The sequence below is a fragment of the Gorilla gorilla genome, chromosome 1 (genome assembly GCF_029281585.2).
Source record: "Gorilla gorilla gorilla isolate KB3781 chromosome 1, NHGRI_mGorGor1-v2.1_pri, whole genome shotgun sequence".
In the NCBI taxonomy this organism is placed as follows: domain Eukaryota; kingdom Metazoa; phylum Chordata; class Mammalia; order Primates; family Hominidae; genus Gorilla; species Gorilla gorilla.
In genome coordinates, this window is record NC_073224.2 from 217,489,695 (window position 1) to 217,561,214 (window position 71,520).

The 71,520-nt window shown below is 48.3% G+C and overlaps 1 protein-coding gene across 1 annotated transcript; it reads left to right on the forward strand.

Annotated features, from left to right (window-relative positions):
• The first annotated feature begins 20,198 nt into the window (after positions 1–20,198).
• On the forward strand, positions 20,199–32,948 carry LOC101124387 (peptidyl-prolyl cis-trans isomerase A-like). The gene is made up of 6 exons (XM_004024900.5): positions 20,199–20,245; positions 25,344–25,410; positions 25,782–25,847; positions 26,649–26,766; positions 28,567–28,677; positions 32,422–32,948. The coding sequence occupies exons 1-6, from the start codon at positions 20,199–20,201 to the stop codon at positions 32,946–32,948; spliced, it is 936 nt and encodes a 311-aa protein (XP_004024950.5).
• The last annotated feature ends 38,572 nt before the right edge of the window (positions 32,949–71,520 follow it).

The following is a 71,520-nucleotide window of genomic DNA, read 5'->3' on the forward strand; positions in this document are numbered from 1 at the left end:
AGCACAGCCAGGTTTGGAGCCCAGCTCTGCCATTTGGTAGCTGTGTGACCTTTATATTTTGAGCCTCCGTTTGCTCACTTGTAACATGGGATCATTATCATTATTGCCTTACCTGTTTTATTTTTGCCTTGTTTTGAGGGTTATGTGTATGAAGTCATCCATTGAGAGCCTGGCACAATGAGTTATCCTTCTCTGAACTAAATTCTGCTCTTGCAGCAGAACCATCAAAGGATATGAACAGTGTCCTTGGTGGTGATAGCCTAAGAGTGTCACCCACACACTGAATCCCCCAGATACAGAAGTCTGGTAACCTTGGGAACTCAATAGCTTGCTTGCGCCTGACATCCTGAAACTGCCCTCCAGCAAGCAGGTGCCTCTGGCCTACGTCACTGGGAGCTTTAGGAATGGGAAATGTCAATGTCTAATGGCTCTGACCAATAGGTTGAGGTGCATGCATTGAAGGAGGGGAGATGTCAGTTCAGCCGAAGCAGAAACCTTCGGGAACCTCTTTGTCCAGTGGCCATTGCTATCTAATTATCCTGGGAACGGTCTGACTCTTAACTTCTGAACCCCTTATGTTTACATTACTGAAACTTTAAATGTTACAAGTTTTATAAGTCCTGCCCTATGAGTATAAGGCATGCAAAAAAAAAATTTTTTTTTTTTGAGACAGAATCTCCCTTTGTCACCCAGGCTGGAGTGGAGTGGCGCAATCTCAAGTGATTCTCATGTCTCAGCCTCCCGAGTAGCTGGGATTACAGGCGCCTGCCACCATGCCCGGCTAATTTTTGTATTTTTAGTAGAGACGAGGTTTCACCATGTTGGCCAGGCTGATCTTGAACTCCTGCCCTCAAGTGATCTGCCTGCCTTGGCCTCCCAAAGTGATGGGATTACAGGCAAGAGCCACTGCGCCCAGCCAAAAAAAAATTTCTGTTAAGGATGCTGTATTTGACTACCCTTAAGTTTTGCATTCCATTAGTCATGGATACAGAGCTGACTAGAGGGTAAGTGAGACTGGAGGGGCCTGTACCCAGAATCTATCCCTTTGGGATTCATCTCTCCTGATTCCATGACTTTGAAGAGGAGGTGGGAGGAGGCGGCTCAGGAGCTATCCGGCCCCTCTTCCCTGCTGAAACCGGGGAACCAAGCAGGAGTAAGAGATAGATGCAGATGGCCCTGATCCCCAAAGCCAGCCTTTTAAAGCTGTGAGCTTCACCAGCAAGGCAACGCTTTCCCTTTCTCTTATAAACCAAGTTATGTTTCTGTCTCTTGCAGCCAAAAGAGTACTGATTAATCTGAGGAGTGTTTGAGCCATTTATTAATAAGCAGTTATTCAGCCAGGTGCGGTGGCTCATGCCTGTGATCCCAGCATTTTGGGAGGCCACGGTAGGAGGATCACTTGAAGCCAAGTGTTCAACACCAGCCTGGACAGTAAAGTGAGACCCCAGCTCTACATAAAATTTAAAAGTTAGCTGGACACAGTGGTGTGCACCTGTAGTCCCAGCTATTATACTTGGGAGGCTGAGGTGGGAGAATTTCTTGAGCATAGGAGTTCAAGGCATAGCAGCGAGTTATGATTACACCATTGCACTCCAGTCTGGGCAACAGAGTGAAATCCTATTTAAAAAAAAAAAAAAGCAGTTATTAAACAAATGTTTATTGAGCACCTACTATCTGACAGGTCCTAGTATGAGTTCTGGAAGTGCAACAGGGGACAAAGCAGGCATGTTTCCAGTCTTCCTAGGCCTGTCTGAAGTATAGACTCAAAGGGTGAACTAAATTAAAAAGATTACCTTTAGGCCAGGCACGGTGGCTCACACCTGGAATCCCAGCACTTTGGGAGGCCAAGGCAGGCGGATCACTTGAGGTCAGGAGTTCAAGACCATCCTGGCCAACATATAGTGAAACCCTCTCTCTACTAAAAAAAAATACAAAAATTAGCTGGGCATGGTGGTGCACACCTGTAGTCCCAGCTACTTGGGAAACTGAGGCAGGAGAATCACTTGAACCCGGGAGGCAGAGGTTGCAGTGAGGCAAGATTGTACTACTCTACTCCAGCCTGGGCAAGAGAGCGAGACTCCATCTCTCAAAAAAAAAAAAAAATTCACCTTTAATTCCCAGTTATAAAATGAATACAAGCCAGGTGCAGTGGCTCACACCTGTAATCCTGCAGCCTTTAGGAGGCTGAAGCAAGAAGATTGCTTGAGGGGAGAAATTTGAGACCAGCCTGGGCAACATAGCAAGACCCTGTCTCTAAAACAACAACAACAAAAAAAATAGGCAGGGGGTGGGGGCTCACACTTGTAATTCCAGCGCTTTGGGAGGCCAAGGTGGGAGGATCACTTGAGGTCAGGAGTTCAAGATCAGCCTGGCCAACATGGTGAACGCCCATCTTTACAAAAAATACAAAAATTAGCTGGGTGTGGTGGTGCACACCTGTAATCCCAGGTCCTGGGGAGGCTGAGGTTCAAGAATCGCTTGAACTCGGGAAGTGGAGGTTGCAGTGAGCCAAGATCATGCCACTGCACTCCAGTCTGGGTGACAGAGCGAGACTGTGACTCAAATAAAAAAATAAATAATAAAAAAATAGCAAAACAAAAAAAAAAAACACAGAAAAAGAAAAAAATAGAAAAAAAAACATAAACTCCTTGGAATATAAAAAACAGTAGAAAGAAGACATATACAAAAAAAGTAGAAGAAAGATTTAAAAATTGACTCATCATCCCATCACCCTGGGACAATTACTATTAACATTTTTATGTATTTAGTTTTTTCAAAACAAATATGCATTTTAAAATGAAAGAATGTGAAATTTATAGCTTTTATCTTGCATTTCCATAAAAGGTATCATGAATATTTTCCCATGTCATTAAATATTCTTCAAAAGTTTTATTCTGAAAAACCATGATTCGAAACAGCTGTACTCTTTTTTTAAGTACATTGATCAACAGCGTTTTAAAAAATGAATCCTCTATTTTGGGGCAGCCAGGTTATTTCCAACATCATGCTGTGATAAATAACACTGAAATGAACATCTTTGTACAAAAAACAAACTTCGCCCGTATCAAAAGACTTCTTTAGATAAATCTCCAGAGATGGCATTGTGGTAGGCCATAGGAAATGAATATTTTAATGTTTTTGGGTGGATATCACCAGTCTGCCCTGCAGAGAAGCTGTATCAGTCTGGATCCCAGCCAGTAGGACAGGAGCAGGTCCATTCACAATACCTTCCTCTTTTAGAATTTACTTGGGCTGAGATTGGGTGAGACCCATGAGACACTTGTCTGGGGCACAAAATTTGAGAGGGTGCCAAAAAGCTCAGTAATTAAGATAAATACTATTTCAATGCAATACTTTATTTAAAAATCAAAGTTAACACCAAAAGAAAATCCATGATGAATAAAATATCAAAATTTTAAATAAAAATAAGATTTGACAGAGTCCACCACATGGCTATGTCGAAGCCTGAGGAAAACCGCATGCCCCTCTACACATGATTTTATGCATTTTTCAAAAATATGCTTCCCAGAATGTTAAAGAAGCTGAAAAGTTATTAAAACATTAAAAAGTGGGTTATTAAAACTCACAATAGTATTTTAAGCTTAAATATCTAGAGAGTATATTCATATCTTTTTCTAAAGTTTTACATTCATCAAACATACTTTCAAAGTTTTCTCTCATTTGTTGTAACTTACAACTCTCAACTGAGAAAGAAAAATAAGCATGGCCAAGTGTGGTGGCTCACGCCTGCAATCCCAGCACTTTGGGAGGCCACAACAGGAGGATTGCTTCAGCCCAGGAGTTCGAGACCAGCCTGGGCAACATGGTGAAACCCTGTCTCCACAAAATATCCAAAAAAAATTTAGCCAAGTATGGTGGCACCTGCCTGTAGTCCCGGCTACTAGGGAGGCCGAGTCAGGAGGATCGCTTGAGCCTGGGAGGTCGCAGCTGCAGTGAGCCAAGATCATACCACTGTACTCCAGCCTGGGTGACAGAAAAAAAAAGAAAAAAGAAAGAAAGATAAAAGAAAAAAAAAGAGAAGCAAATAAGTACAAATAAGTAGACTGACTTTACATTTTGATTGTTATTGATGAGTTTATTTTCAGCAAAGACAGGCAGGCAAAATTATAATACATTCTAATTTTGCTATAAATAAAATATCGAAACTTAAAAAATAATGTTGTGATTTTTAGTAGTCTTGCTTTTTATTCTTCAATATTCCTTTCCTTAATGTTCTAGAAAAAAATTATTGAAAAACCACCTAAAATACATATACAGAGGTGCACATTTTTCCTTTTGCTTGGGTTCCAATATGGCTTGGCACGGTGGCCCTGGAATTTAGCTCAGTCGTGGTTGATGTGAAAATGACAGTGGTTACATATTCATTTATTCATTCGCTCATTCAGTCATTTGATTTTGTGCACATATTATGCTGGGTCCTGGGAGGAGGGGTGTACACAGGTGAGTGCCACACAGTCTGCCCTGGGAGGCAGAACCGATGCCAGTGAAAGAAAACTTCGTTTGGACCTGGGTCCTATCATTCACCAGCTCTTCCGCCTTGAGCAAGCCTTCAACCTTTCCTGGCTCAGTTTTTCCTCTTGTAAGACAGTGATTTTAAAACCCTCCCTTGCAGGGTTGGTGTAAAGATTGCATGAGATGATGGAGGTGAGGTGCTTGGTGCACAGTGACTGATGACGGTGATGCTGTGATCATTTATACGTCCAGTTACTTTAAGCCATTCATTCTGCAAACAAATCTGGAGCAGCACCTAATGTGCCAGGCACTGCGATTGACTCTAATAATTGTGCCAACACATCTTAAGTCTAACCTCAAGGTGCATATAATCCCAGGGGCAGTCGGCATTAATGGATAAATGATAATATAATGCAATAACTCCTTGACAGAAGTTGTGTCCTACAGGATGAAGAGGAGTTTGCGAGGCAGAGAAGGGGGAAGAACAGAGACAGGAGGCAGGAAGAGTCTGGGAAAGAGCGTCAGGTCCAGGTGGCTTCAAGGAGGGCGAGTAGTGCCGACCCAGCCAAGCTTACTTCACCCTCAGAAGAGATTCCTTCACGATCCCAGTGGCCGGGGCGCAAGCTGGTCTCTCCCTGTCTGCCTGCAGTAAATGGCGTTAAGTGCTGAGTGGCTACGGGATTTCATCCAGGACACAGAACAGGGGACTGCAGGACACTGATTCAGTGAAGGCCGAACGTTGTTTGTCCTTTGGGAAAAGCTGGAGAAGCCATGGCATTTATGCTTGTTTTGCCCTTTTTCAAATCCCGTCTTTGATTATTCACCCCTCCTTCCGCCGTCGTGCATATGGACCGTCCCTGACATTTGGCCATGAGTGTGTTCAGAAACAGCCGCCTGTAAATCACATCCTGTCAACCTGGAGCCAGTGAGAATCGAATGAATGTGACTCTCCCTGTTCCCCACCTCCTGGCCCCCCAACACCCTGTAAACGCCATGAGAGCCCGGGGTTCCTGTCTGGCCGCTTCTCCCGTGTTGGAGGCAGCACGTGGCCTGTAGTAGATGCTGGACGAACCCGTTTTGAATCGACACGAGCCAGGTGATGGGAGGACCCTTTAGGGATGTTTTAGCCGCAGGCTGGTTAAGCGCGGAAGACTTCTCCCTTTTTCTCTGCATCTTCCCAGTTTCCCTGGCTGTGTCCCGTGGGGCCTCCCAGCCTCTCTGTCTGGAAGTTACTGAGCTATAAACAGACACCTAAATGAACGAGTTTAGCTTTTAAAGAATCCTTTGAAGAAGGATTGCAACGTGACTAATCACCCCCTAATTTATTGGCCTGTAAATTTGCATTTTCCTACAATACATTTTTCTTCGCAGAGGGCCCTCGCATCCCACAGACAAAGGCAATTTCAGCTGTGGCTGAGCTGCCCATTTAGAAGCTACAGATGCTTGTCTTTTCCAGCAGTGGAGTCATTATATTGTTTTAATGTCAAGAACGAGATTATAGGCAGGCAGGGGCCAGGAGAGAGGGTGGGGGCGGGGTGGGGGCGGGGGAGGGGGCAGGAAGGAGGGGAAGGATGCGAGGGGGGCGGGGCTAGGAGAGGGCTGGGGTAAGGAGCTTGGGCAAGGGAGCGGGAGGTCAGGGGCAGGCCGCCTGGGCCCACTGTTGCCCCCTTTCTTGGCCCCTGTTGCAGCCCCTGCTCAGCTCCATCCTTCTGTACCTGGAACTGCCCTGCTACACCTCGCCCCTCCCCACTCTGGCCTCCCCTCCCCCATCCCTTGGCCAGGGAACAGGGTCGCGCAGGATTTATGGAGCTGGCCCCTGCGGAGAGGATCCGGGGATAAATCTCAGCTTATTTAGGAGCGTGATCTACATTTATTGCACTTAATGTGATCTTTAACGTGTCCAAAAGGGGCCCATAAATCCCAGCCTGGCCGGCTCTGCCAGCAGGGCCCCTGGGCCAGCCCCTCCCCTTGCTGGGGTGAGCTAGCGCGAGTTCCTGGGTCTGTTGATCCCCCTTTCCCTGGGGCTCGCGCCCTGGCTCAGTCATCCAGGAGTGATGCCCTCCCTGAGCGGGCTGAAGCCACATCCAGAGTGTATGCCAGGTTATGCTGAGACCTGGGTTATACCTCTCTGGGACAGAAACAGCGCATGCCTCTCTGACTGGGTAACTTCTGAGATCCCTTCCCGAGCTAGATCTGAAAGCGCCAAGATTTGTAATTAACGTGATGCAGGCCCAGATGACAGCAGTGAGCCGAGCAGAGCAGAAGGGAGGCCATGGGAACAGCATCCCAGTGCGGAAGGCAGAGGCGGGGAGAGGGAGAGTCTACCAACACTGCTTCCTATGGTTTTTATAAATATGAGCCCGTGCATATCTAACAGCGGTGGGCTCTGTAATGTAGATGGCAGTTTACAATGCATAAAGCACGTCCACACCTGCCCTCCCACTGCCCAGAGGAAGAAACAACGGCTTCCAGAGGCCAAACTTGCTTAAATTCACAAAATTAATAAGCAGCAAACTGGACACGGACCTGTCTCTTTTCACAGGACCACGCTGCCCAGATGTGTGGGCACATGTGTGTACCCCCCAAAGCACACACAGATGCTGTGTCCTTGGGAGCATGCCGTGTGTGTGTTTGTGTGTGTGTGTGCACGTGCACGTGGGTGCGCCTGCTGGAGCACTCCCAGTGGAGATTGTGCAGACATGCTCGAGGTCACCACATGTATGTTTTTAATCCTTTTGTCTCTGTTTTTCTCCCAGCAAAAAGAAGCCATGCCTAGCTGTTAAGAATCTGTATATTCGCATGTGTGTCTCTTGGGTGTGTGAGTGCGTGTTTGGAGTAGGGTGGGAAAATGACGGGGAGGGAATCCCAATTAGTCTATTTGCCTGGAACAAGAGAAGCAGCTTTAAGAACCAGCTCTCATATCAAAGATCATTCTTGTCTCTGGATTAGAGATTACTGTCCCAACCCCTATTTTGGCATCAGCTGGCAGCATGCCCAGCCTCAGGAAACACACTGTGCACACATCTGTCTGCACACACGTTTGCATGTACATGTGAGACACAGGGTTGAAATCCAGGACCCAGCAAGGAGCATTAGGACTGCCACTTAGGGTGAAGGGCATGGCGCATCTATACCCAGAATGTGAGGTGTCCTTTCACAACGATGGGAAGCAGCATGTGAAATGTCAGTGCATCCCTGCACTGAGGTTTTCCTTTGATTAAATTCCTAGAAGTAGAATGGCTACCTCAAAGGTTGTACACATTTGAGAGATTTCTACTAATTCCTTTTTTTTTTGAGACGGAGTCTCACTCTGTCGCCCAGGCTGGAGTGCAGTAGTGTGATCTCGGCTCACTGCAACCTCCGCCTCCCAGGTTCAAGCGATTCTCATGCCTCAGCCTCCCGAGTATCTGGGATTACAGGAGCGCACCACCACACCTGGCTAATTTTTGTATTTTTAGTAGAGGCGGGATTTCACTATGTTGGCCAGGCTGGTCTCAGACTCCTGACCTCAAGTGATCCATCCCACCTCGGCCTCCCAAAGTGTGGGATTATAGGCGTGAACCACTGTGGCTGGCCAGTTTCTACTAACTCTTGCTGAATTGCTCTCTGGAAAGCAGAATCTGGGACGGGAGGGTCTGCTTGATAATGGGAACGGTTTTGTTGATAAAGGAGGAGTTTGGGAGTCAGTCCCTTGGGAGCAAAGGGCTGGGGTCATCCTGTCTCTTTTGCTGTGGTTTGGGGTGACAGAGGAAAGGAGGGAGGTATTGAAAGCATTCTGCCACCCTGAGTCTTTTGCCAAGGACCAACCCGACTTTATGCCACCTGGGGCTCTGTCCCTAACACCACGTCTGCAGTCCCTGTGCACAGGGGAGGAGCTGAGTCAACACTGGTGAGAGAACAAATATTTGTTGAATGGACCAATGTTTGTTGAATGTTCCAAAGTTTGCTGATGGAACGAATGTTTGTTAGGAGAACACTATTGTTCTTGGAAAAGCCGCTGCTGATTCACAGGCTACTTCCCTTCTCCAAAGTTCCTGGTAAGCTCATGGCCCACCTCAGCAGAGCCACAAAGGGGACCACGACAGCCTCCTCCTGGCCGCACCAGGCGGCTTCAGGAGGGTGGGCTGGGCGTCTGTCTTCTCTGAGATTCCAGGATGCAGCCCATTTCCCTCTTCCCGCTGTGTTCGAGAAACGTCGGTTAAATGAATAAATGCCTTGGTTTTAGATCCCTGCTCGACTCACCGCTACTGCTCAGTGAGGCATAGGGTAGGTTGCTTAACCTCCCTAAACCTCCACTCTCAAATACAAAATGAACAGACTGGCCTCTCTGTGGCTATCCATCTTTTTTTCTTTAAAGTAGAATTTTTTTCTTCAAACAAATTCCACTCCAAAGTGCTGCCTCCCCTCCCTCCATGGAACCTCTAGGGTTCTGTGGTACCTAGTTTGAGGGCCCCTGGAATTGTTTGTGTCTAAAATCCACACTAACCCAGGGGCACCATGGCTGGACTCAGCACCATGGATTTCCCCCAAACATAGATGATCATTCAAGAAGTTGTGAAGAAAGGGACGTTTAAATCGGGAGAACTGTGAATTAGATAGAAACACTGTATCGATATTAAATATCCTGGATTGTGAAATTATATATTCTAGATTATATAAGAGAAGATCTTCATTCTTAGAAAATACTCACTTAAGTAGGAAGGCAAACAGTAGCATCACACGGCCTACTTTCAAATGGTTCAGAAAAAGGGACTATATATACATAGAATGAGAAAGCAAATACAGCAAAATGTCCGAAATGCTGAATATGGACAAAAGATACCCAGGAATTCTTTGTACTATTCTCTTGCAACTCTTCTGTAGGTTCGAATGATCTCAAAATAAGAAGCTTTAAAAATAATTCATCTTTTTCTGAACTACTTGGTTAAAAAAATGTAAAACTTTAAATGTTTTTCATTTTAAAATAATGAAAACGAAAGAAGAGACTCTAAGGCCAGGGAGCGTCTGTCTGAGTATCTACAGGCCCATTCAGGTTAGTCCTTTCTGAAGGCGGAAGGGAGTAGGCGGCAGGGAACTCTTCTTCTTTTTTTTTTTTTTGGAAACGGAGTCTCGCTCTGTTGCCCAGGCTGGAGTGCAGTGGCGCAATCTTGGCTCACTGCAAGCTCCGCCTCTGGGTTCATGCCATTCTCCTGTCTCAGCCTCCCGAGTAACTGAGACCACAGGTGCCCACCACCACACCCGGCTAATTTTTTATTTTTTTGTATTTTTAATAGAGACGGGGTTTCACTGTATTAGCCAGGATGGTCTCGATCTCTTGACCTCATGATCCGCCCGCCTCAGCCTCCCAAAGTGCTGGGATTACAGGCGTGAGCCACCGCTCCCGGCCTCTTCTTCTTCTCCTTCTCCTTCTTTCTTCTTCTTCTTCTTCTTTCTTTTTTTTTAAGATAAGGTCTTGCTCTGTTTCCCAGGCTGGAGTGCACTGGTATGATCATGGCTCACCGTAGATTTGACATTCCCAGGCTCGAGTGATCCAGAACCCTCCTCTTAAGTAAACTCACTGGCCAGAAGTTTGGCTGCACCAAAGCTGGGGCTTGGCTGCCTCTTGCAGAAGCCGAAGTGGCCCAAGTTTTCAATGTGCTACCAGGTCCCACTGGGAGAATTTTGCTGATGAATATGACCTCTGGGGCTGCTTGATTTTCTAGCCTTGTTTCCTGGGACAGAAGAGGAGGAGGAGAGGAAGGGAGGGAGAGGAGGGGGAGGAAGAAGAGGAAGAAGACGAGGGTGGTGAAGGTCTAGAAGAGATAGGAAAGAGATGCTTAGGGAGGAGACAGGAAGGAGGAGGGGTCATGGAGAAGGATGGGGTTCAGGGCAGCTGCAGCAGCAGAAGGTGGGTAGCCACTCGACGAGGGTGCTGTTGAGAAGATTCAAGAGATGCTTTTGAGGCTCCCTCCAGCCTTGAAAGAGAAAAATTCAAGGACTGAAAGAGGCAAGAATGTTCCTGGTATGTGGACGTGTATGTAGGTGCGCACGCGCACACACATGCACACGCACGCACACACACAGCCCCGTCCCTTCTGCTCCCATGGCAAGAATATGGCTCTTGACATTTATTACAAGTGAACAAATATGTGGGTTGGTGTACATCAGGGCTGAGCAGCCCACCTGGCTGAGGGACTTGTGAGAGGCACTCACCTGCGATCCTGAAATCCAAGAAGCTCCAAAGGCCGTGTTTTCTATTAACTCGTAAGTCTGGTAAAACACAACTTGAAATGTCATGAGGCTATTTATGGCCTTTATTTTCCCCCACTTACTGTGAATATTCACACATTTCACTGCAGAAATAGTCACGTTTGCTTACTGAGTGCTGCTCAGGCCCTACAGAGGTTATTATGAAATCTATGGTATATGCACCAAATTCCCCTTCTAAAATCAGACACATTCTGAAGTCTGAAATGTATCTGACCCCAAGGGTTTTAGATAAGGGACTGTGGACTTGTACGAGGGTAAAATTGTAGTTTCCAGAAGAAGGGTGGGGAGAGCAATTTGCAAGGTGCCTGTGTGTGATTATGTGTGTGTGTGTGTGTGTGATTGCATGTGTGTGTACGTGTGTGTGTGTGTAAAGTCTTGATTTGGGTGCCAGTGTCTAGCAATGTTGATCTCTGCAACCAAGCATCAAGATGTTGGCTTTGGGTCTTACAGAAGAATGGGATTCATTCATCCATTCATTTTGGAGACATTAGTATGGTCGGTTGAAAAGAGCAAAGCTCACCTTATATATAAAGTGAATTACAGGCACAAACAAAGAAAGTGGGGAGCAGGCAGAGGGCTAGAGTTAACCACCAATCCCCACTCACTAGGACATAGTGAGGCCAAGTCCTGTCCCAGGTCGCCTGCTTGACCCCTCCTGGCTCTATGCCTCTTATGCCTCTGACTTGCCTTTTCTACTTCTTTGTTCCCAGCTAGACTATGCTCCACCACACTCACCTGGCACATTTCAAGGCCCATAGCGATGCAGTGAAGCTGGATGGAGCTGGTGCACCAGGGGTGGACGGAGGAGACGCACTAGGGGCGGATGGAGCTGATGCACCAGTGTTGGATGGAGCTGGTGTACCAGCGGTGGACGGAGCTGATGCACCAGCGTTGGACAGAGCTGATGCACCAGCGTTGGACGGAGCTGATTCAGCAGGGGTGGACATAGCTGATGCACCAGTGGTGGATGGCGCTGATGCACCAGGTGTTGATGGAGCTGATGCCCCAGGGGGTGGATGGAACTGATACGCCAACTGATGCACATAGCTGTGGTTAAGGAAGATGTTAGCATTTGGGAAAGCGGCATGAAGGGTATGTGAGAACTCTCTGTAGTATCTTTGCATTCTTTCTAGAAATCTAAAATTATTCCAAAGTAAAAAGGTTATTTTTTTTAAAACCTTGTCTTGATTCCACACCCCTCCCACTTCTTTTTGTTTCTTATTTATCAAAACTTCCCCCAAAGAACTGTCTGAACTCATTGTCTCCGGTTCCTCTTCTCTCAGTCTTCTGCAAGCCCACACTCCAGTCATGTTTTCACCGTCGATATGTCCCCCAAAACTGCTCCTGTCCAGGTCTCCACTGGCCTCCATGCTGCTAAATCCAACGGCCCATCCTCAGGTCTCCACTTTCTTGGCTTCTCAGCAGGATTGCTGATCAACTCCTTAAAACACTTCCTCGACTTGGCTTTGAGATGCTGCTGTCTCTTGGCTCTCCTCGTATCTCACTGAGTCTCCCGTTTCATCTTCCTGCATTTGCTTTCTCTCTCCAACCTCCGCATGAGACATAGAGCCCCAGTCTTTGGACAATCTGCACTCCATCGCCAGCTAAGCTTATCCAGCTCCGTGACTTTGTATACCAACTGCAGCCTGGCCGCTTCCACGTCCAAGTCCGCAGCCCCTGGATCACCCGGGAGCAGCCTCTGCTGCCTACTCATCATCTCCACTTAGAGGCACAAGAGGCTTTTCGCACTGAACCCATCCAAACCCAGCCCTCAAATCCTCACCATCTCTCCCATGACAGTCAACGGCGACTCTCTCTTTCCAATCGCTCTGGCCAGAAACCTTGAATTCATCTTTGACCTCTATTTCTCACACATCCAGTCGATCAGCAAATCTAACACATCCAAAATCTGACCACATCTCCCTGCTCCACTGCAGCTGCCCCATCCAGGCGCCGTCGCCTCTCACCTGAATGAGTTCCCTCACCTCCGCCTCGGTCGCCCATCACCTCCTCCCGGGGCTCTCTGCTCTGCCCTCTCCCCACCCCTCCCCCCCGCTTTAGTCTATTCTCAAAACAGCAGCCAGAGGCCCCCTTGCAGATGCATCAGCTCAAGTCATCTTCACCCCTAGTGACTTCCCCTGGCATTCACATGGAGAGTCAAAGTCCTTACAATGGCCATCAAGTTCCCCTGGGACCTGACCTTACCCCCTAACCCACTTCCCCTTGCCCACTCTGCTGCAGCCACAGATGTGCCAAGCACATTCCTGCCTCGGGGCCTTTGCACATGCTGTTCCCCCGCCCCGTCACTTTCCTCGAGTTTCTGCTCAGAGGTCCCCCTCCCAGTGAGGGCTTTGCTGACCACCTTTCATAACAGAGTCAAACCCTGATTCTTCCCCCACAGTTCGGGCTTCCGCAGCGCTCGTTCTGTGATGCGCTGTCTGCTTGCTCTGTAAGCTGATTGTCTGTCTCTCTGACTAGATGTGGAGTCGAGGAGACAGAAATTTGATTTTGTTTCCCTCCAGATCCTGACAGCCTATAATAGGGCTTGGTGGCAGAGAGATTTTTTTTTTAATCAACTTTCATGACTTAAGCTGGGAAAATAATCCCTTGCTAGGCTGAATGCTGCCTGAAACATTCTCTCCCAGTTCTGGAAGGTCTTTCCCGTGGCAGCCAGGGCTGTGGCCACCTGGCCAGCAGGGCTTTGAGCCCCATCGTCTCCCTGTCCACCCTGTGGGAATCTCCCAACAGGTGTGCATGGTCACTCACCCATGTGCCTGCGCCCTGAGTGTGTGTGGACACTGGGGGACGTGAGAGTGTGTGGAGCATGCGGGTGGCTGCAAGGCCCAGGTGTCCCGAGGGCTGCTGGCTAAGTGACTTGTCTTCCCTCAAAGGCTCACTGTGACCTCCTAGGGTGAAAGTGGGGCTGGGGTGGGGACCCCTGGAATGGGAGTCCAGGAGGTTCCCTCCTCCCTCCTCCTCTCTCCCACCCATGCAGCCCTCCCACTGGCTGGCTGCAAACTCTGGCTGGGTCAGGTGTGGAGGGAGGGGGGTCTGAGCACCAGGAAGGGCCCAGGCCAGGGGGAGCTGTAGGACCTGTCAGCTGAAGCAAGGCTGCTGCCTCCTGGTCCCCTCCTCTAACTGATGGGCTGGACCCCTGTCCCTCATCCCCAGCCGAGGCCACCTGTCAGGTGTGTGTCCCTCTCTCTGTCCACTCCCTCTGACTCCACTTCGTTTCTGTCACTCCGCGTTTCCCCTGCTGGCTCCTTACCTTTCTTCTGGTCTCTGTTTCTGCTTTTCTCTTTGTCTCTGAGTCTGTCTCCCTTTCTCTGTCTCCTTATCTCTGTGTCCCCTCTGTGGGACTCTCTCTCTCTCGTACCTCCGTTTTCTGCCTCTTTTCTCCCTCTGCCTCTGTGTCTCTCACTCTCTCTCCTTTCCTCTCCTCCTTCAGCCTTGCTCCCTGCTCATCTCTGCTCGTTCCTCCGCCCTGCTTGCCTGCCTGCCCAGCCTGCCTTCACTGCCTCCCTCTCTCCCCGCCAGCCTCCCCATCGTCTCTTCCTCGCCCGGCCTCGTCTGTCTCCCGTCACCCTGTCTGTCTCTCCCTCCGCTTTCCGGGAAGGCAGCGTGATTTATGAGCTGCAGACAGGGCCAGCTGCGGGTGCGGGAGGCCCTGATTACAGTTTCCCGGAGGAAGCTGCCTGCTCGGGGATGGCAGGGTGACAGCGTTTACACAGAGCAGCCCGGGCTCAGAGCGCGGCTGTCAGCCGGAGACGGATGGAGTGCTGGAGAAGGCCCATTACTTCATTCACACCTCTGCGGGCAAACAATAAAACACTTACACACGGCCTTGACACAGGGCGGGTGGGCCTCCCCCTAGAACATTCCCAGCCTGGCCCAGGGGCTGGGCCTCTCTGTTGGGAAAGAGTGTGGGCGGGGGGCAGTGGTGGTCCCGGGGGAGGCCCACCAGGCCCAAGCCCCAGAGAAAGCCCCGGAGCTGGCTCTGAGCCCAGGCTTTGGTACTGCCAGCCACTTCCCGCCAGGCCTCAGTTTCCTCATCTGTGAAATGGGGTGTAATGCTCACACTGGAGAAACAAGAGAAAAGAGTGCCACACAAAGTAAAGTGTTATTATCAATATGAACTAAGAGTCACATTCAGATCACCATCTTGGGTGGAAAGGGAAGTGCTCAGGATTCTAAACCTGGCCTGCGGAAGAAGGTATCCAAGGGCGTGGGCTGCGACCCAAGGCTGCCATTGGACAGGGAGAAAACTGTGAGGTTGGCAAAGTCACCCCCTTTCTGCCTGTTTTCTGGGGACCACTTCACCAAGGCATGCAATTCTGGAATCTTCATTCACATGGAGGTGAAAGTGACTATGAACAGCTGGCTGTGTGGGGTGGCTCACACCCGTAACCCCAGCACTTTGAGAGGCCAAGGAGGGTGGATCACCTGAGGTCAGGAGTTCAAGACCAGCCTGGACAACATGGTGAAACCTCGTCTCTACTAAAAATATAAAAAATTAGCCTGGCATGGTGGTGTGTGCCTGTAATCGCAGATACTCGGGAGACTGAGGCAGGAGAATCACTAGAACCCAGGAAGGGGGCAGTGAGCCGAGATCGCACCATTGCACTCCAGCCTAGGTAATAAGAGTGAAACTCCGCCTCAAAAAACAAAAACAAAAACAAAAACAGCCATCATGTGCAGCATCACTTCCTTCCCCAGCCATAATAACACCCGTGGGAAGTTGCATTTCACCCGGGAACACAGCTTTCAATTCAGGGAATGCTGCCCCAGTGGCGGAATTTCAGGCACCATCAGGATACAGAGAAAGGACTGAGACTGGGCTGAGGCTGGTTTCACTGACTTGTAACTGACCCTGCATTTCTAGAAAATGAAACTAGAGTGGAAACATCAGTCATGGCACACTCACGGGCCATGGGACATGAACCACAAGTGCCACCCCCATTTGTCATACCCCTTCCATGTGCCAGGCACAGTCCATGCCCTTTCTACCCCTTGCCTCATTGGGACCCTGCAAAGTGGGTATCGTGTCCACATTGCACAGCTGAGGAAACCGAGGCTCAGAGAGATTAAGCAGCTGGCTCAGGCAGCTTGTACACAATGCAACTCAGGTTGGAATCCAGCTCTGAAGCTGTGTTCCTCCCCCAGACATGGGAGAGCCATGGGTGGGCTCTGGAGCCACAGTGCCTGGGTCCCAAGTGCTGGCTTCTTGACTTTCCAGCTGTGTGACTTTGAGCAAGTAGCTCAACCTCTCCTGGGCTCAGCTGCCTCACCCAGACACTGGGGAGAATGACGCTGAGGATCTTCAAGGATGGTCGTGAGGATGAACTGGGATGATGCATGAGAAGTGCTGGGAACAGCGCTTGGTACACATACCATGCATCCAGTCAATTCCAGGCCAGAGCCTCTATCCACGTCCACAGGCCACAGACCAGCCCCTGCTTCCTGCCCCTCCTTGCCCATCCCTGCCTCTCAGCCACACTGTTCATCGCTGGTGTCAATTTAACACAGATCCTCTCAGGGGCAAGGCAGGAGGCTGAGGCTACACATGACAGCTGTTAACACAAGGGGTTGATCACAGGTTACTTAGCTCAGGGAATAAAATCCACCCCCTACCTCAACAAAAGCCTGCACAACCTGCCTGGGGAAGCAGCCTGAGGGGAGCAGAAGCCAGCAGGCCAGTGTGTTCCTCTGTTTCTTTCTTTATGCTGAACCAACGAGTTGGTGTCATCACACGCCGGCTTGTGGTCAAGAGGTGAGAGGCCTGGGTTTGATTTAGGTTTCGCTGGTTACCGGGTTTGTAGAGTAGCCAATTCCCCTCTTTTCTTGGAGCCTCAGTCTCCCCATCTGCAAAATAGAACTGATGTTGCCTACAGCGAAGGGTGGGTGTAAGGATTAAATGAGTATGGTCATTAATCTAATGAGTATTTATTGAGCATTCACCGTGTGCCAGGCTTTGTTCCAGACACTGGGGACATGTGACAAACCAGACAATGTCTGTTCTCACACTGTGGTGCTCACAGTGTGGTGGGGGTTTCAGGTTGTGGGAAGGGCTAAGGAGAAGACAAATCAACAAGGTGTGATGTAGGGGGCTGGGGAGGACATCTGTGGCCAGGGTGAGCGGGTGTGGGGAGCGGGCTCTCTGCCGAGCCACTTCTCTTTTCCTACCTAAATTATGAAGGTCCCCTTCCCCCAGGGTGAGCAGGCCCCCTCCTCCAGTGCTGCTTTCTGGGGATCCCCTGACTCCATGCTCACAGGGGTTCTGACCAGACCTTTGAGCAAAGAGGCCATGGGGAAGGCAGTCTCCATCAGTGTCTTCTGAGGACTAAAGCGCCCCTTTTCCCAGTGCAGCCTGGCCCAGCCCCCAGTGTCCCGTGGCTCCCGCCCCCGCCCTGCCCTGCTGCTGGCTACCGATGGGAGGCTGCTGGAGAAGGCATCCTCCATTCCAGCTGGGGTCACGGGGCAGAGTTCACACAGAGGCTGCCGCAGATAGGATGGCCGTGAGCCCAAGGGCAGCGGGTATTGCAGCAAATGTGGTGAGGCCTCAGCCCTGTGGGTGACTGGGCAGGGCAGCCTGATGTCCCGGGTGAGGGTGTCAGGCACAGCCAGTGCCACCGCCGGTGAGGTTGTCTCGCCTTCAGCGTGAGGACTCCAGCTGGGGGGTAGCTGGCCACCAGCATGTCTCACACCCCAAGGAGCCTTCCTGGAGCCACTGGGGTGAATTTACAGGACATGGTCCACACCCTCTGGGATCCCCCATTTGAATGGAACCTGGAGCCCAGGCCCAGAAATGACCCTCCGACTTAAACTGCCCAAACGAGACTTCTCTGGACTCCAGGGTTGGGGCCAGAGCTGGTACTGGAGTTGGGGCCAGAACTAGGGCCAGAGCAGCTTTGCTGTCCTATCCTAAACTGGGAGCTTACAGAGTATGAGCTGGGAGCTGCTGAGCAGAAGCAAAAAGGGGGAAATTCTTACCTCTGTTAGGCTCAGTCAGAGGAGGCTTCCTGGAGGAGGGGGTATTCTTAGGATGTTAAAATATGGTTATGATAATAACATTTACTGAGAGTACTGTGGACCCCTATGCACACTGCATCTCATTCATTCCATGAAAACTCACCAGAGAAGGGCCTCCAGAGTCTTTGATTAGAGATGGGGACCCTGAAGCTCAGTGAGGGGCAGGGACCATTCCAAGCATTCATGGTGGGTACAGGAGGGAGCTGAGTTCCAGACCCAGGCGTGCCAGTCCCAAGAACCCATGTGCATAACCACCATACCGCAGGTGTCCTGAGTTTAGGCAGCAGCATGAGAGACAGAGGGCACGGGACCCAAAGGCCGTCCTAGCTGGAAGAAACCTCCTATTTGCCCACATCACAGATGAGAAAGTGGAAGGCGAAGTGTCCCCCCATTCAGCTCTGTCCCCTGTGGGCTCTGAGGCACCCTGGCTCCTGAGAGTCACATGAGCGAGGAGGATGGTGGCCCGGACCATCATCTCCTGAACACCTGCTACGTCCTGAGAATTCACCATGCGTGGTCTTATCACACACACACCTGCAGAGATGTCAGCGACCCATCCATTCACCAAGGCTTCCATTAATTAATTTTGTGTTTTTAAATAGAGATGGTGTCACCCAGACTGGAGTGTAGTGGCATGATCTCAGCTCACTGTGGCCTCGAACTCTTGGGCTCACCTCAAACTCTTGGGCTCAAGTGATCCTCCCACCTCAACCTCCAGGGTAGCTGGGACTATAGGTGCACATCACCACCCAGCTAATTTTTTTTCTTTGGGTAGAGATGAGGTCTCACTACACTGTCCAGGCTGGTCTCAAATTCCTGGCCTCAAGTGATCCTCCTCCTGGGCTTCCCAAAGCACTAGGAGGATGGGCATGAGCCACCCTGCCCGGCCACTTTAATGAATCTTTTTTGAACATCAAGTATGCTTTCACAATTGTACTAAACACAGGGCCAGGGGTTGAGGATAACAAATGTCAGGAAATATAAGACACGACTCTTGCCTTCAAGGGGTCTGTGATCCTCAGATAGTGGAAACGTGGGCTGGGAGAGTTACAACAGAAGGTGAGTTTTGTTCTTTTAAGGGTCTTACAAGTACGATCTGCAAATGCTACAGGAACCTGGAAGGGGTTGAGGACCAGTGACCAGAGGGCTTTCCATAAGGAGGGTGCTCAAAAAGCCCTGTGGAAGTTGCCAGCCCCTTTCCACACACAGACACCTGGTCACTCCTGACTGCTGGTTATGTGTGGAGTATCCAGGTGCATGTGCTCATGGTACCCTGCATCTGCCTGGAATGCTTTGTCCTTGGTCTACCTGAAAACACCCTCCCCTCCTTCAAGGACATCCTTGATGGTCCCCTCTCTATGGCTTTCCCATAGAGATGGATGGATGGATAGGTGAATGAGTGCATGAGTGATTGAGTGATGGATGGATGGATGGATGGATGGATGGATGGATGGATGGATGGGTGATTGAGTGGATGGATGGATGAATGGATAGGTGATTGACTGGATGGGTGATTGAGTGGATGGAGGGATGAATGGATAGGTGATTGAGTGGAGGAGTGATTGAGTGGATGGATGCATGAATGGATAGGTGATTGATTGGATGGGTGATTGAGTGGATGGATGGGTGGATGGATGGATGGATGGATGGATGGATGGATGGATGGATGGATGATTGAGTGGATGGATGGATGAATGGATAGGTGATTGACTGGATGGGTGATTGAGTGGATGGGTGGATGAATGGATGGGTGATTGAGTGGATGAGTGATTGAGTGGATGGGTCGATGAATGGATGGGTGATTGAGTGGATGAGTGATTGAGTGGATGGATGGATGGATGGATGGATGAATGGTTGGAGATTGAATGGGCAGATGGGTAAATGGATAAATGAGTGATTGAGTGGATGGATGGAAGGATGGGTGGGTGGTTGAGTGGATGGATAGCCTGGAGGGATGAAAGGGTGGTGGGCGAACAAATCCATCCCTCCACTCAACCACTCATCCACCCATCCATCTCAACTTTCCCATCCCTCTCCACTTCCTTTGGCAGAATTAGCAGCTCCAATCTCCGTGGTCTGATCACTATAACTAATATGGACTCTCCCACCTCACTGATCACACAGAAATGTGATCACCTGTTTTTCTCTTCCTTCGCAGCCACCATGTAGATGAGGGATCAAGAAGTGATGGCCATCAGGTGTTTCCTTATCACAGGGTCTGGCACCCAGCAGGGCCGCAGCCACACAGGTAGTTCTTGATGTGGCCAGTGGCACTCTGCTTATTCAGCACATGGGTGAGAATGGGAGGAAGAGCACACCTGGGGCAAGGCTGGCCAGGAAGGAGCAGGCATGCAGGGGGTGCATCTAGGAGGCTTGGAGCACTCTGGAGATCTGCAGAAGTGGATGCCCAGTGGAGGAGCTGAGCAGGAGGAGGGAGGAGGGGGGCCATGTCATCCTTCACTGAGATGAATGGTTCCAGCAACAACCCAGACAGGTAAACAGTGGGGCTGGGGCCAGACAGGGCCCCACCACACCCCCGCTGGCTCTGCACTGGTGACAACTCCTGTCAAGGCTTGATGGGAGGCTGCTGGCTGCTTCTGCCCCTCTTGCCCTGCTGGGGGGTGGGGTTTTACTCAAAGTTGGGGGGCCAGTGGCTACTCTGTTGACTCCAACTGCACGAGAGAGCCCAGGAGGAGAGAAAAGAAGGGTTCTCCTTTCCTCCACCTCCATGGAAATTCAGGAGGATACTGGTCCTGCCAGATGTTCTGTGTTGGTCAATGCCCCCTTCCTCCAGGAAGTCCTCCCTGACCAGTGCTGTTTATCTCTCCTTCTATTCACCACCACTTCACACCCCCGCAGAAACTGATCTCCCATGTGATGGCTCTGGCATCCACTGTCTCTCTCATTCACTCGACACTTGCACTACTGTTTGTACAACTGAAGTCCAGTCTGCCCTCGCTGGCTGTGTGGTCTGGTCTGCTCTAACCTTTGGTTGCTTTACCTAATTCATGGGAATATGAGGTAGATATTCTTTAAGGTGAACTTTGATCCTAGATCTGCCACTTCCTGTTTTGAGCCTCAGCTTTGCACCTGGCAGATGGAGATCACAATACTGAGGTCCAGATGAAGTGAGGCCTTCGTGTGAGGGGCTTGGCCCAGGGCAAAGAAGGCAGGTACTTCCTGAGTGTTAGTGATTGCCTCTTGTGACCAGGTGAGCACAAGGCTCACAGGCTGCTCCTGGACAAGAACTCAGGTGTGAAGATTCCTGCTCTAGTCTCTCTGAGTTGGGATAAGGGATCTGGGAGAGAAAAATGGGGTGTCTGCTACATTCCCTAAAACTCTGTTAACCCAATGACCTGTTCACCTTTTGACGCCCCCCGTTCAGTGTTTTTGCACCCATCAAGTATATGATTTTGTTTGCTCCACTTTTTCTTTGTTGTTTAGCTACTCAGCTTATAGACAGTCATGCTTGATTTGGGGGTGATTAAATAATGATCTCTTAACTACATGGTGTTTTGGTAGGAGATGGGTGTCCCTTTAAAATTTATTAATTTACTTTGGAACACTTCTAGAAAGAACAATCTTTCTAGTTTTTTAGAGTTTAAGATCAAGTCACCAAAAGTAATTTTAGTTAATTAACCTTAAAGTGCATGATTACTTGAGGGAAATTTTCAGTTTTGTTTTTAGTTTCAAGACAATTAAAGAGATGTAAAACCACCCCCAAAGTGGGAGTCACTGTAACAGGCAAAAGGCTCAAATGTTCAAGCATTTGTACTGAGGACAAAGGCTGCCTCCTTCCCCCCAGGGGCTGATTTGGGGACCTGAGGGGAGCTGTCAGGACACCCCAAGGAGAATTGAAACTGGGGACCAAAGAGAAGGGTCACTGTGGTCTCCCAGTTGTTCCCTCAAACTTTGCAGGACAGGGCAAATTAAGAGTTGGGGGTGAAAATTGTAGGTACAAGGCACTTAGATGGGGAGAGAGAAGACCAAAATCTGAGCAGAACGGTAGCAGCATCCTTCCATCTCATTCCTCCATCCATCCATCCATCCATCCACCCATCCATCCATCCATCCATCCAGTCAAATTTGTTCACCCACCACCCTGTCATCCCTCCAGTCTAACCATCCACTCAACCATCCACCCATCCATCCATCCATTCATCCAGTCAAGTTTGTTCACCCACCACCCTTTCATCCCTCCAGTCTATCCATCCGCTCAACAATCCATCCATCCATCCATCCACCCATCCATCCATCCATCCATCCACTCAATCACTCATTTTTATCCATTTACCCGTCTGTCCACTCCGTCACCCATCCATCTATCCATCCATCCATCCACTCAATCACCCATCCAGTCAATCACCTATCCATTCATCCATCCATCCATCCACCCATCTATCCATTCATCCATCCATCCAATCACTTATCCACCCACCCATACATCCATCCAGTGAATACGTTTTTTTAAAGAGAAAAATAGAAGTAACAGTTAGATCCCTGGGGTAGGTAAAGACAGAGAGTTTGAGGATTTGAAAGAGGAACCACGTGACTGAAAGTGTTGAGTAAAAAGCAAAGGGAGGGAGAGCTGTTTGAGTACCCGGGCAAGGACCAGGCAGTGCTGGGCCTTATGGGGCCTGAAGTCTGGGTCTGGGGCCTGAGGCCAAGCTGGTAGCAAGGTGGAGGTGACAAGGAAGGCAGAAGCCACAGGAAGCCCAGACCCTGAGGTCTCTGCAGTAGCCTTGGTGCCACCACCAATGACCCAGCAGCCGTGGCAGAGGCGGGAGCTGGGACTAGAAGAAGAGGGTTGGGTTTGGAATCTGCCTGGGTGTGGGTTGGGCTCTGCTTCTAATTGTCTGTATGACCTTTCCAGGCCTCAGTCTCCTCATTGACAAAATGGACATAATCTTTCTATCTCCTGGTTTGCTGGGAGAAGCAAATGAAATAATGGTTGGGAGGTGCACAGGTGAGGTTATGAGAAGCCAAAGAAATCCAGGTACGCCTGAAGCACCGGTGCAGGGAGAGGGTGGAGAATGTGGGCAACTTGCTCAAGTGGCCAGCAGGCAGAGGTGGGGTGTGCCCAGGCTCTTGGACTGTCCAGGGGCTCTAGCTGTGGGGTTGGAGGCTTCTGATAGCAAAAGATGGGCAGGCAATTGTGTTCAAAAGGGAAACTCTATACTCAACCCCACTTGCTCAGGGGAATGAGTGGGGAGTTTCATAACAGAATGCTTCAAGAAAGGTTTCCATCTGTCCCTCTGCCCTTGCAGGTGGGAGCCACCACCTATAACTGTGCGACTTGGATCCAGCTAGTAACCTCATCGCAAAGTGAGGGCAGTTGGGTGGCTAGGGGGTGAAGTAGAAAACATCCTTCTCTCCCCCAACCCTAGATTTGTTCCAGAAAAGTATTTAAGGCTGATGTAAAGTACCTGGCACACAGCAAGTGCTCATTCATCCAACAACATTCTCCAGAGGCCGTGAGTGGTCAGCCCTGTGCCCTCCCACCCGCCTTGGCCTGGCAGAGGCCCCGTTGCTACTTTCCCCTGGGACTCAGTAGGCTTTGAGGAAAGTAGGAGCAGAGACTTGGGAGGAGAAGGCTGGGACGCCAGTCCCTGGCAGCTGCCCCCAGGATAATCTCACAGAGATCTGAGCTGGGCCGGGACGCACTCAAGCGTGTGCTGGATTCGGGAGCATCCTGGAATCCGTGATGACTGTTTCTTTCCATCTACTCATGGCCTTTGCAAGCATTTGCTGAGCACAGGTTCTGGCTTCCCTAAGTGTGGGGGCCTGGCTGGGGGCCCTTGGGCCTCCGATTGGCCTGAACACCTGGCTCACTAAGCCCAGGACTGGGGAGAGAGGGGTGGGTGAGGGTGGGAAGTATTGTCCCAGACAGACAGGCAGACAGACAGACAGAGCTAAGATAGCCCCCAAGCTTAGTCACCGTTTCAACTTTTCACATCTGAACCCAAGACAACAGATGTCAAACTCAGGCCCTGCCCAGACTCCCACACCCCACCTCCCCTCTCTGGGCCCCTCTCCATCCCCCACCCCTGCCTGGAGTTTATGGATGACTCCCAACCTTGCCCTGACACTGTGGGATCCTCACTTCCTGTGTTTATCTTGGAAAGGGATGGGGCTTTCTCCTCTCACCCACCCGGTCGGCTGAGGGAGCCACCCCACGCAGGTTACAGCATGTACTCATGAGTGCACCATGCGTGTGTGTTTGTGCATACGGGCACGAGGGTGAACCAGGGCACGTGTGTGGGGCCAGGAAGTCTTGCTGTCCTTCGGGGGTCTGTGGTGTGTGCGGGCTCTCACTCGTGTGGGTGCCTGAGTGTGTGTGTGGGGCAGCACACAGGTGTTGGGCTCCTACCAGGTGTACCCTCAGTACCACCGCTTTCTGTCCTCACTGCATCCCCATTAGTGATGCCCCCATTTTGCTGGGGAGAGAGATGAGGCTCATTGTGATGAGGTCACTGAAGCAGAGTCAGAGAGATGCTGAGTGGATGGAGGAGAGTCTAGAACACAAGACATTCCTTTCTTTTTTTTTTTTTTTTTTTTTTTTTTTGAGACAGACTTCCACTAATACCCAGGCTGGAGTGCAGTGGCATGATCTCGGCTCACTGCAATATCTGCCTCCCGGGTTCAAGTGATCCTCCCACCTCAGCCTCCCAAGTAGCTGGGATTACAGGCATGAGCCACCATGCCCGGCTAATTTTGTATTTTTTGTAGAGATGGGGTTTTGCCATGCTGCCCACACTGGTCTCGAACTCCTTGACTCAAGCAATATGCCTGTCTTGGCCTCCCAAAGCGCCGGGATTATAGGGGTGAGCCACTGCGCCCAGGCCCCTTTCTTTTTCTTAATAGTTGTGTTACTTCTTCCCAATTAGAAAAATTAAAAGTACAAAGAAGAAAATAAAAATCACCCATAACCCTACTAGAGATAGCAGTTGTTAATATTTTTGTACATATGCTCCCAGACTTTCTTCATGCATACAAATACACACACGACTCATTTACTCAAAAAATGGAATCATATATGGAATCCTTCTTTTCTTCCCTCCCTCCCTCTCTCCCTCCCTCCCTCCTCACTCCTTCCTTCCTTTCTCCCTCCCTCCTTTCTCTCTTCCTTCTTTCCCTTTCTCCTTCCTTCCTTCCATCGTTCTTTCCCTCCCTCATTCCTATTTTTCTTTTTTACTTTTTATTATAGAAAAGCTCAGCATATACAAAAGTTTAAAGAATAGCATAAATATCCCCCAACAGACATTTTAAAACCTTCTCTCTTCTCTTCATTCATGTGAGCAAATGAAGACTCATGCCGTGACTTTTGCCCACGTATGAAGCCCTGACCATCAGCTGTGTAGACAGTGGGAGTCCTGAGGCATCGGTTTGTGATTTGTCTTGTTAAGGGCACGAAAGCTGCGCAGCTGTTTCTTCCCTTTCCATCCCAGCTCCCCCAGACTCCAACAGCTGGTTATAAACACTCATTTCTGGTCTCCTGAGCACAGGAAGGGGCTGGCACAGGGTTTGGGGTGGTTAGTCTGGGGGCACTGCCTGTCAGAAGTCGCCGTCCTTGTCCCTGATTGCTTCTTCAGGAGGCATCCTTCGAAGGAGAATGACCTAGAACAAGGGACACAGAGGCTACGAAAGACCCTGCTCCTGGTGCCATGTGGCCCCCTCCCAGACCAGCGTTTACAGTTCACCATCCACCCACCCACCTTCCGCCTGCAACACAGGAGAGGGTCCAAGTCCCTCCCCCTGGGAACACTGATGTCACTCTACAGACCAAGAGAGGGCCAGAGGGGTCTGTGGGTGGTGGCTGTGCAGAGAAAGCCCCCTCCCTCCCAACGCGTCTCCCCTGGTGGCATCCCAGGTCCCCATAGTGGCTCACCCTGTGGGGAGCTCTGGCTTTCTTCCCTCTGGGATGAATCCCTGTCTTCTCCACCCGGAAGGAAATCTGCTCAGGGAGTGAACAGATGAATTCACCCTTAAGGGTCACTGCCTGATGACCAGTTCTATGTCCTCCCCCGTAGCACTCACATGTGACATACGGGACAGTCCCAAAGGTGAGCAAGGCTCCTGGGGACTCAGGCAGTCGGGTAGGCATGGTGGACAAGAAGACCGTGTCCGGGCTGCAGCTGAGATACACTCAGCCTCAGTCTCCTCGTCTGCAAAATGGAAATAATCCTTGCCTTGCCTTATTGGGTGGCTGTGAGGATTAAATAAAGTCATGTGGAAAATGCTTTGCTCCCAGGAAAAGCTAAACATCATTTGCTGTTATCATCAGAAGACCTGATACCTGGGCCCAGAGCAGTGAGTTGGTGGCAGAGCTGGCCCCATTTACCCAGAGGGCACAAGGAACACATCCTCACGGGGCCTTCAGATAATCATTAAATCATTCAATAATCTATAAATGATAATAATTATAATTTATCAACAATCTAATTGATATGAAAATGTTAATTTATTAAATCACCTATAATCACTACAACAAATGATTATAAAGTGTGCCAAGTACATTAAGAAAACAGAGGGCTGGATTGGAGAATGGATTGGGTCACCAGTCGGAGGCTCTTGGAGGAGGCATCATTCAATCTGAAACCTGAAGGCCGAGGAGGTCTCGGGAGGGTGCGGACGAGAGCATTCCGGCGGTGTGGGCAGTGTGTGCAGAGGCCCTGGGGTGGAGGGAGATGAGCTTGCTGAGTTTCAAGGAACAGAAGGAAGCCTGAGTGGCTGGAGTAGAGTGGGCAAGGCAGAGTCCCCAGGGGCGGTGCTGGAGGGGCCCCGGGGTCATTTGTCATCACCCTGTCTGACTCTAGGCTCTGCCAAGGCCCCCTTCCTGGCATGCCAGCCGATTGCCCCCAGAAACAGGGCTCTCCATTTCCTTTTGCCTCCCCCAGTACTTCATCCGAGGCTTTGCACCAGGGCCCCTGGAAGCCCCAGGCCCATGGGTGGGCAGGAGCCTTCTGGCCTTCTCCAGACGTCCCAGCCCTGACTTTGCCTTGACCACAATGTGCAGTGGGCCCAGGGCCAGGCCAGGGCTGGGGGAGGCCGTTTTCCCTCTTGCTTTCATCTGCAGGCAAGATCTCTTTCATCGTATCTGTTGTTTTTAGGCCATGTGTTGGGCTGTGGACAGTGAATGAGAGCTCAGGAACACACGCCTATAAATCTGCGTGGAATGAAAGACAGGTCCAAGCATCAGGGCGCCTGAAGCCCCACGGGCCCTCCCCCTTCCCCCGTCCATCTGAGGACTCCTTGGGGTCTGGTGTCAGGGGACAAGCTAAGAAAACTAAGGAAGAGGGGTGGGTGGCAGACAGATGAGACCTGGAAGGGAGCCCAGAAATATCAAACCCAGCACAAGACGGGTGGGGGACTCGCTCAGCACATTCGGCCAGAGCCAGACCAGAACCAGGGTCTCTGACGCCGTCCCATGAAGGACCTGAGCACCTACTGGATGCTGGGCCCTGGAAGGAAATGAACAATCACTGTGAGAAATGCCCCGATGCGGGATGGCCACCTGACTGAGCAGAGCCAGGAACTCTGGGCCAGTTGGGTGACCTTGGGCAAGTCGAAACCTCCCTGAGCTTTTCGTCTTTCTTCTCTGCAAAATGTTTCTGCCAGTGATGTTGGGAGGTTCTAAAATCACATGAAGCCACCTATGTTGAGGGGCTCTTGGAGCTGCTGTATCTGTGCAAGCCTCTGAATCCTGTTTTTAAATCATTTGTTATTTTTTTAACCAGTCAGGCATGGGGCTTCATCCTTGTAAGTACATCCCATTTCTGTCCAGCATGAGTTAAAGGTGGAGGACTGGGAAACAGACTAACTCACATGAAACGTAGAGCAAACAGTTCAGCATTAATCCTGCATCTGATACTTCCTCCTATGCCTCCACAGATGGGCAGCTTACTACCAAACAAGGCTGCCGTTTTCCATGTTGAAATAGCACTAATAGGTTATAAAGCGCTCCTGACGCTGGGCCCAGCTCCTGACGCCACTAGACCTACAATAAGCCTGGTTACTCACCCATTTTCATGGTGATCCTTCTAGAATCCTCTGGCCTTCAGTATGCTTCCCTGCCAGCTCCCAGAACCCAGGCTGACTCTAGTTTCTGAAGCCTTTCTCATCTCTCTTGAGTTTTCTACAATAAGCATGTGCTGCTTTTTCTATTTTTCAAATAGATTATATTATTTGTGATAACCAATCAATACAGAATGCAAGAAGAGGAAGTGAAAGTCTCCCTATTTTTCTCTCTCCAAACCTGGCTCCATGCAAGGCCCAGCGGCACCTTCCTCCCGGCTTCTCTCTCCCTTTGGTTATGTATTGTTTGGAAGCACAGATTAGCGCTGAGAATGCAGCAGGCAGCACGGGGGAGAGGTTGAGAGCACAGGCGCTGGAGCCTGCCTGTGGCCAGGGCTTGAATCCTTTCCCTGAACCTCAGTCTGCTCATCTGTAAAATGGGGTCATTAGGGTACCTGCTGCACAGGGTCATTAGGAGGATCGAGTGAGTCCATGCACGCAAAGTGCTCAGACCAGTGCTGGGCGCACATGAGCCATTATAGGCGTTTTGCTTTGTTTGTTTAATTAAAAATGAATGGCACCACACGTACATTTCATTCTGTAGATTACATGCTCATCATGGACAGCTCTCTGTCGGAGCTCAGGTAGGCCTATCTCATCTTGCCAACAGCTGTACAGCTGTTCTGTGACCACACTCATGCTTTATCCACGTTAAGATCAGGAAAAGTCACTTTTAAGAAAGGACCCAAGGTGGGGCCCTTAAGCAGCCTTCTGCCACTCTTGGTATCATTTTGTCCCAAGGAAATCCTTTGGTTCCCTCCTCGGTGGCTCATGGCGGCCCTGAGCCGGCCAGGCCAGCTCCAGGAAGTGGGAACCAGGCCCTGAACAAGAAGACAGCTGGGGCCAAAGCGGGTTTGTCCCCAGGGAGAGGGTGGGTACAGATGAGAAGTGACCAGGCTCCTCCCGGTGTGGCCAGAACCCCTCAGAGAGGATCATGTGGGCAGGGCTAGTCACAGAAGGCTTCCTGGAGGAGGCAGGGTCTGAGTGGGGTCTTGAAGAGTAGGAGAGAGCTGAACAGACAGAAGTGGGTTGGGGGAGAGGCACTCGTGGCAAAGACAAGGCTGTTTGGGCTGGTGAGGAGTTAGGATGTCTAGAGCCAAAGGGCCACATAAGGGAAAAGGGAGAGTACCTTGAACACCAGGATGCATGTGGGTTTGCCCTGCCAGCAGTGGGGAGCCACAGAAAGTTCTGGATGATAACAAATAATAACACTCTGCGTGACCCTGAGAAAGCTCGAAGCCTCCCCAGGCCTCAGCTGCCTGTGGGTGCTGGAATAGACCCGAGGGAGGCAGAGGGGACTACTTAGGGGCAGGAATTTGGGATCAGGCCCTGCTTCCTCTAATCAAGGGGACCCAGAAGTGTGAGGGCAGTCCCAGAGGTCAGTCTCTGCCTTCAGATTCCCACTCCACAGAATTCAACGTTTCCTTTCCTTTTAACCTGCCGGCTTTCCAGGGAAATCTGATTTTGCAAACATGTTTTCTTAGCCAGGGGAAATGAGCACCATGCAAACAACGAAGATGGCTGCGTGTGATAAGGGGCTGGGCTGCTCCAGTGTGGCCTGGAGGGGAAAGAGGGACTGGTCGCTGCTGGCTGCCTTAGGTGGAGAGAAGACATCAGGCCTCAGAATGTCTGAGCTGGAGGGGGCCTTGGGAAGTGTCTAGCCACAGATGTGAAAGTAGAGGCCCAGACAGGTAAGGGGCTTGCCCAGTCAGCATGGAGGGCCTGAGTCTGCTGTGGCTCATGCCCCACACTCCAGCTGGAGGGGCTGCGGTGGGACTCCCTTTCTCTCTGTAGCAGGCTGGGCCAGTTGAACCCATGCTGGGATTCAGAGTCTGGCTGATGGTGGCCCTGCTGGGTCCTCTCTGGTGAAGATTCACAGAGGGAGGGAGGAGCTGGGCACTTGAGGTCAAGAATGAGGGAGATGAGGGTGACAGGGGGAAAAGGGGGAAAAGGTATGTCCTCCACCTTGGTTTTGAGTCTTGTTGAGAAAAGGACAGGGAAAGATGCGGCCCAAGCCGTTGTCATGGAGACCATGCAAGACCCAGGGCCCTGGAAGGGCTGCCTTAGGGCCCAGGTGACAGTTTGCAAACTGGAGTTGGCCTAAGCCCACTGCTTGACCACCTCCATGGTGATGTGGCAAACATGGCGCCTCCATGGCCATGACAAACGTGGCACCTGGAAGCTCAGGGTGACCAGGGTGGAGGGTGGCCACACCTGGTGCAGCGTTTTTGCAGGAGCGCCTGTGGCCAATGCAGTCACCAGGCATCTCACCAAGAAGTGGAGAAAACTCCCGGCTGGGGTTTGGACACCACTTGGGGAGGCGCCGGGAGTAACTGGCCTTCTGGCTGGGGCTGGGGAGGGGTGTTCGGAGGGGATGAGGTCTAAGAAACTTCTTCATCTGGATATTAACATAAGTGTGACCTGGGTACCTACAGGCTGGTGAGGCCTGGGCACAGCAGAATTCCAGTGAGTTGCCATCCTCCTGCATTCAGCAGCAGGGCCAGAAGCTCCAGGTCTGCTGGGGGGCCCCTCCATTCAGGAAGAACACACCTCCTTTGCCCCCTGGAACTGTGTTGGGAGTTTTCACAACCTGAGGGGGTTGGTGTTGGTTCCATTTTTGAGATAAGGAAACTGAATCTCCTAGGCTGCTGTGCAAGTGACCTCACGTGTGACTTTCCTTTCTTCTCAACAGGGTTGTGCTTTCTCTAGAAGCTGTTCATGGTGGAATTTCTAATGTTGCAACAGACTAACAGCAAAGGACGTTGCTGGGCTATTTGTGCTCCTGGGGGCACCCACAGCTTCAGTTGAGCACCAGTAAAGAGTACCAGCTTCCTTTGCAGCCCCCCATTCCACCCCCATCAGTGACTGTGGGAACCAGGGACGTGGGGTGTTTTCCTACATGATTTCATCTTCCTGAGGACCATTCTACACAGAATGGGCTGCCCCCAGGGAGGCCCAGTCACTTCCCATCCCCGCTATTCTTGGGCAGTAAGATGCCAAAGTCAGTTCAGTCAACATCTCGCACACAAGACTGGTACAACCATGACATTCTGACCTGACTTAACCCCGGACAGTGAACCAGGCACTTTCCTCTTCCAAGCCATTATTCTTTCTAATCCCCTTTGGGCAACCTCTCTGAGCCTCAGTTTTCCCTGCCGTAAAATGGGGATTCATAGACACAACACCTCATAGGCCTGTTATCTTTCTCCAAGGCCTGACATTGTCACTGAACAAACTCAGAGACAGAGGTTCGGCTGGGTGCGGTGGCTCACACTTGTAATCCCAGCACTTTGGGAGGCTGAGGCAAGTGGATCATTTGAGGTCAGGAGTTCAAGACCAGCCTGGCCAACATGGCAAGACCCCATCTCTACTAAAAATACAAAAAATTAGCTGGGTGTGGTGGTGGGCACCTGTAGTCGCAGCTACTCAGGAGGCTGAAGCAGGAGAATGGCATGAACCCGGGAGGCGGAGGTTGCAGTAAGCCAAGATCGTGTCACTGCACTCCAGCCTGGATAACAGAGCAAGACTTGGTCTCAAAGAGAAAAAAAAAAAAGATATGGAGATTCACTTGCTTCTTATCCTGCGAGCTCCCACCCAAGTACCCTGTGGGCTTAACATCCAAGCCAGGGCCACCAGCAACCCACGAGAGACCATGCAGCTCTCCGGACCCGGATCCTGATACCTTTACTTACCCAATTACTTACCATGACCTCAGAAAAGTTCCGTAGCCTCTAAGTGCCTCAGTTTCCACATGTGTAGAATGGGGACAGTAACAGTACCCACCTCATAGGATGAAATGAAACTCAGCCCAGGGCCTAGTTCTCAATTGCTACATAATACATGGCAACCTTGAGTGCAACTGGGAAGCACAGTGAATATGGGGAATGGAAAGTGTTTCATCCCCGGGGAGGCCACATCAATCTCACTTTATTAGATCATAAGTGCTTTTAACAAGGCAAACAGCAGAAGGCCAGCAGCCCGCCAGCCAGAGCCAAGAACCGAAATCCAGTTCTCCAAGACCCCGGACATCAAAACAACAATGCAAAAGGCTGAACATCAAAGAATGAACAGCAAGTCCAAACATTTCACTGTGCTCTTATCTTAATTAAAGCAAGTCATACTCAGAGTTTTGGATGACACAAGTTGAAAAGCGGGGTCTGGTTTTATTAGCTTTTGCTGACACCCACAGAGAAGTCTGTGACTTACCCAAGGTCACCCAGCACCCTGGGGCCAGAGTTGGGGTCCAAAACCAGGCCTCAGCTGCTGGAGCCGGCGCGCCTTTCATAACCTCCCTGCCCCCACCCTAACCTGAGCTACAGGGACCCAGGGTTGTCATTTCAGGGGAGAGGTCTCCGTTCATTCATCCAGCTATATATTGAATCATGTTTATTGAAGGTCTTCTGCTTTCTAGGCACTGTTCTAGGCTCTGGGATACAGCAATGAACAAGACAATCTAAACGGTTGGGGAAAGCAGACATCAGTAAATAATTATGTAGATAATCATAGTCACACGTTACATAATGACGTTTTGGTCAACACTGGACTGCATATATGACCATGGTCCCATAAGATGATAATGGTGCATTCGCTTTGCAGACACTGTCACCGCCAGGAGCCCCGTACTATCAGCCACGGTCAACCCCACTGTGTTCATTGATGGTGAGTCCTTGGGCCACGTCTCCTTCAAGCTGTCTGCAGACAAGTTTCCAAAGACAGCAGAAAACTTTCGTGCTATGAGCACTGGAGAGAAAGGATTTGGTTATAAGGGTTCCTGCTTTCACAGAATTATTCCAGGGTTTATGTGTCGGGGTGGTGACTTCACACACCATAATGGCACTGGTGGCAAGTCCGTCCATCAGGAGAAATTTGATGATGAGAACTTCATCCTAAAGCATACAAGTCCTGGCATCTTGTCCATGGCAAATGCTGGACCCAACACAAATGGTTCCCGGTTTTTCATCTGCACTGCGAAGACTGAGAGTTTGGATGGCCAGCACGTGGTCTTTGGCAATATGAAAGAAGGCATGAATGTTGTGGAGGCCATGGAGTGCTTTGGGTCCAGGAATGGCCAGACCAGCAAGAAGATCACCATTGCTGACTGTGGACAACTCCAACAAATTTGAATTGTGTTTTATCTTAAACACCAGACCATTCCTTCTGTAGCTCAGGAGAGCACCCCACCACCCCTTTTGCTCTCCATATTCTAGAATCTTTGTGCTCTGGCTCAGTTCCCTTTGGGTTCCATGTTTTCCTTCTTCCCTTCTATACTTAGCTGGATTGCAGAGTTAAGTTTATGATTATGAAATTAAAACTAAATAACAAAAAAAGATTATAATGGTGCTAAAAATTTCCTATCACCTAGTGACGCCCTAGCAATGCAACTCATGACCTTTTCCATATTTAGATACACAAATACTTACCATTGTGTTACAATTGCCTACAGTATTCTACACAATAACATGCAATAAAGGTTCGTAGCCCGGGAGCGGTAGGCTAAGCCATAGAGACCAGGAGTGTGGTATGGTGTACCATCTAGGTTTGTGTAAATGCACTCTATGGTGTTTGTACAATGACAAAATTGCCTGGGGATGCATTTCTTAGAAGGTATCCCCATCATTACACGAGGCACGGCTGTATTTTGTTGCAATTATAAATGCCATTTCTTATGTCCCTTCTCTATGAATCTGGGCTTGACTGACAGATTTCAATGGAAGTGTTTGCTGTAATGCTTTCCAGGCCCAAAGCTACTTTCCCTTCTCCTGGGATGCTCACTTCTGAAACCCAGCAGCCATGGTATAAGGAAGCCCAAGCTGCCCCGTGGAGAGAACCAGGTGGGGAGAAAGCAGGCAAGCCAGTCACCACTGCAGAGGGGAATCCCCCAGGCCCTGTCAGCCACCCCTAGCTGCCACCTACACTATGGGGAGGGGAGCGAGATCAGCTGGCTCTGCCCAGCCCTGCCCAAATTGCAAATTCATGAGCAAAACAAAGGATTGTTGTTTTGAAGCCATTCAGTTGCAGAGTGGTTTATTATGTAGCAATGGACAACTAGAGTGCCACCTTTTACCCTCGTGGGGTAGCATAGACCCAATTATGAGCCCCATTTTATAGACGAAGAAACTAAGGTTCAGAGAGGTAAAATGACGGGCTCAAGGTCAGACGGGTAACGAGTAGCAAGGCAAGATTAAATGACGTCAACTTCTGTGTTTTTTCCACACTACCCCTTTACTGTCAGCGCAACAGCATGGCGACCGGGAGGTTTCCATTAACACCATTCTCACTCAAAAGCAGGAAACTCCAAAGGGGGATTCTTGGGCATGGCGAGGTGGCTGGGGAGACAGTGGCTGAGCAGGGGAGCTTACAGCGGTCTTAGAGTCCTCCCGAGTGTACCAGGTAGATGGGAGTCTGCTCGTTGTTTTGTAAGGAGAGGCCACGGAGACCTTTTGAGATGAGCAAACACAGGTTCGTTTGCCTGTTGAAGGCCTCTGTTTCCCCTTTTGTGAAAGGGGGATGGGAAAACCACCCTTGTCTTGCTCTAGCCGGTGCTGGAGATGAGCGGGCCCCTTGTCAGCTGCTAGCATTCCATTTTGAAAGAAGTGAGTAATAGCGGAGACTCCCACAATGAGAATTTTTAATGCAAGAAAGTCCGTGGTAGGCAAGAGGGAGAGGGCAAAGCCCGTTCCTGAAAGCTTTGTAAGCAAAGCCCCTGCCAAACTGTGTTGCTTCTGAGGCCAGAAGCAGCATGAAAGATCCAATCGGGGAGGGAGGCAGGGGCTCTGATTCTGGTCCCAGCTCTGATCCTGACCTACTGTGTGACCTTGGGCAAGTCACCGTCCCTCTTTGGTCCTTATATGTACAATGAGAGGATGGGCTGGCTGATCTGGAAGATCCTGACAGTGTCCAACAGGCAGGATGGACAAACCCAAAGAAACTGAGAAGCTTCTCTACCCTGCAGCCCCAAGAGCTTGCAGAATTTAGCAGTCAGTGAGGAACCAATCAATCCCTTAGGCTGTTCTAGAGGCAGTGATGTAGGTGAGCTCCTCCAGGCAAATTCTTCTCCCCCTCCTCTCCCTCATTCCCCATTGTCATCATTATTATTTATTTGCCTTTCAAATGGGCCACCCGGAGCTCTTTATAAAGATAAAAATAGCATAATTCAAAGCCTCCACCAGCAACCCAATCCCATCTGTGTGATGGAGGGTTGCACACAATCACTTTGTTCCTCCCAACTCTGACTCCTTCAGGGCCTTATAAAATGAGAGCACGCTCTTTCAACATCTAATTGAAGATAATGAGGATGATGCCCATGCTGAGGGTGGTGGCTGTCGTGTGCCAGCACGGGCTTTGCGTCAACAGGGTGTATAGCATGGTCTCATGTGATCTTCTCAATAACCCTGCAATGTAGTCAACTATCATTACTTTTTTCTTTTCTTTTTTTCTTTGGAGACAGGGTCTTGCTCTGTCACTCAGGCTGGAGTGCAGTGGCATGATCATGGCTCACTGCAGCCTCATCCTCCCAGGCTCAAGTGATCCTCCCGAGGAGCTGAAACTGCAGGCATGCACCATCACAGCTGGGTAACTCTTTAATTTTTTGTGGAGAGGGGGTCTCCGTATCTTGCCCAGGCTGGTCCCGAACTCCTGAACTCAGGGGATCCACCCACTTCAGCTCCCAAAGTGCTGAGATTACAGGCATGAGCTGCCACATCCAGCCCCATTACTACTTTTACACAGATGAAGAAATTGAGGCCTACAGAAGAAAAGTAACTTGTCCAGGGTTGCAGAATTAGCGACTGGGATTCAGACCCAAGCATCCTGACTCCAGAGCCTCGATTCTGAATTATTAGGCTATTTTGCTTCCCAGCAGCATCAGCAACAACAACTACTACTATTACTATTACCCACTACTACTTCACTGAGCACTTATTATGTGCTAGGCATGGAGCTCAGGGTTTTAATTCTGTTCTAGCAAATCCATGCTGCAGAACAAATCAATCCAAAGTTGATTAGAACAATAAGTTATACTTTTGTGTTCATGCATCGGTAATTTGGACAGGGCTCAGTGGAGACTACTCATCTCTGCCTCAGCTGGGATGATTCCAAATGCCTGGAAGAGCTGGGGCCTGGCTGGGTACCTCCCTCTCTCTCTTCCTGCAGGTCAGGGCCTCCATGTGGCCTCGCCAGCATGGAGTTCCCAGGGTCATCAGTTTCTTTTGTTTTTTCTTTTTCTTTTTTTTTTTTGAGACAGAGTTTCACTCTTGTTGCCCAGGCTGGAGTGCAATGGCATGATCTTGGCTCACCGCAACCTCTGCCTCCCAGGTTCAAGTGCCTCAGCCTCCCGAGTAGCTGGGATTACAGGTGTGCACCACCATGCCTAGCTAATTTTGCATTTTTAATAGAGATGGGGTTTCTCCATGTTGGTCAGGCTGGTTTCAAACTCCCGACCTCAGGTGATCCGCCCGCCTCAGCCCCCAAAGTGCTGGGATTACAGGTGTGAGGGTTTATCCGTTTCTTACGTGGTGGCTGGGGTCTCCTAGAGACTAACACAGAAGCAGCAAGGTCCTTCTGCCCTGGCCTTGGAGGGCAGCAGCGTCACTCCTGCTGCATTCTGTTGGCTACAGACAAGCATAACGTGGGTCCAGATCCCAGGGGCACGGGAAGTGAATCCCCCCATCTCAGTAAGAAGCTTGTCAAAGCACTGATGGCCATCTTCAACTCGCCACGCTTATGTTCTCATTTAAGAGCTTTTACAATAATCTATGGGATTCATTTATCCACTCACATCCATTGAGCACCTACCGTGTGCCCGACACTGCTGCAGGCCCTGGGAGAGAGCAATGAATGTGAATGTCATTACACTCACTTTACAGATGAGGCAATGGAGACTTGCAGGGGTCTCAGGGACTAGCCCTTTCCCTGTAGACCCTCACGAGTTCTTTACAGTGAGCCCATGAGGCTGGTACTGCAACGGCCAGCCTTGAAGTGGAGAAGCGGGATCCGCATGCTGGCCAGGCACTTGCTCAGCACCCCTTCCTTGCCTTAGTGAGTTCCAAGTCTGCACTTCACTGTGACATGGATGCATGGGTCCCACTGGACTTGGGGGGCATCCTGCAGGAGGGGCCAGGCTTATGGAGAAGAAGCCCGCGGTGCTGTTCAAATGCCAGCCCTGATGCGAGCGAGGGAGGGAGGGTTGCCTGAGGGCGGGAAGCGGTGAGGGAGCCGGGATAATGGCCCAGCCTGAACCTGTCGCCACGGCAACCGCAGGGGCCGTCTGGAGCCAGCAGCCTGCCAGGCCTTGGCCCCACAAAGCCCGAGAGGGAGGCAGAGGGGGCGGACCTGGCGGGGCATAAATCAGGGAGTTCTATGCCCCTGACTCCGGGCAGACGATTTATGGGACTACTCCAAGCCCACGAGATGCACAGGGGAGAGCTGAGAGGGTCTCCCTGTTCCCACCGCCCCTGGGGCCCCTGCTTGGACTCGGATGCGTGTGCGGGGTGGGCAGGAAGAGGCCCCTCCAGGCCACCCTCAGAGCTGCTGGAGGCCCCTGCCCCCACCTGTCCCATAAGATACCTCTGTGCCCACTGTACCAGCATGCGGCCCCCACACCGACAGCAAAAGTCTCAAGAAAGAGATACCTCTAAATTCTTGAAATGCATGCTGATATTTTCTATCTTATTCTGTTCTATTCCTTTTTAAAAATGCTGGTCACAACTCACCAAATTAATGTCATGACTCATTCATAGTTTGTGACCTGCAGTTAGGTCAACACTGATCCAAAGGAAGCCAGAGGTGGAAACTGAGGCTCACCGACTCCCTCCCCTCACACACAACTGGAGCAGACTTATATGCATCAATCAGCTCCTCCAGTCTCCCCACACACCTGGCTCTGCCTCAGGGCCCAAGCTTGTTCCCCACCACCCATTGTAGCCATTCAAGATGGAACCAGCTTCCTTGGAAGGTAATGAGCTACCCATCTCTGAAGTCATCCAAACAAAAGTTGAATGACCACCTTCCGGGTGCTCCAGGGAATCCCGGCATCCCTTAGAGAGAGGCCAGACTAATGCCTCTGAGCCTATATGGGGTGGGAAGCAGGCAACGCTGACTACTTTTCCCACATAGCGGCTGAGCCATGGACAGGATGGGGGACAGGATGGTAGACAGGCTGCAGGCCCACTGGAGGGGGCTCAGAGCTTCAGGCTGGCTCAGATAGACAAGGGGCAAAGATAGTATCAAGAAGGTGAGTGTCCAAGGATAGTGGCTCACACCTGCAGTCTACCTCAGTACTTTGGGAGGCCGAGGCCAGAGGATCGTTTGAGCCCAGGAGTTCAAGGCTGCAGTGAGCTATGATTGCACCACTGCACTCCAGCCTGGGTGACAGGTGAGACCCTGTCTCAAAAAAAGAAGGTGAGTATGCCTGGTGGGAGCCTGGCAGAGACAACAGGGGCCACTTAAGAGGTCCCAGCACCCAGCCCCCTTCCTCCTGGCCCCTTTGCACTACCCACCCAGACCTGCAGGGGGCTGTGCCTTCCCTGGCTGGGTCCCTAGTCCTGGAACAATGTTCCCAGCCCCACAATCACTGTTTCCGCCCTATCTCCTGCCTCTCTCAGCTGTCTACCTCCAGAAACAAGTTCCTCTTACCAGGTGGTGCCGAGATGCTAAGAACTAAGAACGGCTGATGACTGTGTTTCCGCACAGCACAGGGGCCTGCTGCTCCAGATTCAGACAGACCCGGATCCCAGGCCCTGCTCTGCCACTCACCTGTGTGTGATCTTGAGCAAAAGCCTTGACCTCTCCCAGCCATTTTAGTCAATAACATGAGGCCATCATATCTACCTTGTGATCATTGATAAGGGAAGACATCCAGGGTATATTAAGTTAAAAGGGCAAATCTGTTCCCATGTTTGTTAAAAACAAAAACAAAAGCAAACCCCTTTATTTATATGTTCGCTATGCATGCAAAAGCTTGGAAGGAAACGCCCCAAACAGGTGGTAGAAGGGTCATGGAGAGGGAGAGGTGGATGATTTTCATTTCCTACTCTATACACTCTTTGAATTTTTTTTTTTTTTTTGAGACGGAGTCTTGCTCCGTCATTCAGGCTGGAGTGCAGTGGCATGATCTCGGCTCACGCAACCTCTGCCTCCCGAGTTCAAGCAATTCTTCTGCCTCAGCCTCCCGAGTAGCTGGGATTACAGGCACACACCATCACACCTGGCTAATTTTTGTATCTTTAGTAGAGACAGGGTTTCACCATCTTGGCCAGGCTGTCTCGATCTCCTGACCTCATGATCCGCCCGCCTCAGCCTCCCAAAGTGCTGGGATTACAGGCGTGAGCCGCAGCTCCCAGCTTGAAAAATTTTAAACCAATAAGCATGTACTAATTTTGTAACCAAAAAATTGAAATTAAAAACAATCCAACCCCAGCCCCATTCCTGCTGTGAGGACCTAAAGGGTAAATGCATACAGAAGGCTGGTGGTGGCGGGAGTGGGAGACAGCCCAGCCCCCGCCTTCTCATTCATTTTTTCTCTCCAGGGGTCTTGTTCATTCCCAGTTTGTGTGTTTTATAAACTGGTGAATTAAAGATGTATAAAGATGTATTAGTGTTATTCCAATTAATTGGACACCAACGACTCTCCTTCACCCCAGAAAGCATTTGTTGACCACTGTCCAGCGTCCTGCAGGAGTGAACAGTGGAAATCCAAGCACAGAGGGACTTGCACCTCCATTTAGGGACCCCTGGGGAAAAGGCAGTCTTTAAGCATCACACCAGTCTCAAGAAGTGCATGCAGTTATGACGGCCATCTTACAGAGTGAGAAAGTGAGGTTCAGCGCTAATGCCTCGTCCAAGGTCAAAGGCTTGTGAGGGGCAGGGACGGGGGAGTCCAAGTCCTTCCCCCTCTGACTCCTGTGCCCAGGGCCTCGCAGGGCTTCCCTCGGACCAGGAAGTGGAGTGACTGCTCTGGGTGGCTGGAGAGCAGCACCAGCGTCAGAAGCCTCACATAGGGGGGAGTGAAGCCAGTTCCTGCCAGCCTCCTCCGCAGCAGGCCGACGCCGGGTCCTCTTGCTCATTTCATCTTCACCATGGCCCTCCATGCCCTCAGGGCCTCCGCACTGGCTGTTCCCTGGCCTGGAACGCTGTTTCACCAGATGTCTCAATTTTTGATTTTCTCAACATGCAGGTCTCAGTCCCAGAGGCTACTTCCTCAGAGAAGCCTGTTCTGACCATCCGTGCAGAATGAACGCCATCCACGTGTTCCCCAGGGACCTTGGCCAACCACCTACTGCTGTGTGTTCCCTGCCTGCTCTGTTGGGCATTATCCGCTGCCTCGGGGCTTGCTAGTCACCATCTGCCTCCCTCTCTGAGTGTCAGTTGTGGAGCTGCACTCCATGTGTTTAGAATGGCGCCTGCACCACACAGTAGGCCCTCAGTAAAGACCTGACGGACACTGCTGCTGGTCCACCCACACCCCCGCAGCCTCCCCTTCCTGCGCACCCTGACTCCCAACATTCCCAACTGGCAGCACCTGCAATTCTCACCTAGGGACTTTTTGGCAGCCTGAGCCTGCCCTGTCCACACATTGGTCAGACCATAAGTGTCAGGGGTGGATGTTCCCCAGGAGCACCCTTCAGGCAGGGACAGATGGAAGCTGGTGAAAAAGACCCCAGCTCCTTCCCCTAAGATGGGGTAACTCCAAGGCACGTTCCCCCTTCTCCCAGAGCACCCCCAAGGGACTGGGCCTCAGTTTCCCACATTGGAAACTGCTGTACATGCACACTGCCCTATGTTGACTCTCTCCCCTTTTCTTCTAGTGTCCTAGGGCTGCCGTAGCAAACTTCCACCAACAAGGTGACTTAAAGCAACAGAAATGGACTCTCTCATAGTTGAGGAGGGTAGAAGTCTGAAATCAAGATGTTGGCAGCATTGGTTCCTTCTTGGGGACTCAGAGGGAGAATCTGTTCCGTGCCTCTCAACGTCTGGTGTTTGCTGGCAATCCTGGGTGCTCCTTGGCTCGTGTCAGCGTCATGCTGTCTCCCTCCATCGTCACATGGCATCCCCCATGTGTGTCTCTATGCCTTCACGTGTCCCCCTACCCTCCCTGTGCGGCAATGAGCCCCAGTTCCCTTCATTCAGTAAGGACACCGGTCACTGGATCAGGGCCTACGCTAACCCAATATGACCGACCTCAACTTGATCACACCTGCATGACCCCTTTCCTATGCTAACCCAATATGACTGACCTCAACTTGATCGCATCTGCAAGACCCTGTTTCCAAGTACAGGGTCACATTCCCAGGTGTCAGAAGTTAGGACTCTTTTTGTGGGGGACACACGATTCAATTCACAATACCTTTCCTGTCTCAATCTCCTCTTCCCCAAGGTCCTTCCTGAGCTTCCCTTCCAAACTACTTCACTTGAATCCTTGTCTCCAGTCTGCTTCCGGGGAGGCCCAGCCAAAGACAAAATATCTGCGGAATACATGAATGCAGGAATGAATGATTCCTGGCAGAGGAGGAAGCTGAAATTCACAGAGATGACAGCCATTGCTCAGGGTATCCGAGCTGGGATTTTACCTCAAGTCCACCTGTTTCCAAAGCCCCCTAAGAAGAGAGACTATGGAGAGCTGCCTATTAATGGCATGATGGCTCTGAAAGGTAGTGAGTTCCCTAGCCAGGCACAGTGGCTCGTGCCTGTAATCCCAGCACTTTGGGAGCCTGAGGTGGGTGGATCATCTGAGGCCAGGAGTTCGAGACCAGCCTGGCCAATATGGTGAAACCCCATCTCTACTAAAAATACAAAAATTAGCCAGAAGTGGTGGCAGGCACCTGTAGTCCTAGCTACTCGGGAGGCTGAGGCAAGAAAATTGCTTGAACCCGAGAGGCGGAGGTTGCAGAGAGCCGAGAGGGCACCACTGCACTCCAGCCTGGGCAACAAAGTGAGACTCTGTCTCAAAAAAAAAAAAAAAAGAAAGAAAGAAAAAAAGAAAGAAAAGAAAGGTAGTGAGTTCCCCATCCCTGGAAGGCTGCAACCAGAGACTGCTCAGGGGATCCCTACACAGGGCTGAGAGTTGGCTTGGGTGACTTCAAAGGCCCAACTGGCCCTGACGTCCAAGTCTACATTTTCAAAGCATGTGGTAAAACACCCAGGCCTCAGGGTCAGCAAGCAGAATAACCTTCCCCTGACCTCCCCAGAGCCTCTCAGCAAAGCCAAGTTTGTCCAGAATCAGCTTTAATTTGATGTCTCTTCTTCTCGTTTATTAAAGGGACACAAAAGAGAGAAAACCACTTGAATGGTCCCCCAGGCCGGCTGGCTATAAATGTCTTCATAGAAGGGCCCAGCCTGGACTTTGGTGCCCAGCAATTATGGCTGCCGTGCACCCCGCCCAGACGACCAGCCTGAGGCACCTCTTTGGTCTTCTCCCTGCCCAGGCAGGTCACAGCCAGCAAGAGTCCCTCTAGGAGAGCAGGCCAATGACCCCAACGGGCTGGCCACCTAGCAACTCAAAAAGCACACCCAGCTACTCTTGCCCAGCACAGGGATAGCATGGCTGTGGGGGGCGTGTTCCCCCCAGTTCCCACAAGGGCACAGCAAGCTCAGCTGAGAGGGTGTGGAGGAGGGAGGGTCATGGGTGAGTTCTCGTACACAAAACACCCCTCACCTCTTCAGTTTCCATATGGGACTCCAGCCTTCCACAGAAGAGGGGAGGAAAGGGTTGGCTCCCCAATTTCCTCCTCAAGAGCTGTGCACAGCTCTCTGCAGCCTCATGAACAAAGCCCCAACCCCTAGTCTGGGAGAGGAAGAGATAGAGTTAGAGAGACCTAACAGAACAGAACAGCGGCGACAAGCACAGACTCTGGTTCAAATCCCAGCTTCCATGCTTCTGAGATGTGTGGCTTCAGGCAACTCTGTGAACCCCTCTGAGCTTCTGGGTTCTCATTTGTTAGACGGGTTGATAATAATGGTACCTACCTCAAAAGGCTGTTGTAACTCTTAAATTTACATTTAATCCATGAAAAGCCCCTAGCACAGTGCCTGCTACCAGGCACTACCCAATAAAAGCCGAGTTTAATACCCGTTGGGTACTTGCTATGTGTCCAGCACCATGTAGGGCACTCCAGACTGTCATAGTTTATCTTCATGATCATCTTGTGAAGTAGATGTTATTATTGTCCCCATTTTGCTGAGGACAACACTGAGATTTCAAGCAGTCAAGTAGCCTCCCCACAGTCTCACAGGAAAAGGGTGGGGCTGGGATTTGGATCCTGGTTTCTCTGATTCTAGGAGCTGAAGTCTTGGAGGGATCCAGGCAGCTCCTGGATAAAAAAGGAAGGTCTGGCCGGGCGCCGTGGCTCACGCCTGTAATCCCAGCACTTTGGGAGGCCGAGGCAGGTGAATCACTCAAGGTCAGGAGTTCGAGACCAGCCGGGCCAACATGGTGAAACCCCGTCTCTAATAAAAATACAAAAATTAGCTGGGCATGGTGGCACATGCCTGCAATCCCAGCAACTTGGGAGGCTGAGGCATGAGAATCGCTTGAACCCGGGAGGCGGAGATTGCAGTGAGCCTTGAACCCGGGAGGCGGAGGTTGTGGTGAGCCAAGATCACGCCACTGCACTCCAGCCTGGGTGATGGAGCAAGACTTTGTCTCAAAAAAAAGAAAAAAGAAAAGGAAGGTCTGCGTCTGGCTCTGCCCCAGACACATTTATTCATTTGTTCCTTCCTTCTGTCATGTATTCATTCAACAAACATACAGATGTTGTGTCAGGCCCTGCGGATGGAGGCTAACAAGAGACACAGAGACCATGCTCTCAGCGAACTCACAGCCTACTGTTCCCTCTGGCTTCCTCTAGATACCACAGTTTTCAACTATAAAGGTTCTAGAATATACTAACAACCCTTCCAAGCCTAGCTCAAATGCTTCTTTCTGAAAAGCCTGTCTCAATCTCCTCCCACAACCTGATAATCACAAGTGACATTTCGTAATGCCAATTGTGTGCCAGGCATGGTGCTGGGGGCCATTCAGGTATTAGCCCACTGGGTAGGATAAAGCAGGCTCCTGGACTTTCTGACTTCTGAGGCAGAAGGCACATGGTAGATCCACGGAAAATGCTAACTGACTTATGGTCCCTGTTTCTAGGAGCATGGTCCATTGAACATTTGTAAAAGACCAAATCCTTCCAATGGTTGAACTTGACCTGCCCCAGCCCTGAACTCATCTTCTACTACTCACCCCCTCCCTCACTCTGCTCTGACCGCACTGGGCTTCTTGCTATTTCTAGGTTCTCCAAGCACACTCGCACCTCAGGACCTTTGCACGTGTCCTTCCTTCTGTCAAGAAGTCTCTTCTCCAAAATACCACCACACCTGGCTTCTTCAGCTTCTTTACATTGATGCTCAAATGTCACGTTATCATTCAGGCCTTCCTTGACACTCTGCTTAAAATGACAGCTCCACCCCACCCCACACCCCATCCCCTAACCCTGCTTTTTCTTTCCCATTAAAGTACCTATCATTGTCTAATATATTAGATATTTATTTATTTATTATTATTATTATTATTTGAGATGGAGTCTCGCTCTTTTGCCCAGGCTGGAGTGCAGTGGCGCGATCTCAGCTCACTGCAACCTCCGCCTCCCTGGTTCCAGCGATTCTCCTGCCCCAGCCTCCCAAGTAGCTGGGATTACAGGTGTGCACCACCATACCCAGCTAATTTTTGTATTTTTAGTAGAGATTGGGTTTCACCATGTTGACCAGGCTGGTCTTGAACTCCTGACCTCAAGTGATCCGCCCACCTCACCCTTCCAAAGTTCTGGGATTACAGGCGTGAGCCACTGCGCCTGGCCAGATATTTATTTACTAGCATTTATCTCCCCACTCTCCACTTTTCCCTCCCAAGAATGTGAATTCTAAGAGGTCAAAAATATCGTGTATTTTGTTGATTGAAGTATTCTCAGACCTTATTACAGTAGCTGACACACAGTAGGTGCTCAAAAAATGCTTTTGAGTGAACAAATGAATGTATGTCTGTGGTTCCAAAAAAGGTTTTATTAATAATAAGTAATGGTTTGTGAATAGCAAGTAACCAATAAGTGTACGTGGCTTTTACAAACAGCTTTGGCCAGGTGTGGCGGCTTATGCCTGTAGTCCCAGAACTTTGGGAGGCCAAGGAGGGAGGATCTCTTGAGGCCAGGAGTTTGAGACCAGCCTGAGCAACAGCAACCCTGTCTCTACAAAAGCATTTTTAAAAAGGCTGGGTGCAGTGGCTCACACCTGTAATCCCAGCACTTTGGAAGGCCAAGGCAGGCAGGTCACGTGAGGTCAGGAGTTTGAGACCAGCCCGGCCAACATGGTGAAACCCTGTCTCCACTGAAAACACAAAAATTAGCTGGGCGTGGTGGTGAGCGCTTGTAATCCCAGCTACTAGGGAGGCTGAGGGCAGGAGAATCACTTGAACCCAGGAGGCGGAGGTTGCAGTGAGCAGAGATCACACTATTGCACTCCAGCCTGGGCGACAGAGTGAAATTCCATCTCAAAAAAAAAAATTTTTTTAAGATAAAAATTAAAACAGCTCTACTGAGCTACAGTAAGCTTGTACAGTTAGATGCATTTTGACACGTGGATGCACCTGTGAAACCAACACTACAAGCAAAAGAGACTCTGTAATTTTTCCTTCCTCCAACCCACCCTCTTCTCCAGGCAACCACTGGTCTGCTTTCTGTTACTAAAGATTAGTTTGCATTTTCTAGAATTGCGTATAAAAGCAATCATACAGTATTTACTGATGGTTTTTTCACTCTGCCTAATTATATTGCTATGCATCTATGCAGTCTCATATGTTAGAGCGTGTTCCTTTTTATTGCTCCATTGCATGAATATACCATAATTTGTTCATCAATCACCAGCTGAAGGACATTTGGTTGATTCCAGTTTGGGGATATTAAAATAAGTCTGCTATGAATATTTGTGTACAAGTCTTTGTATGAATAGATGGGACACATGCTTTTTTTTCCTCATGGGTTATGTGGTATGTGTATGTTTAACTTTGTTAGAAATTGCCAAATTCTTTTCCAAAATGTTTGTACCAGCTTCCATTCCCACCAGCAGCATATAAGAGACCCAGTCATTCCCCACACTCAGCACCAACACCTGATATGATCAGTCTTTCAAATACCAGCCATTCTAATAGACGTGTAACGATAGGTATCTCCTTGTGCTTTAATTTGCATTTTTCTAGTGACATGTTTTACTTTTTTTGTGTGTGTGAGACAGGGTCTCACTCTGTCACCCAGGTGGGAGTGCAGTGGTGCCATCATGGCTTACTGCAGCCTGGACCTCCTAGGCTCAAGCAATCCTCCTCTCTCAGCCTCCCAAGTAGCTGGGACTACTGGTGTATGCCACCACAGCCAGCTAATTGTTTTATTTTTTGTAGAGAAGAGGTCTCACTATTGTTGCCAAGACTGACATGTTTTCTTTTTTTTTTTCCCCCCTTCAACTTTTATTTTAAGTTCTGGGCTACATGTGCAGGATGTGCAGGTTTGTTACATAGGTAAACATGTGCCATGGTGGTTTGCTGCATAGATCAACCCATCACCTGGGTGTTAAGCATAGCATCCATTAGCTATTCTTCCTGATGCTCTCACTTCCCCCAGCCAACCCCGACATGTTTTCTATCAAACATCTTTTCACATGATTATTTACCATCCGAATATGTGATTTGGTGAAATGACTTCAAATCTTGCCCATTTAAAAAAATAAGTTGGACGCTCTCTTATTTGAGTTTTTGAGAGTTCCTTATGTATTTTGGATATAAGTCCTTTATCAGATACAGGATTTGAAAAAATTTCCTCCTATTATGTGGCTTGTATTTTCATTCTCTTAACATTGTCTTTTGAATAGTACAAGTGGGTTTTTAAAATTTTTAATAAAGTCCAATTTATCCACCTCTTTTATGAGCCATGCTTTTGGTGTTGCAGCTAAGAAATATTTGCCTAACCCAAGGTCATAAGGATTTTCTCCAACGTTTTCTTCTAGGGATTTCATAGATTTAGATTTTACATTTAGATCTATGATCCATTTTGAGCTCATTTTTAAAATATAGTATAAAGTATAGGTAGGTCTTTCTTTCTTTGTTTTTGCAAGTAGATATTCAATTGTTTCAGCACCATTCCATAAAAAAACTGTTCTTTCTCCACTGAATTGCCTTTGCATCTTTGTCAAACATCAGTTGTCCGTACACATGTGTATCTATTTCTGGATTTCCTTTTGTATTCCATTGATCTGTGTGTCTATCGTTAAGCCCATGCCACACGGTGTTGATTACTGTAGCTTTATGCTAAGTCTTGACATCAGGGAGTGTTAAGTCCTCCCACTTCACAGATTTTCAGGGTTGCTTTGACTATTCTAGGTCCTTTGCATTTCATGCAACTCTTAGAATCAGCTTATCAGTCTCACACAAAAGACTGGGATTTTGATTGGATTACATTGACTCTATGGGTTCATCTGGGGAGAGCCGACATCTTAACAATGTTGAGTCTTCTAACTCATGAACATAGTATACCTCTCCATTCATTTAGGTTTTCTTGCACTTCGGCAATGTTCCATAATTTTCAGTGTACACGTTTTGCACATTGTTTTTCAGCGTTTGCACTGTGTTTCAGTGTTTTCGTGTCTTTTGATGCTGACGTGAATGTTGTTTTTAAAATTTTCAGTTTCTGTGTTGTTCATTGATAATACACAGAAATAGAATTGAATTTTGAATGTTAATCTTGTATCCTGCAATCTTGCTAAACTCAGTAATAAATTATAGTGCAAATTAGTTTTTCTACACACAAGATTATGTCATCTGCAACAGATTTACTTCTTCCATTCTAATCGGAATGCCATTTATTTATTTATTTATTTATTTATTTATTTATTTATTTATTTTTCCCTCATTGCTCTCGTGAGGACTTCCACTACAGTGTTGAATAGAAGTGGTGAGAGCAGACATCCTTGTCTTATTCCTGATCCTAGTTTGTTAACAGAGTGAATTACATTGATTAATTTTCAATGTTAAGCCAAATTTGCATTCCTGGAATAAATCCTACCTGGTTATGATGTATCATCCTTTTGATATGTTATTGGATCCAATTTGATAAAATTTTGTTATGAATTTTTACATCTATGTTTAGGAGGGGTATTAGTTGTAGTGTTCTTTCTTATAATTTTCTGATTTAGGTATAAGGGTGACGCTGGCTTCATAGTATGAGTAGGGGAGTATTCCCTCCTCTTCAGTTTTCTGGAAAAGATTGTACAGAATCGATATTATTCTTTCTTAAATATTTGGTAGAATTCACCAGTGAAGCCTGAGGTTTCCTTTGAGAGAAGTTTTCTAGCTATAATTCAATTTCTTTAATAGATATGGATTTACATCTATTTCTTATTTATTTCTTTTTGAGTGACCATTGGTAGCTAACATCTTTCAAGGAATTTGTCTATTTTTTTAACTCATGGAATTGTTAGCCCAAAGTTATTCATATTTTTCCTTTATTGTCTCTTTAGTATCCATAGAATTTGTAGTAATGTCACCTCTCATTCTTGGTATTGTAATTTGTATCTTCCCTCTTTTTTGACTAGTGTGACTAGATGCTTATCAATTTTATTGATCCTCTCAATAACCAGCTTTTGGGTTTACTGATTTTTCTCAGGTTTTTCTGCTTTCTATTTCATTTATTTCCTCTCTGAGTTTTATTATTTCCTTTCTTCTGCTTCCTTTGGTTTTATTCTGCTCCCGTTTCTCTAGTTTCTTTAGGTGGAAGCTGAGGTCCAGGGTTTGGGAACTTTTTTCCTTTTCTAATAACATATTAGTGCTGCAAATTTCCACCTAAGAACTGCTCTATCAGCATGCCACAAATTTTGATATGTTGTGTGTTTAATTTCATTCCATTAAAATATTTTCTAATTTCCCTTTTAATTTCTTCCTTGATCCTTGAGTTATTTAGAAGTGTGTTATTACATTTCCAAGTGTTTGGGGGATTTTTCTGGAGATCTTTCTCTTATTGATTTCCAATTTAATTCCATCATGGTCAGTGAACATTCTTTGTATCACTTGAATCATTTTAAATTTATTGAGACTATATTGAGACTATAGTGTATCTTGCAACCATTTCATGTATACTTGAAAAGAATATGTATTTTGCTGTTTTGAGTGGTGTGTTCTATGAATATCAATTAGATCAAGTTGGTTGACAATTCTGTTCAGACTTTCTGTATGCTCACTGATTTTTTTCCACTAGTCCTATCAATTCTTGAAAGAGGAGTATAGAAATCTCTGATTATAACTGTGGATTTGTCTGTTTCTCCTTGGAATTCTATCAGTTTCTGTTTCTTCTACTTTAACCTCTTTATAAGGTGCATATATACTTAGAATTGTTATGTCCTTTTGATGAATTGACTTCTTTATTATTATGAAATGACTTTCTTTATCCATTGTCAAATTATTTGCTTTGAAATATACTTTGTATGGCATTAATATAGCCATTGCAGCTTTCTTTTTATTAGTATTAACATGATATATATTTTTCTATAATTTTACTTTTAACCTATTTGTGTCCCCATATTTAAAGTCAGTTTCTTATAGGCAGCATATAGTTGGGTCTTACTTTTTCATCCAACCTAACATCTCTATCTTTTAATGGAGATGTTCAGATCATTTATATTTAATGCCATTATTGATATAGTTAGGTTCAAATCTAGCATCTTAGTATTTGTTTTCTAATTGTCCCATTCGTTCTTTGTTCCCTTTCTCCTCTATTGTCCCCCTCTTTTTAGATTAATTAATTTCATTTTCTCTTCTTTATTTGCTTGTTAGCTACAACTGTTTGTTTTGCTATCTTGGTCCCTGCTTTAAGGTCTATAGTATGCATATTTAACTTATCATTCTACCTTCAAGGAATATTATACCATTTCACAAATAGTATAAGAACCCTAAAATAGTATTCTTTCAGGCTGGGCACGGTGGCTCACGCCTGTAATCCCAGCACTTTGGGAGGCCAAGGTGGGTGGATCATGAGGCCAGGAGATCAAGACCATCCTGGCTAACACGGTGAAACCCCGTCTCTACTAAAAATACAAAAAAATTAGCCGGGCGTGGTGGTGGGCACCTGTAGTCCCAGCTACTAGGGAGGCTGAGGCAGGAGAATGGCATGAACCCGGGAGGCACAGCTTGCAGTGAGCCAAGATAGCGCCACTGCACTCCTGGGCAACAGAACGAGACTCTGTCTCAAAAAAAAAAAAAAAAAAAATAGTATTCTTTCATTTCTCCTCTCTCAGCATTTGTGCTATTTTCATACATTTTACCTCTATGTATACTATAAATTCCTCATTACCTTGTTATTGATTTTGTTTAGTCCGATATCTCTTAGATTTTTTAAAAAATTAACAAACAATAATTGTATATGTTTATAGGGTACAATATGATTTTTTAAATATATGTGTGTGTATATATATAGTGAAATGATTAATTCAAGCTAATATATTCATCGCCTCACATACTTATTTTTGTGATGAGGTCATTTACAATCTATTCTCTTGGCAATTTTCAAATATATAATGCATGATTATTAGCTATAGTCCATGCTGTATAACAGTTCTCCAAAACTTATTCCTCTAGTCTAATGGAAATTTTGTACATTTTGACCAATATTTCCCCATTTCCTGCCCTCCCACCCCAGCCTTTGGTAACCACCATTGAACTCTCTGATTCTATGAGTTCAGTTATTTTAGATTCCACATATAAGTGATATCATGCAGTATTTGTCTTTCTGTACCTGGCTTATTTCACTTAGCATAAGGCCTTCCAGTTTCCTCCATGTTGTTGCAAATGACAGGATTTTCCTATTTTTAAAGGCTGAATAGTATTCCATTGTGTTTATATATCATGTTTTCTTTATCATTCATTCACTGATGGACACTTGGATTTATTTCATATCTCATCTGCAATAATGAATTGTGAATAATGCTGCAGTGGACATGGGAATGGAGATGTCTCTTCAATGATTTCAATTCTTTTGGCTATGTTCTCAGAAGTGGAATTGCTGGATCATATGGTAGCTTTATTTTTAGTTTTTTGAAGAACCTCTATATTGTTTTCCATAATGGCTATACTAGTTTACATACCTACCAATCATGTACAAGATTCCATTTTCTCTACATCCTCACCAACAATTGTTCTCTTTCAACTTTTTGGTTAACAGCCATTCTAACAGGTGTAAGTAGTCAATTATCTTTTAAAGAGATTTAAATAATAAGAAAAAAGTTTGCATTTTTAATCTTTAGAGTGATCATGTCAGGTGCTCTTCATTCTTCTGTGTAATTTCATATCCCACACGATACCATTTTTTCTTCTGCCTAAAGAACTTCCTTGAACACTTCTTACTGTGTGAGTCTGCTGATAGTGAATTATTTTGGCTTTTGTATGTCTGAAAAAGTCTTTATAATATATATATTTTGAGACGTGGTCTTATTCTGTTGCCCAGGCTGGAGTGCAGTGGTACAATCATGGTTCACTGCAGCCTCAACCTCCCAGGCTCAAGCAATCCTCCCATCTCAGCCTCCTGGGCAGCTGGGACCACAGGGGCAAGCCACTGTGCCTGGCTAATTTTTTTGTAGAGACAGGGTTTCACTGTGTTGCCCAGGCTGGTCTTGAACTCCTGGATTTAAGCAATCCACAATCCTCAGCCTCCCAAAATTCTGGGATTATAGGCAAGAGCCACTGCACCTCGCCTTGAAAAAGTGTTTATTTTACCTTCTCTTTTAAAAGATATTTTTTCTGGGTATAGAATTCTAGATCAATAGTTTTTTATTTTTCTAATACTTTAAAGATGTTGTTCCACTGTCTTCTCACTTGCATTGTTTTCAATTGGAAATCTGCTGTCATCTTTACTTTGTTCCTTCGTACACTGTGTCTTTTTTTCCTCTGGCTCTTTTTAAGATTTTCTCTTTCCCATTGGTTTTGAGCAATCTGATTATGGTGTAACTTGGTGTAGCTTTCCTCATGCTTCTGTGCTTGGAGTTCAGTGAAAGTCTTGGCTCAAATTTTTAAAAATACAGTCATTTTTTTGTTTGAGTATTTTTCTTTCCAATGATTTTTTGCTTTCCCTTACCCCCTTTCTCTCCTCTCCTTTGGAAACTCCATTTACCTACGTATTAGGCTGCTTGAAGTTGTCCCACAGATCAATGATGCTTTGTTCATTTTTTTAATGGAATATCTTTTTTCTCTGTGGTTCTTTTTGGTTTTTGTTTGTTTTGTTTTGTTTGAGACAGGGTCTCGCTCTGTCACCTAGGCCAGAGTGCAGTGGCATGATCTTGGTTCACTGAAACCTCTGCCTCCTGGGTTCAAGTGATTCTCATGCCTCAGCCTCCCAAGTAGCTGGGATCACAGGCATGCACCACCATGCCCAGCAAATTTTTGTATTTTCAGTAGAGACAGGGTTTCACCATGTTGGCCAGACTAGTCTTGAACTCCTGGCCTCAAGTGATCCACCCACCTTGGCCTCCCAAGTGCTGGGATTACAGGCATGAGCCACCTCACCTGGCTTTCTGTGGTTCATTTTGGATAATTTTTATTGATATATCTTCAAGTCCACTGGTCCTTTCTCCTACAATATCTAGTCAGCTATTATTCCCACGCAGTTTATTGTTCATCTCAGATGTTGACATTTTAATAGATTTTTTATTTGGGTCCTTTTGATATCTTCTCTGATTCCACTTAACCTGTTCAATCTTTCCTCTCATTTTTCTTTAACAAATAGAATACAGTTATAATAACTTTTTGAATGTTTTTTGTCTGCTAATTCGAACCTCTGTGTCAGTTCTGGGTTGGTTTTGATTGACTTTTCTCCTCATTTTGGGGTTGCATTTTCCTGCTTCTTTAAATGCTTGGTAATTTTTTATCAAATGCCAGATATTGTGAATTTGACTTTATTGGGTGCTGCCTATTTTTGTATTTTTATTAAAATGTTTGATCTTTGTTCTGGGACACAATTAAATTGCTGGAAAACAGTTCGATCTTTTCAAGTCTTGCTTCTTAGATTTGTTAGGAGTGATGAGAGCTGCATTTTGTAAAGGGATAATTATTCCCACTGTTGAAGCAAGACTCTTTTGAGTACTCTCCCCAGTGCCCCATGAGTTATGAGGTTTTTCAACTGACAGGTGAGAATAGGCTCTGTTGAGTTCTGTGTGAGTGTTCTGTGTGAGTGTCGAGTATGGTTGCCTCTTGTGCTCTGGGGTGGTTCTTCTTATCTTGGGCAATTTTTTCACATGCACATATGCTTATGGGACTTAGGGAATCTTCAAAAGCCCTGAAACTATGCACAGAAAGACCCCTGCATATTTGCCTGTCATCTGGAGCCTCCTCTCTATTTTCTTTTTTTTAAAAAAGAGAAAAAAAACCTTTTATTGTAAGTTCGGAGGTACACGTGCAGGTTTGTTACATAGGTAAACTCGTGTCACGGGAGTTTATACATTATGTAATCACCCAGGTATTAAGCCTAGTACCCATTAGTTACTTTTCCTGATCCTCTCCCTCCTCCCACCATCCACCCTCCAATAGGCCCCAGTGTCTGTTGTTCCTCTCTTTGTGACCGTGTGTTCTCATTATTTAGCTCCCACTTATAAGTTAGAAGATGCAGTATTTGGTTTTTTGTTCCCATGTTAGTTTGCTAAGGATAATGGCCTACAGTTCCATCCATGTCCCTACAAAGGACATGATCTAGCTCCTTTTTATGGCTGCATGGTATTCTGTGGTGTATATGTACCACATTTTCTTTATCCAGTCTATTATTGATGGGCATTCAGGTTGATTCCATGTCTTTGCTATCATGAATAGTCCTGCAATGAACATACATGTGTATGTGTCCTTATAATAGAAGAGTTTATATTCCTTTGGGCATATAACTGGTAATGGGATTGCTGAGTTGAATGGTATTTTTGTCTTTAGTTCTTTGAGGAATTGCCACACTGTCTTCCACAATGGTAGAACTAATTTACACTCCCACCCACAGTGCATAAGTGTTCCTTTTTCTCCACAACCTTGCCAGCATCTGTTTTTTTTTTTTTTTGACTTTTTAATAATAGCCATGCTGACTGGTCTGAGATGGTATCTCACTGTGGTTTTGATGCACATTTCTCTAATGATCAGTGGTGCTGAGCTTTTTCTCATATAATTGTCAGCCACATGTATGGCTTCTTTTGAAAGGGTCTGTTCATGTCCTTTGCCTACTTTCTAATGGGGTTGTTTGTTTTTTTTTGTAAATTTTTTCAAGTGCCTTATAGATGCTGAATATTAGACCTTTGTCAGATGCATAGTTTGCAAAAATTTTCTCCCATTCTATGGGTTGTCTGTTTACTCTGTTAGTATTTTCTTCTGCTGTGCAGAATTCTTTAGTTTAATTAGATCCCATTTGTCAATATTTGCTTTTGTTGCAATTGCTTTTGTCATCTTTGTCATGAAATCTTTGCCTGTGCCTATGTCCTAAATGGCATTGCTTACGTTGTCTTCCAGGGTTTTTATAGTTTTGGGTTTTACATTTAAGTCTTTAATCCATCTTGAGTTAATTTTTGTATATTGTGTTAAAAAAGGGGTCCAGTTTTAATCTTTTGCATATGGCTAGCCAGTTATCCCAGCACCATTTATTGAATGTGGAGTCTTTTTCCCATTGCTTGTTTTTGTCAGTTTTGTCAAAGATCAGATAGTTGTAGGTGTGTCGTCCTATTTCTGGGATCTCTGTTCCGTTCCTTTGGTCTATGGGTCTGTTTTTGTACCAGTGCCACGCTGTTTTGGTTACTGTAGCCCTGTAGTATAGTTTGAAGCAGAGTAGCATGATGCCTCCAGCTTTGTTCTTTTTGCTTAGGATTGTCTTGGCTATTCAGATTCTTTTTTGGTTCCATATGAATTTTAAAATAGATTTTTCTAGTTCTGTGAAGAATCTCAATTGTATTTTAATAGGAATAGCACTGAGTCTATAAATTGCTTTAGGCAGGTCATTTTTACTGTATTGATTCTCTCTATCCATAAGCATGGAATGTTTTTGCATTTGTTTGTGTCATCTCTGATTTCTTTGAATAGAGTTTTCTAGTTCTCCTTGTTGAGATCTTTCACCTCCCTAGTTAGCTGTATTCCTAGGTATTTTATTATTTTGTGTGTGTGTGTGGCAATTGTGAATGGGATTGCATTCCTGATTTGGCTCTCTGCTTGACTGTTGTTGCTGTATAGGAATGCTAGTGATTTTTGCACATTGATTTTGTATCCTGATGCTTTCCTGAAATTGTTTATCACATTAAGAAGCTTTTGGACTGAGACTGTGGGATTTTCCAAGCTATAGGATCATGTCATCTGCAAACAAGGATAGTTTGACTTTCTCTCTTCCTATTTATTTCTTTCAGTGGTGTTGATGCCCTTTCTTTCTTTCTCTTGCCTGATTGCCCTGGCCAGGACTTCCAATACCATGTTGAATAGGAGTGGTGAGAGAGGGCATCTTTGTCCTGTGCCAGTTTTCAAGGGAAATGCTTCGAGCTTTTGCCCATTCATTATGATGTTGGCTGTGGAATTATCATATATGGCTCTTACTATTTTGAGGTATGTTTCTTTAATACTTAGTTTATTGAGAGTTTTTAACATGAATGGATGTTGAATTTGATCAAAAGCCTTTTCTGCATCTATTGAGATTATCATGTGGTTTTGTCTTTAGCTCTGTTTATGTAAGGAATCACATTTATTGATTTGCATATGTTGAACCAACCTTGCATCCCAGGGATAAAACCTACTTGATCATGGTGGATGAGCTTTTTGATGTGCTGTGGGATTCAGTTTGTCAGTATTTTGGTGAGGATTTTTGCATTGATGTTCATCACAGATATTGGCCTGAAGTTTTCTTTTCCTCTTGTATCTCTGCCAGGTTTTGGTACTAGGAGGTTGTTGGCCTCCATCCTATTTTCCACAGTTGTTTTATTTTCCAAACATCACAGCAATGAAGACAAAGAGCCCACCCTCCAACCCAACACCTATTCTGAATTTAAAAAGCAAATCCAATGATAATGACATGAACTGGGGACACTGTAGACCAGCCAGGTGTAATCCTTGGTCACCAGTTTTGGTCTTCTATTTCTCCCTTCTTATTCTATTAATATCATTACCAAGCATAACAGAAAATCATTTATTAAAATGAGGGAATCTGGTGACCCAGAGATTTGAGTCTTTTTTTTTAATTCTCTGCAAGTGTTGCACAAAATGATTTGAGGCTTTTAAACAAAAACAGTACTGAAAAGATAAGCAGTTTACCCCACCACGAAATTCCCAAGCTGAAATTATTTTCCAACTGTACCCCAAATAAAATTATATCATCTTTTTTCTTCATTTACTGAACTTAATACCCTTAATGTGCTATGTCAGTATATGGATGACATTTACTTCAATTTAATAGTCTCATGCATGCGGTACTTTGGTACATTGCCATGCCAAAATGTGCTAACTTGGATCAGATTCTTTAAGGAGTCAGTGACCAAAAAGCAAATTAAGAATAACCATCCAGGCCGAGCACAGTGACTCACACTTATAATCCCAGCACTTTGGGAGCCCAAGGTGAGTGGATTACCTGAGGCCAGGAGTTTGAGACCAGCCTGGCCAACATGGTAAAACCACATCTCTACTTAAAAAAAAAAAAAAAAAATAGCTGGGTGTGGTGACATGCACCTGTAATCCCAGCTACTGGTGAGGCTGAGGCAGGAGAATCACTTGAACCCAGGAGGTGGAGGTTGCAGTGAGCTGAGATCGGTCCAGTGCACTCCAGTCTGGGTGAACAGAGTAAGACTCCATCTCAAAAAAAAATAAAGAAAGAAAGAACAACCATCCAGCTGAGCACAGTGGTGTGCACCTGTGTTCCCAGCTCAGTAGCTGTGGCAGAAGGCAGAAGGACCACTCAAACTTCAGGAGTTTGAGCAAGAGTTCTAATCCAACCTGGGAAATATAACAAGACGGTGTCTTTAAAAATAATAATATAATAATAGCCATCAGAGGAAGAAATTTTAACATTCAAAGCTTCCTCCCATTCCCCTTCCTCTGTCCTCTCTTTTCCTCCACTACCCTCTCGGCTCTTCTTCTTCTTTCCTGTCCTCTTCCCTTCTTTCCCAGCTTCTCCCACCTCCATATCACGTTAAAGTCAAAAAGACCTGGGCTTAAATCCTGGCTCCACTGCCTTCTTCTTGGATGACCTTGGTAAGGTGACTTCTTAACCTGTCTGAACCTGTTTCTTCACATATAAAAACAGGACGATGCTCTTTAGCTAAGACAGTGGTCACGAGGATCAAATGAGATAATATGCATCAAACACCTGGCACATCATATGTGCTTAGTAATGGAAGATATTAATCCTTCATTTGATAAACGTCTGTTGAGCACCTGTTCTGTGGGGGCCTTGTGCTGAAGACACAGAAACCAAGGAGTACAATAAGGGGTATAGGCAAACAAATAAATTGCACTGAAGTATGGTAAGAAATATTATAGAAATCTGAATAAAATTATCAGAGGACAGGGATGCCCCTAGGCTGAAGAGTCCTCCATCACTAGAGGGGTATAAGCAGAGAGCATGGGTACCATGTTTTCTTGCTGCCTGGTGTCTGGGTGTAAGGGTTGGGTGGGAGAGGAACCTCTGAGCTTCGGGTGGAGTTGACTCCACTCCCAGCTGGTAAGGATAGCAGTGCATGTGACTAAGCCTGGCCAATGGGAACTCACATCCCAAGGTCTTCTGAGGGACTTGATAAGGGTCTGGGGCTGCTGGCAGGAAGGCACCTTGCCTCCTTATAATACTGAGAATGAGGCTACCATGGAGGGAGCAGAGCTGAGGGATGTTCAGAGACCCACCTTTGATGATATGGTTGGAACAGCTGGATTCAACCATACCTGAAGCCAAACTCTCCTTGGATTTTGATGTAAATTAAGCCCCTTAAAAATCCCCCTTTAGTTTTCATCTAGATCAACTTGGGTGCCTTTCCTCTATTCCTTGTGGACCAAAGAGTCCTGTAACTGACAGTGAAGATGCTGAGAAGCTCAGTAAATGTTTGGTGAGAAGGGGGTATGGGAGGAGCTAGATGACCTCCAGAAGCCCTTGCGGTGAGAGAGGCTTTGAGTTGGGCATTGAAGGGGCTGAATTGTTGGTTGTTTGAAAGACAGCAGAACAGAGCGGGCAGTGCAGTGCCCCAGAGTTCCGCCGACTCCAGTTTCCATTCCGGGAGCACTTCCTGGTGCATTTAAATGTGCCCCTGTGTGTGAGTGCCTTCAGGGGGTTTCAAAATAGCCTGAAATATAAACAGACTGGAAACCTACTCCTTCTCTTCCTCTCCCTGCTTTTCCTCTCTCTCGGGGTGGGGATGGGGGAAGCTGGTGCCGGTGCTGCAGAAGCTCCATTTGGAGGATTTAGAAAACATTTCAAGTTCGGTCTCCTTCTTTCTAAGTCTGGCAAGCCCGCCTGCCTGGGGCAATTTTCCCCCTGAGTGCCAGGCCCAGGTGTGTGGGCAGGAAAAAGCAGCCCATTGTGTTCCAGCTTCGGGTCCTTCCGGTCCTAGGACTTGGCCCCTGCCAGCCTTGGGTTCCCAAGGAAAAGAGGCAGGGAGCTCACTGGCGAAGCAGTGGGGCCTGGCACTTTCCTGCTGATGGAACAGATCCCGTCACGATAAAATTCCAGGCCACAACAGTTTATTGAGCAACTACCCCTGGGAGCTAACCAGAGGGACAAAACTCAGGGAACAGAACATGCTTTAATCTGGGATTCGGGATGTTAGCCTGCCGTGAACCTGGGGTAACTGGTTCCAAAGCCAGCTCCCAGCACACCTCCCAAAATTCACACCCTTGTGGGGCCCCTCCCCTGGACCTGCACAGGCTCCGTGACTCACTTTTAACCAACAGAACACAGCAGAAATGATGCTGTGTGATTTCGGAGGGGAGGTCAGAAGCCTTGCAGCCCCAACTGTCCTTCTCGGGACACCCGCCCTGGGGTGCTCCCTCTAGGGGCCCAGCCACCTGCTGTGGGAAGCCCAAGCCACAGGGAGAAACCACAGATAGTATCATGTGTTCCGTTGTGTTTCCCCACCCCACCCAAATTCATATGTTGAAGTCTTAACCCTCAGCACCTCAGAATTTCCTAATCTAGGAATAAGGTTGTTGCAGATGTACTTAGTTAAGATGAGGTCATCCTGGAATAGGGTGGCTAATCCAATGTGACTGGTGTCCTTATAAATCGGGGAGATTTTGGGCACAGAGACATGCACATGTGGAGAATGCCATGTGAAAATAAAGACAGAGATGGGGGTGGTGCTTCTACAATCCAGGAAATGCCAAACATTGCCAGGAAACCATCAGAGCCTGGAAAGTTCTCCCTCACTTGGACTTTGATGTGAACTGAGTCCCCTAAAAGGTCTCCCTTTATTTTTCCTCTAGATCAGCTTGGGTGCCTTTTGTCTTTTGTGACTAGGGGAGTCCTATAACTGACAACGGAGATGCTGAGATACTCAGTCAATGTTGGTGGGAAGAAGGGACAAGAGGAGCTAGATGACCTCCAGGGGCCCCTCCTTCTCTCTCTAGGAGAGAGTCTGGAAGATTCTCCCTCACAGTCCTCAGAAGGAACCGACCATGCTGACACCTTGACCTTGGACTTCCAGCCTCCGGAACTGTGAGACAGTGTGTGTTGAGTGATGACCTGGCATCTCCTCCCCCTGTTTCAGAAATTTCAAAAATGTGGGTACCAGAGCAAAATTATTGGAGGGTTGACATCAGTCAACCTCCCAGATGGTTCAGACCAAGGCATTCTTAGCCAATGTGGGACATTCTTTCCTTGCTCAGGAAAAAAGCAAACATGCCCTTAATTCAGTGATGCCAGAGTTGTTCTTTTGCAAGGATTAGGGTCAACGCATGGCAACAGGGGGCCACGCACTCGTCGTGTGAGACCAGACTGGCTTGGGTCTGGGGAAGAAAAAATCCATGCTTGCTAAATGCAACGTGGGATCCTGAATTGAATCCTGGAATGGCAAAAGGGCATTCATCGAAAAACGGGTGAAACCTGAATAATCTATAGTTTAGTTAAGAGTAATGTACCGACGATGATGTCTTAGTTTTGAGAAATGCTCCATGGTAATGCAAGATGCTCATATTAAGAGGAATGGAGTGAAAGGTATACAAGAACTCTCTGTACTATCTTTACAACTTTTCTGTAACTCTAAATGTTTTTCAGGATAAAATGTTTATTAAACAAAAAAAGCTAGCATTTGCAGTGATGAAATGTGTTTGTCTTTAGACAGGTCAAAGGGGAGTTGGCCAAGTCCCTTGCTGATGAGGAGGTCATCTCAAAATCAAAACCCTTTGCCCTCCCAAGTGACAAGTGGGGTAATAGTTGTTGTTCATAGGGTTATGTCAAAGACTAAATGAAATAAAACATGTAAAGGGCTTGGCATAGAGCAAGGACCGTGGCAAGCATTCAATAATCATAAGCTGCTGTTGTTGTTTAGTAAAACCACTTCACTAACAGTATCCCCATGATGCCACATCGGCTGGTGTGAGGAGTTTATAGCTCTGCCAGCCCACTGTGGTTTTGCTCTAATGCACTCTCAAATGTATGAGTTCTCTGTTGCTGAATAACAATATTACCATTAACTTAGTGCTCTTTTTTGTTTGTTTGTTTGTTTGTTTTTGAGACAGAGTCTTGCTTTGTCATCCAGGCTGTAGTGCAGTGGCACAATCTTAGCTCACTGCAACCTCTACCTCCCGGGTTTAAGCAATTCTTATGCCTCAGCCTCCCATGTAGTTGGGATTACAGGTGTGCACCACCATTCGTGGCTAATTTTTATATTTTTAGTAGAGATGGGGTTTTACCATGTTGGCCAGGATGGTCTTGACCTCCTGACCTTCACTGATCTGCCCACCTCGGCCTCCCAAAGTGCTGGGATTATAGGTGGGAACCACCATGCCCAGCCAATTTAGTGCTTTTAAAACACATTTATGGCCAGGCATGGTGACTCACACTTGTAATCCCAGCATTTTGGGAGGCCAAGGTGGGCAGATCACTTGAAGTCAGGAGTTCGAGACCAGCCTGGCCAACGTGATGAAACCCCATCTCTACTAAAATACAAAAAATTAACCAGGCGCGGTGTTACGCACCTGGAATCCCAGCTACTCAGGAGGCTGAGGCATGAGAATCGCTTGAACCCAAAAGGCGGAGGTTGCAGTGAGCCGAGATTGTGCCACTGCACTCCAGCCTGGGCAACAAAGTGAAACTCTGTCTCAAAAAAATAAAAATAAATAAATTAATTAAATTAAATTAAATTAAACACATTTATTATCTCACAGTTTCTGTGGGTCTGGAGTCTGGGCATAGCTTACCTGAGTCCTATGCAAAGCTGCAATTGAGATGCCAGCCAAGGTCAGGGTCTCATCTGAAGGACCAAATGGGGAAGAATCCACTTTCAAGCTCATGTGGTTGTTGGCAGGACTGAACTATTTTACAGTGCAACACCTCTCACACCAAATGTGTAGGGGTTTTTTCCATACCACAATAACCAGTTCTCCAATCTCCAGATATCAACTAGGTGTCCAGTGATTCCATTCAAGTCTGACACTAACTACTGGGAGTTAGCATCTGTCCCCACAGGTTAGGGGCTCAGTCTGGCAAGACCGCTCCCACCCAGGCACCAATTGCAAGTTCTGGGCCTCCTGTACTTCTGACCAACAAGCTATAAATCAGGAGTTCCCATGACCACCTCTCTATAATTTGCTAGAAAGACTCACAGCACTCAGGAAGCACTTTACTTACTACTACTGGTTTATTATAAAAAAATACAACTCAAGGACAGCCAAATGGAAGAGTTGCATAGGGCAGGGTGTGTCGTGGGAGGGTGCAGAGCCTCCATGCCCTCTCAATGTACCATCCTGGCAGCACCTCAATGTGTTCACCAACCCAGATCGCCAAACCTGTTGTTTAGGGATTTTATGGAGGTTCCATTATGTAGGCATGATTGATCAAATCATTGGCCATTGGTGATAAACTCAATCTCCAGCCCTTCTTTCTTCCCCAGAGCTCTGGGGGGTAGGGCTGAAAGTTCCAACCTTCTCATCTTGCCTCAGTCTTTCTGGCAACCAGCCCCAATCCTGAAGCTATCTAGGGACCCCCAACCACCAGTCATCTCATCAGCATACAAAAGATATTCATCACTCCAGAGATTCCAAGGGTCTTAAAAGCTCTTACGCCAGGAACCAGGGACTAAGACTAAATATTATAACAACAGATGCTCCTATCATCCCATCTTGCAGGAAATTACAAGCATTTCAGAAGCTCTGAGCCAGGCATCAGAGATGAAGAATAAATATATATTTTTAATATTCATAGTATCACAGCAGCATTCAGTTCCTTGTAGGTTGTCTTGCTCGTATTGGCTGTAGACCACCCTCAGCTCCTTGCCAAACGGGCCTCTCCATGGGGCTGCTTACAGCATAGCGGCTGGCTGCAGCAAGCCAGCCAGGGAGAGAGGCTACCAGCAAGAAGGAAGTTACAGTCTCACCAAAAGTCATCCCAGAAGTGACATCCTGTCACCTCTGCTGGTTAGAAACAAGTCACAGGTCCTCCCCAATTCAAGGGGAGGGGATGACACAAGGCATAATAGCAGGAGATAAAAGTTAAAATAAAAATAGGTAAAAATCACTGGGGATCATCTTTTTTAAAATTTTTTGTTCTTGTTTTTGCATTTTTTGAGTCAGGGTCTGTTACCCAGGCTGGAGTGCCATGGTGTGATCTCAGCTTACTGCAGCCTCAACCTCCTGGGCTCAAGTAATCCTCCCACCTCAGCCTCCTGAGTAGCTAGGGCTACAGGCACATGCACGACCACACCCAGCTAATTTTTAAAATTGTTGTAGAGACAGGGTCTCGCTCTGTTGCCCAGGCTGGTCTTGAACTCCTGAACTCTGTTGTCCAGGCTCAGGTGCTCTTCCCACCTCAGCCTCCCAAAGTGCTGGGATTACAGGCGTGAGCCACCATGCCTGTCCCCTGGGGAGGGACCATCTTAGAGTCTTCTGAGCCCAGAAATGTTGAATCAAGTCCTGGCAGTTGGTGAATGCACAGCTGCCTAGTACTATGAATTAAAGGAAGCTGAGGAGGGGCTGAGGTGTCCAGGGACATAGACAATAGTAGCTACTAATTACTGAGCACCTACTACATGCCAGACACTGTCCTAAGTACTTTGTAAATACTTGTTCATGGGCTCCTTCAACAACTCTTTGAGAAAGGGGTTACAAATACCTCCTTAGAGAAAAGGCCCAGTGAGGCTCAGAAAGATTAAGTGACTTGTCCAAGGTCACACAGCAGAGTGGTGGCAGAGCTCATGCTGGGATTCAAGCCCAGGCTGCCTCACATCAAAGTCCTGGCTCTAAATGCTTATGGTGCCTTGTCTGTGTCAGCTAGTTGAAAAAAAAAGATTTGAATCAATGGCTGCTGAATCTGGACATTTCTCTAAAAATAAAAATAAAGGTCAGTCCCTGTCACATGAGGGAAAGATGAAAGAGCTGGGTGTGTTCAATTGGAGAAGAAAAGGAGAAAGGTCATGTTCGCTGACTTCAGAGCTCTGAATGGTTGTTGCAGGGAAGAGCAGGGACACTTTTTCTGGATGGCTCAAAGGCAGAAATGGAGGGGCGGGGGCGAGCTCTGGGAGCCGCGGGAGAACGGTGGACAGACCCCAGCCTGGCCAGCGTCTTTCCCCTTCATGTGGAAGGAGAGACTCGAGCTTGTCCTTGCAGCTGAGCAAATATTTCTACTTCCCCGTTGCAGGCTGGAGTCGGCCTCTTCTCCAGCCAGCTCGGCGGGCCTTCAGAGCAGCGGCCTCGGGCCGTGGGGTGGAGGTCAGCTCGGCCACCCTGACCAGATGGGACCAGAGTGACGACTGCCAGGCCCAGGTCAAAGGGCTTTGCTGACATCCTGTCTCCTTCTGAGCCTCATCACTGTGACTGCAAGGGGCTGCAGAGTCCCCCTTTCCAGCCCATTCTCCATGCCACTGCTGAGTTGTCTTTCTAGAACTTTAAGCAGACCAGGTCACTCCCCTTCTCAAACCCTTCCATGGCTCCCTACTGCCCTCAGGATACATTTAACTTGGCCCAAAGGCCCCACATGATGTGGCCCTGCTCACCTCTCAGGCCTTGCCTCCAACTGCTTCCCCTAAAAGTCCCATCCCACCTTTCAGGCCTCTGGAATGATATGCTGTTCCCAAGACACCAGACAATTCCAGGCCTCTGGGCTTACTCTGCCTGAGCTGCCCTTCTCCTGACACTCTCCTATACATCCATCAAGACTCAGTCCAAACATCATCTCCTCTGAGAAGCCTTCCCTGGCTCCCTCCTATGGAGTTGCTTCCCCTTCCTGTACCACATTAAACCCAGGCCTCACAGAAACTCACATTTGGCTGGGAGCAGTGGCTCGTGCCTGTAATCCAGCACTTCAGGATGCTGAGGTGGAAGGATCGTTTGAGCTCAGGAGTTCAAGATCAGCCTGGGCAACATAGTGAGATCCCGTCTCTATATAAAAATTAAATAATTAAAAAAAAAAAACAGAAGCTTACATTTCCTGAGCACTCACTCAGTGCTTCACATGCATGAGCTCACTCAGTCCTCCCTGCTGTTCCAGTTTCTCACCACCCTTATTTCCCAGATGGAGAGACAGGAACAGAGAGGTCGAGCGCCTTGTTCTAAGACACACAGCCAATAAATGGCAAAGCCAGGACAGGAACCATTTGTGTCTGACTCCAGAATGGGTGCTCTTTAAGTTTCATTGTTTATGTGTTTAAATAAAGTAAGCCATGCAAATGGTAACAAACAACAAACGCAGGAGTGGCAGGGACAGAAGAGAGGTGAGGGGAGTCGGCGGGGGAGGGGAGGGGAGGGGAGGTCTCTACCCCCACCGCACACCAGCGGCATCAGCCAGAAAGCTTTTTTGATGCGTTGAGAAGCTGGGCCCAACAAAGCCCTCAGTTGCCCAAATGCCTGTGTAAAAGGTCCATCTTGCAGGGCAGAACAGAATCTCACTGCCCAGGGAGCTCAGCACCAGAGCAGGGGCAGCTGCCACCTGCTTCTCCACGTTGGCCACAAGGCCAGACGCCCTGAAATGGCCTGGGGTGAGAACATCAGCGAGGAGTGACTTCTCACAGAAATGTAGAGTGGCTTTTTCGAGCTGAGAATTATCCCACAGAGGAGCGTTGTGCTGGAGGAAGACACCAGCGCCAGGTGGGTCTAGGGGGTCATGCCCAAGAGGGCACCGGGGGGGGCAGATTCCCAGACATTTCTTAAACAACAAAAAAAGACCCTTCTTTTTTCTTATGGAATATTCCGCTGAAACCCACTAGGAAAAGCAAGAGTAACAGTAGTTCTCGTGTGTTGAAGACTCATCACAGGCCAGCACTTTTGAAGCCTTCTGTAGCATACGTTCCTAGAATCGTCACTGCACCATTCTGAGGTCTCTCCATTCTCGTGTTACCGATGAGGAAACTGAGGTACAGAGTGATAAGTGACTTATCCAAGGTCATATAGCTCGTGCATGGTGGAGATGGGATCCAAACCCAGGCAGCGTGGTCCCAGAGGGCATGCCTCTTGAATACTGTGCTAGGTAAAGCCACTCTGGTTAAAATAGGGTGGAGGTAGGGAAGGGAGTGAGCCCTTGTACTCAACTGCCCCAGTGCACTCTCAAATCCTGACAGCCCATGAGGGATCTCTGCAGACACCACAGCTCGGAGGGAGGTAGTTTGGAAGTCATTGTTGTTGGACAGTTTTATGGCATCTCAAACCCACAAAACTCTTCATACCCTGGTTCTTCTCAGACAAATCCTGTGACTTGGTTGGTCCCACCAAGGTCAGCCTTGAGGTCTACAGGGCTCAGGCATAGAGATGACTGTGGGTACCAGGAGGGAGGATGATGGCAGGAAGAGCCCAGGCATGGGAGACAGAGAAGCATAAGGTTCAAGCCCACCACGGCCTGGAATTAGCCAGGCCTCCCTCATCGTCAGCAGCCAAGTCAGCCCTGGCTGACATAAGCAGAGGGGAATGTACTAGAAGGAGCACAGGGGCTCTCTGAACCAACAGGAGGCTGGAGGAGTAAGCTCAGGAGAGGCAGGTCTCAGGGAGGCTCTGGAAGGACTGGAATGAGGGGAGCAGGGAGCTGCTTGTTGTGGGCACTTCCGGGACCTGAGCCCCCTGCCTGGTGCCTGGCTCCGAGTGGCGCTCCGGGGATAGCTGCTGAATGAATAAATCCACGGGCATCTGATGACAGGAAAAGGCTGATTAAGACATTGCTACAACCACCATAACAACAACAACAAATCCCTAGCCGTTGTTCCTTTTGACCTTGGATCAGCGCTCAAGATTCAAAGACTTAGCAGAGCACAGGCAGCTGGTCAAGTGGGAGTGTGCGCTGGATGGGGGTGACGGAGGGGGGCTGTGGCTCCCTCTATTCTCACAGAGGGAGAGGAGCACCTAGAACTACCCCTACCACCACCATCCCCACCGAGATGGCACACAGAAGGCATGGCCATTTGCCCCAAGGAATGCAGAAGTTGGACTCTGGCAACCAATCCAAGAAATGTCTGCTATAACCGCCTACTCCTGTTGGTAGTGATAATCACACTGACATTGGCACGACTATTCATGGGCATGAGGCTATCCCAAGACTGTGCTGAGCGCCTCCCTGTATTGTCTTACCAAGTCTTCATAACAGCCTTACAGTTACTACTCCTATTTTACCAATGAGGAAATTGAGGCTCAGAGAGACAAAGTCACTTGGCTAAGGTCACAGAGCCAGTGGGTGATATTCACAGAACCCAGACTGTTGGCCTCTGAACAGGGTCTTCCTGACCATGATCACATGGCTTTCTCCTCTGCTGTGGTGCGGTGTGACCTTTGGCAAGTGAGTCAGACTCTCTGGCCTTTTCTGCTCTGCTCACCAAACCATGATTGCCCAGAGGGGCATATTTTTCTAATATATACAAAGGTGCCCTAAGGGCCTGCAGTGGTCCCGACTCTGAACCTGAGTTTCTGCCTCTGTAATGACCCACTCATTTTCTCCTACAGAGATACGGTGAGAACACAGTAATATAATCTATGCTAAAGCACATAGTAGGCTGACAGTTCAGGGAACAAAACGGAGCATCCACCTGTGTCTCCAGCCCTGACATCATGCACATATCAGGTCCAGAGAACTTAGCATGCACTCAGGGCCTCCCCTATCAGTGCCTGGGATTTTTTACTCAGCTGTACAGGCTTAGGCAAGTCACTTTCCACCATGGGCCTCAGTTTCCTTACCTGTCACAGGAGGGGGTAGGGGAGGTAATCTCCAAGGGCATGGAAGCACTGACATTGGATTTTAGGCAGTAAAATACCCATGCTCACCTCCGGAAGGCATTTCATGCAGGCCTCACGGTGTCCTTAGAATGGGCCAAATGAATGCTGTAAATTTCCCCTCCTCTGAGGACCTCTCTCCTTCCACACCCTCCTTCTTGACGGCTCACACTTTCTCTGCTTTCAGAGAGATGTTTTTCAAGCAGCCCACGTGAGGGCCCAAGCAACCGCCGCGTGCAGAAGCCCAGCCCCAGCGGTAATCCCGGGCGGAAAGCAAGAGGGAAGAAACGTGCGGGATGAAGGTGCCAGGGAAGAGGTCTTGTCCCTGATTTCCCAGTGGCCAGTGTGGGGTGGAGGCCAAGGACCGGGCCTGCGGGAAGTCCAGTGCGTCCTCTGAGAGGGCATCACTGGGACTATTCATAGCCCAGGATCCTCACTGGAATCTGGCAGGCAGGGACAGGCACCAGCAGGAATGTTGCCTGTTTGTGGCACAAACGCAAGCTAAGTTGTTTACGCTGTTCTTCCTTCCACTGCCTCACTTAGCCTGAGACCAAATGCCAACCATCCTGGAGCCTGAATAGATGTCCAAGACCCAGAATATGGTCTGTGTGCTGCATGTTATGAAATGAGAACTGGATTTGGAGTGAAGGATATAACCATGGGATTTGGCAAGACACTGAATAGGGTTGCTGTGTGTGGTTGTTAAGGTCGTGCACTGAACAAATACACCTGGGTGATGAAGTGAATGGGGCTAAAATCTACCCTGTGCTCTGCTCACTAAGCCATGATTGCCCAGAGGGGCATAGTTTTCGAATATGCACAAAGGTGCCATATGACCCACCCATTTTCTCCTGCAGAGAGATGGTAAGGACATAGTAATATAACCTATGTTAAAGAACCTAATGGTTATTTGCAATGAATTACCATTATTTATACAAAGTCTTGTTCCACAAAGGTTTAAAGGCAGCTTATGAAATTATATATGGTTAAATAGAAAATATGATTAGATACAATATTATACATTGACCGAATGAGGGAAGGCAAAAATGAGGCATATGCACCAGTACTTCCCTTCGTGTGCCCATGGCAGACATCACTAATGGATAAATCCATCATGCACCTTGTTCACATTCTGAAAGTCAGTTTTCACCCTGGCACAAAGGAAATGAGGAAATCGGTAAAGGGCTGTATCTTCATGCTGCACAGCAGGTCAATAAATGAAAATTATATTCTGGGGCCTGTGGCAAGGGGAAGGGGAGGTGACCTGGATCAGGAAGTCCCACACTGTCATGTGTCATAGTTTTAGCCTTGAGCTTCATCATGGGCAAAACAAAGATGTAAACACTCAGGCAAGCATGCACACACACAGACACAATCAGTGTCCAAAATATAAAATTATACCAATTTCTCAGACTTCATGCAAATTGCCTACACTGAATTCTCGGCGAATTTTTCCTGGGGTTCCTCATAATGGGGTCATGTGATGAATCAGAAAACACCCTCAACAGCAGCCCTAGAAGAAGCACATTGGCAGATTTTCATTGGTGACTCCTTATAGTGAAAACCCTGGGTAGAAAACTTAATCAGAGCCCAGTGAGAGCGCTGTAAACCCTTTCCCCCATGACACCCAGCTCGTGGGAAGGGAGCTGGAAGAAATAGAAGCCCAAAGTTCTACTAAGTCTCTGGTATTGGGGAGTAGGCCTTCAAATGGACCCCAAGCCCTTTTCTATGAATGAGGAAACCAAGACCCTGGGAGGTTAGGGAGGGGCTCCAGGTCCCCAGGTTCAAGCCCAGGAGTATTTCCCCTCTACTTCACCACGCCCCCTGGAGGTTGCTCACCCCTGAGCAGCACCTGGTCCAGTTCAACCCACCAGCAGGGTTGACCCACCAGCCTCCAAACCCCACGGCCCAGACCCCCAGGCAACACCAACTGAGGGCCCCCTCACTGGAGAGCAAGGCTGTGGGCTACATTGTCCCCAAGGAACCCCTCTGGGGGAGCACAATCTACAGGTGGTCCTGGGGCCCCCCAGGGGAGGTGGCATTTGAGTAGACCTTCAAGGACAGGCCCCTCCTGCCCCACAGCTTGGCAGAACAGACAGATCAGGCGGACCACAGTTCAAATCCCAGCCCTGCTGCTCCCGGGCTGTGTCCTTGGGAAAGTTATCTCACCACCTCTAAGCCTTAGCTTCCTGGTCTGTAAAGTCAGAACCGCTCCTAGGGCAGGCAAGAGGGCTGCGTGAGACCAAAAACTTCACTAACTGAGCAGTTTATTACTCACACTATTATCACGACCGATGATAACTCACTCACGGCGTAGACAGAGCACTGGCCAGGAGTTGGACAGATCTGAGTGTGGATCCTGGCTCTGATACAACTGGCCGAGTACCTTTCTAAGCCTCAGTTCCCCCATCTGTTAAATGGGAGGCAGGACTATTCCAAAGGTCAGTGGCCTGTGAGGGTGCAGTTCCAGTTTTGGCCCCTCAGATGCTGGAAGCACAAGGGAACCGGGACTTGGGCTAGAGGGAGGCAGGGCCCGAGAGGCCCTGAGGCCTGGAGCTCACCAGCAGCTCCCCTCTCGGGCCTGGGCCGGGGGAATGTGTAGGAGGGAGGTCCAGGGAGGGGGGCCCTGGAGCCGAGAGGAACAGCCCTGGCGGCGGGCAGCGGTGCGGTGACCCAGGAGGGAGGGAGAGCTTGGCTCCGAGCTCATCACTCAGCGAGCTGTCTCCCCCCGGGCCGGGAACCCCGGCGGCCTGTCCTCCCCACTTCCTGCGCGCTGGGTCAATATTGTGATTTCCACTGTGCAGCCCGCCTGGGACGGCCTGGCCCTGCGCGCCGCCCAGGGTCACGGGGCTGCGGGGAGACAGGGGTATGGAGAGGTCACCCGCTGCCTGGAAGATGACTCAGGACCTGTAGGCTGCAAGGCGGCGCGGCCAGGAGCCAGGAGCCCCGGTGCAGCCCCACCTCCAAATGCACAGAAATGGCGCCGGAACAAGGCCTGTGAACTCTCCCATCCAAACCGAGGGATCAACCAAGGCCCGGAGAGGGCGGGGACTTGCCCAAGGTCACACCGTGAGTCTGTAGCTGAAGGAGGCCCTGACTCCCATCTCCTGACCTCAGATCCTCACCAAACCTCCATATTCTACCTTCCCTGCCCAAGTACCTACCTTTCCTCTTCATCAGCATCCGGAACGGACATCTTCCTACACCTCCGCGGGAGCACAAGGAGAGAGGACAGGCTGACCCTGACCAAGGAGGGCTGGTGTGGAGGCTTCTCCAGGAGTGAGGGGTGGTCAGGAGGACACAGTTCAGGACACCCACACACTGGGAGTTATGAGGATGAAGGATGCGAGGCACCAGCCCTGACGATCCGGAACCTGTGGCTTCATTTTTCCCAGTGTGTGCCTCTTGTCAAGGCTGAGTGCAGACTTCGCCTCCTCCCTGGAGCACCCACTGCACCCCTGCTCTCCTCCAGACCGCCTCCTCCATGCAGTGCTCTTCTTACACCACACACCTGCCTCCCCTAGTGAATCAGCAGCTCCTGGGGGAAGGGGCCCAGGCGATCTCACTTCCAGATCCCAGGCCCAGCCCAGGGTGAGGCCATCCTGGGCCCTGTTAGCACTGCTGAGTGAGGGAAGGGAGGGGTCCTGTCTTCCCACATCACTGTCAACTCCACAGTGGCAGAAACTCCTGCCCTCCCAGTGTCACCTCTCCTGGAGACTCTTTTTATTCTTCACTTGGTTACCTCCTGCTCTTCCTTTAGGTCTCCGCTTAACTGTCACCTCCTCCTGGAAGCCCTTCCAGACCACTCTGCCAAAACTACATTAGCTGGCCCTGCTCTGAGTCCATTATACTTCCCTAACAGTGCTCTTACCCCAGGGGAATATAATGGCTTCTTAAATGTTCTTCACCTCTAGGCTGAACTAGGACTGAAGTCCCTATCTCTGAGTGAGATGAGACTCACTATTGTGTTTCTAGCTCTGGGTCTGGTGCAGAGTCAGTGCTAGATGGATGGATGGATGAATGGATGGATGGATGGATGGATAGATGGGCCTGGTGCAGAATCAGTGCTGGATGGATGGATGGATGGATGGATGGGTGGGTGGATGGATGGATGGATGGATGGATGGATGGATGGATGGATGGATGGGTGGGTGGATGGATGGATGGATGGATGGATGGATGGATGGATGGATGGATGGGTGGGTGGATGGATGGATGGATGGATGGATGGATGGATGGATGGATGGGTGGGTGGATGGATGGATGGATGGATGGATGGATGGATGGATAGATGGATGGATGGATAGATGGGTGAGTGG

Bases quoted from the DNA above. Each gene is read 5' to 3' on its own strand.
- LOC101124387 (XM_004024900.5), top strand. From the start codon at position 20,199: ATGTCATCCTTCACTGAGATGAATGGTTCCAGCAACAACCCAGACAG. The intron at 25,411-25,781 runs GTGCCATGTGGC...CCTCCCCCGTAG, and splicing joins TACGAAAGACCCTGCTCCTG to CACTCACATGTGACATACGG. The intron at 26,767-28,566 runs GTGGGCCCAGGG...TTTTGTCCCAAG, and splicing joins TGCCTTGACCACAATGTGCA to GAAATCCTTTGGTTCCCTCC.